Raw genomic sequence first — 69578 nt, forward strand, 5'->3', positions numbered from 1 at the left:
ACACGCTCCCAAACGCTGCCACGCTCCTGACACACATACACATACCCATGCACACACATGTGCACGCACGCACACGTGCTCCCAAACGCTGCCACACTCCTGACACACATACACAAACCCATGCACACGCACGTGCACGCACGCACACGTGCTCCCAAACGCTGCCACGCTCCTGACACACATACACAAACCCATGCATACGCACGTGCACGCATGCACACGTGCTCCCAAACGCTGCCACGCTCCTGACACACGCATACACGTGTGCACGCACACACGCACACACATGCTCCCAAACGCTGCCACGCGCCTAGCACACTCACACCCGCACCCAGCAGGGCTGGCAGGATGGAGGAAGAGGGGGAGGCCTGGTGCCCTCAGGGCGCGCCCCTCCCAAACCCCCTCACTGAAATGGCAAAGCTAGACTACACTCGGGGCTCTAGGGGACACACGCAGGGCTCGGCGGGCTGCACTTGGGGTGGAGAGACAGAGAGGCCGTGGCGGGGACAGGCAGCCTCAGACGACTCTGTTCTCCAGGACCGCCAGCCGCTTACTCACAGCTTCCAGTGGACTCAGGGTTAAGGACAGGCGCAGGAGGACCAGAGCAGGGCAGCGATGGCTGTGGTATCTGCACTCGGGACCCCACTTCCTGAGTCCCCCCGAGACCCCCTCTTCCAGGGAGTTCTCTCACCCCATCTATACCATGAGTTCTCTCCGATGTCATTGCCCTCAGAATGGTGCCTTCCCCAAAACCCGCTATTACAGTGCGCCCCAGAGGCCCAGCCCTGCCCAGTGGCCTCTTCAGGCCTGCTGGGTCCCCCACCTGGGCCCCCACCTCGTCCTGACTGAGCCAGGGGAGCTGCTCCGGGCCCAGCCTCATCAGAGCGAAGACTGGTATTAGTCTCACCGAGAGCCTGAGAGAAATGCGGAGGCCACAGGCACCATGTGTTCCTGAGCACGGCTAGGACTCTGGATGTGTGTCCAGGCTCTAGGGCTTGGCTTCTGCCTCAGTTTCTCTGTTTACCCTCTAGGAGCCTCTGCTTTTGACAGGACCAGTACCAAAGCCGGTACCAGCCCATCTGGCGGGAGTCCAGCCTGTCTCCAGCAGGAGGAAGAGTCCCCACCTGCGTCCTCACACGCAGGGGGCGTGGCTCCCTCTCCCCGCCCCCGCAGAACCCTGCCCCGCCCCCTGGCCCTAGGTGGCCTCTGGGAAAGGATATGTTTCCTGGTCAGGGCCTGCAGCATCCCCTCCACTTTGGTCTGGAATTGCACAATGGACTCGCAGGCACACGGGTCTTCCTCTGGAGTGGGCAGGAAGTAGGGAAAGTGAAAGGGGAAGGTGAGTGGTGGCATGACAGGGGGGTGAGGAACGGTCCCAGCCCAGGGCCAGGACTAGGGAGGGAGTCTTGGGGGAGTGTGGGGGGCCTGGGAGATCTGAGAAGACAGAGACACCTGTAGGGTTCTGAGGCAGAACTCTCAGGAGTGACGGAGGCGGAGACCCCGAATGTCTTCCCAACCCCGCAGAGCCCTGATAAACCTCCAATACCAGCATCGCCGTGCCGGTCACCTCCTACGTGCAGGGCACGGCTGCCAGGGGCCTCGAGGTCATCTTGGCGCCTACATCCAACACTTTGGGTTGGAGGTCATTAATCATCCCATTTTACAAATAGAGAACCCGAGAAGTGAAACAACTGGATCATGGCCCACAGCTAGTGAGTGTGAGAGCAAACCGGCAAACCTAGGCATGTCTGGCTCTGGAATCCATACTCTCTACCCCTGGGAGGATCAGGGGAGGGAGCAGGGTTCAAATCCTGCCTCCTCCGGTTATTAACGATTGTTCCACCCCTCTGGGCTTGGTTTTCCTCCCTGTAAAATGGGAATAATAGTATTTCTACCAATTAGGATGGAATGATTTGGTATTTGGAGATTACTAACAACAGTGCATTGGAATAAGCATTTCAGCACATGTTTGCTGGTTGCAAAAGTGAGACTGACCAGCCCTTCTCCCGCTTCTGCCAACTCTTGTTGCCACCCCAGCTCCTGCTTCTCCCCACCCACCTCCAGTTCCAGGATGGCTCCGCAGTCTCCCCCCAGAGCCCCACCTGCCCCTCCCATCGATGCCATCTCTGGCCTCACTAACCCACGCAGATCTTCTTCTGCAACCTCTTGCCAATCTGGTTGATGGTCTTGAAATCAGCCGTGTAGAAGTAATGCTCTGCCACGGGCTCTGAGGCGATTTCCCTCAGCTCGTCCTCCACGGCATTGCCCACACCCACAGCAAACATCTTAAAGCCTGCCAAGAGGAACAAGATGAGTGCCAGTGGCCATGGAGACAGGCAGCCACCGCTGAGCCTCCTGGGGAATGCCCAGGCGATCGCCTCCAGACACCTCCTGGTGGTAGCTTCTGGAATTACAGGCACAGTGCCTAGGACAATGACATTGAGGAAACCAAACTTCACTGAGGTTCCACCATATGTCAGACCTCTTCTGTTCCCTGGACCAGAAGCTTTGTAATCTCATATACTCCCACAACCATCCATCTGGTGGCGATTATCATCCTCATTAAATAGGTGATAAAATGGAGACTCCGGCTTATCCCAAAGTGGGGCTGCCTTCCAACAGTTGGTGTGTTCTTGGAAACATTCAACTGTAAAATGTCCAAGCCCCACCTACAAAAGGACCATTAAAACAAGCTGCTCACTTTTCTGGGGACTCTGTTTTCTCATCACTGATAAGAAAGAGTTGGACAAACCCATCCCTCCTCATTCACACCGAACCTGGGTTTAGGGCACTAGTAACAGATAAACTATAGTCGAGCTGTTCCCTAGGTACTCCCGGCCATCAGTGGTGTTCAGGGTCCAGGCATCACCTACCAAGGTCCTTGGCTTTCTTGGCGGCATCGTTAATGTAGTCTTGGCTCCTGCCATCAGTGAAGACAATGCCCACCTTTTGGGCCCCAGGTCTCGCCCCGCTGGACACAGTGAAGGAATTGTCAACGAGGTACTTGAGGGCAGCCCCGGTCATGGTGCCCTTCTCCATATAAGACATGTTGCGTACAGCTGCCTTAATGTCCTTCTTCGTGTGGAAGCGGCCCAGCGGGAACTCCTGGCGCACGGAGCTCGAGTACTGCACTAGCCCCACTTGGGCCAGTTTGTCTGACACGTCCAGCGTGTCCACAATCTGATTGATGAACTTCTTCACCAGCTCAAAGTTCTCCGGCCGCACACTTTTGGATCCATCAATGAGGAAGACCAAGTCAGTGGCTGAACTGCCACCACCGCCACTGCAGACTGGGAAGGGTAGGAAGGCGAGGACATGAAGCTGAGGGATCAGTCGTCATCCTGACCACTAGTCAGGAACCCATCACACCCCAGGCTCTATACTGAGGATTATCTCAGCCCATTTTGCCCTCAAAACTCCCTCTAGAAAGCCAAGATTCCTGGCCTCATTTTATAGCGTTGGAAACTGAAGCTCCCAAAGCCATTAAATCACAGCTCAGAAGGAGGGGGACCAAGAGTTGAACTCAAGATTATGTAACTCCTTCCATCATACTGAAACCATCATCCTCTGTGACGAAAAGAGAAACAGAAGTCGGAAGATAACTCTGCAGACACCAAGTGCTAGGAGGCACCTGTCACCTTTGCAGATTGGTCCAGAAGCAACGTGCAGAGAGGCTCGAATGGGCTTCCTAGAGAGTGGGCAAGCCCCAATCCCTCCCCTCCCCACCCTCCCCAGGGCTTGCCTGGGTCCAGCCCACTGACCATTGCAGGTCTTGCCATCACTGTTCAAGGTGAAGCCCTCCCGACAGGCGCAGGTGTAAGAGCCCGGGGAGCTGAGGCACACCTGCTCACAGTCGTGGTCTCCTGTGGCACACAAGTCTGACACCACTGTGGGGACAAGAGGAGACTCAGAATCGCACGGTCACAGGGCCTCGGACATCTCAGCCAGGGTGGCCCTTCACACACTCAGGGAAACTGAGGCCGCCAACTGGGTGAGGTCCAAGTCCCAGACCCTCAGCCCAGGGCCGGAATCACTTGCCCGCCCCACGCTGACGCTCTCAGCTCCGCCTCCCGTCCTATTCAGCCCCGCCCTGTCGCTGACTCGGCCCTGCCCCGGCCTTGTCCCTCCCCGCCCGGCCCCGCCCTGGTCCGCCCCCGATGCAGACTCAGTCCCGCCCTGTCCAGCCCCAGCTCTAATCGGCTCTCTAGCCACGCCCCCATCCCCTCCCTGCCACCTGCCCTGGCCCCACCCCGAGCTCAGCCCCGGCCCTGTCCATCCCCGTCCGGCCCCGCCCCGGCCCCACCCCCGACGCGGACTCAGTCCCGCCCCATGCTCTCAGCCACGCCCCCTTCAGCCATGCGCCCTGCCTCCCACCCCGCGCTGCGGCCCCATCCCCGACACCAGCACCCCCCACACTCCCCCGAAGTGTCCCAGCCTTGTCCATCCCCGCCCTTCCCGGCGCACCGCAGAAGGCCTCCTGGAACTTCTTGGACAGCTTCTCGATGACGCTGTAGCTCTCCACGTAGTCGACGTGCTCGTCCTGCGGCTCGCTGGCGATCTGCCGCAGCGTGGCCTTGTCCACGCGGCCCACGCCGATGGCGAACAGCTCGATGCCATTGGCCCGGGCCCGTGCAGACACGTCCCGCACGCTGTCCTGGGGCCTCCCGTCCGTCACCACGATGACCACCTAAGACACGCGGGGCGCGTGTGAGGACCAGCCCAGGCCTCCCTCCCGCGCTGGGCTGGGCCGCTCAGCCCTCCAATAAGCCTCCGGGGCCACTGGCAGAAGAGGACCCTGAGGCCCAGAGCAGAGTGCCTTGCCCAGGCCACACAGCTAATCCACAGCAGGTGGGTCTGATTCCCCACCGGGGTTTTGCCCCAGGGAGGAGAACCTGACTAGCACAAGAGGAGACAGGTTTCCTCTGACTGAAAGACATGGCTGAGGTGTTCTCCCATCTGACTAGGGCCTGTGGGTGTCTCCGCCCTCGGGCAGGCAGCTCTGTGATGATCCGAGGGCAGGACCATGTCTCCCTCCTCAGACAGGGGCCTCTGAGGACAGGACCGAACAAGTGTGCCCGACACCATGCAGTTCTGCGCTTCGGCCAGCAGAGGGCAGGCGAGGCTAATGAACGGCGGCTCTGCCTCCAGTCCGGCCATCCTTCCCCTCCAGGCCCTGGGAGGGGGGCCCTTCCCACGTAGATGGCTCCCGTTAGATGGCTCCCCCTTCTCCCTCCGTTCCCCAGGATGCTACATGCCCTTTCTGTACGAAAGAACACTGTCTGCTCCCCTCCCACAAGGCTCCCCTGTTTGTGCCCTGCGAAGGGAGACAGAGGGGACCCTGGTGCTGGGCCTAGCCCTCACCACCCCGACCTGAGTCTGCCCTGAAGGCAGGCTCTCTGCTTCTGATTCCTGGGTCCCCACCCTCAGCCCCAGGGGCCCCAAACCCCTGTCTTGGTGACCTGTAGTAGAGTGGTTGAGACAGGCCTGCGCTGGAAATGTGGCTCACCCTCCTGAGTCATCTGGGGAGATGATTCATGGTCTGAGGCCAGGAAGGGGGAAAATTATTTTTCATATCACTGTCGGGGACCCACTGGGGAGTGATCTTGCACCATCCCTTCCCCACCAGAGGCCGAGGCTCGCCTGTGACTGTCCACGGCCACAAGCCACCGCAGTCCCCCAAGACCCACTGTCTCCTGGAGCCCCAAGTGTCCCCCTTCAGTCCAGCCTGGGGACTTCGAACCCACCTTGTCAGGGCCTCCCACAGGTGGATTCCAGGCTGGACGCCCCAGGTCTGGAGGAATCGGAGCTCTCTGTCCTCACATGCCCACCCCAGGCCGCTGGCTTGATGTGGACTGACACAATTGACTGGGGGTGTGACAGCTACAGACATCACCACCGTCCCCTTCACCACCTCTCTCCATTAGGGTCACTCCAGGTCACCACAGCCTCTCAATGACCATGACCGTCAGCCTCACGTCAGAACTTGTAAATGGACCCCACGAAGGACGACCAACAGGCTGCCTAACAGGCCATTTCTTTGAGGGCTGTAATAGCCGGGATTATGTGTTCTTATCTGTAGACGTTCCTACCACTTACTAACTGGGCAAGACACTTAAGCCTCCCGTGCCTCAGTTTCCTCATCTGTAAAATGAGGACACCACCTCCCAGCAGGATTGCACTCATTCGGCCCTCATGTGTCAGGCATGTTCTGCATGGGGGTAAGAAAGTACGTCCCCGGGGCCGAGGGCCTGAGTAGGTAAAGGATGATTCTTTGGGGCCGTCGAGGGCTGTGAAGGGAGGTGTGGGCGTCTATGGGTGGCCGCTGCGGGAGAGAGCACCTGACCAGCCCCACAGGCCCTGGGCTGAGTCCCAGGAAATTCCACTGTGGAGACCAGGCCTATGACGTCCTCGGCACCCGGCCTGGAGCCCGTACGGACGTCAGCTTGTGACGCATCACCTCATTTTTCTGAGCCCTCGCCCTCGGAGGCTTATGAAATAAAAACTGAACTAACCCTTCCATGGGGCTTGGTGGTTCCAGGCGCTGTTCCAGGCATGCTATGCTATGGACTCACAGAATCCTCCCGACAGCCCCTCGAGAAGGAGCTGCGTTACTGTGGTTTCATAGGTAAAGGGACCGAGACGAGGAGCCGCACGCGCTGCTCAGGTGACACAGCTACTAGTCCGGGGAATGGGGGCTCCTGTCCGACGGGTGCCAACGTGTGAGCGTCTGGACTGCCTCCCTCGGCCTCAGGGAGCCAAGGTCAACTAAACTGAAATAATCCAGCACTCGCCAGATGGAGGTCCTGCGGTCAGAGGGTGGATAAAGCTGGGTTCAAATCCCAGCTCTGCCACTTGGCCCGGTTGGGTCTAAGACACAAGCGTGAGCCGGTTTGGAGAATCCTGCCGGCTGTCCACAGCAGGACGCCGGCGGGGAGGGGCGGGACACGTACCTTGCTGATTTCGGGGGACCTGGCGCGACCCCCCTCGGTGTCGCTGAAGGCTTTGTTGATAGCGAACTGGATGGCCAGGCCGGTCATGGTCCCCGTGGACAGCGGCTGGATGCGACGCACGGCCCGGAGCAGCGAGGCCTTGGAGCCGTGGGCCCGCAGCGGGAACTCCTGCTTCACAGCGCTGGCGTAGTTGACCACACCCACCCGGGTGGCATTGGGCCCCACATCCAGCGACTCGATGACCTGGGACAAGAACACCTTCACCTTCTCGAACTCCACAGGCCGCACGCTGCGCGAGCTGTCCACCACAAACACCAGGTCCGTGGGCCGGGTCCGGCACAGGTGCCCTGCGAGGGGACAGGGGGGGAGAGGGCCAAGAGCAGGGGGCAAAGGTCAGGAGCTACTTAGACTGAGACTGGAGGCCTCTGGCAGTGTAGACTCAAGCTGAGCCAGGCCAGCTAGATCCTTCTGTCAGCATGTGCCACACGGGCAAGCCACTTGCCAAAGACCCCGTAGCTCAGCCCCGTGGGAAAGACAGAGGCTCAAATCTCAGCCTCCAGCAACTCACTGCACATCTCTGAGCTCAGTTTCCTCATCCGTACAAGGAGCTGACAATCCCCTCTTTACAGGATACTTTGGGGCCAAGCAGGAGTGCACGCAGGGTGCCAGGACACGGCTGGGCACGCAGCCGGCTTCTTCTCAGGCTTTGGCCCAGAATGGCTGCCATAGGAAGGGCTGCATTTCTCCTAAGGGGGCGGAGGGCCCAGCCCCAGGGGCCAGCGCAGGGCCCATCGGCTTGGCCTCTTTCATCTCAGCATCAAAGCCAGTCACCGAAGTAAACCTAGTTTCCCTGAGCCTCGAGGAGCCTGCTGGCTGGTGTCCATGGACAGAGGAGAGGGGCAGGGATTCCTCGTGGCCACCATGGCAGCTGGACCCTCATCCCCACAGAGGCGTGTCTTTCCAGACACCCTGCAGGCAGCACCATGTGCTGGGAAGTGCATGGAGCTGGAATGAAGCAGAGTGGGGTTCAAATCCCAGCTCAGCCCCCCTGTGGCCCTGGGCAGCTCACTGCACCTTTGGGAACCTCAGTTTCTCATCTGTCCAGTGGGGACAGTAAGGTTCCCTGCTTGGTACTGTCGCTGGCCTGGCCCTGCAGCCCGGTGGGGCTCAGTACAAAGGCCCTTCCCTCTGCGTCCCAGGACTGAGCAGAGCCGCTCCCAAGTGAGGATACAGGAAGGCTCAGGAAAGGGAAGGGGTCCTGGGCTGTCCCAGCCCCCCAGCCACAGTGCCCTAGGTATCAGAGTTCCTCAGGGGACCTCAGAAATGACCTTGCAGCCGCACCCTGGTCCCTGCTAGTTAAGGCTACCAATGGGTAAAGTGAGGCGCAGAAAGGGTGAGAGAATTAGCCACACCACGGAGCAGTGAATCGGGAGCCAGGGGAACGGGAGAACTCCCTTCTCCAGCCTCAGTTTTCCCATCTGTACAGGATAAGCTGGGCATTCTAGGATTCAGCCCAAGGCTGAAGCTCTGGGAGTGGTACGGGAGGGAGGAGCCCCCACCCAGATATGCTGGAAGGGCTGGGGAAAGGGGGATGGAGTCCTAGCCACCCCAGAGCTGCACTCAGAGGAGTGTGGGCTCGGCCCTGGGCTTGGTGCCACTCCAGCTTCTGGCCTCAGCGACCCCAAGACTGGTCCTTGCAGCATGCGTGGTCCCCGAGAGTGGCCTGGGAGCTGAGGAGCTCCAGGGAAGGCTCTGAGGCTGCAGAGAAAGGCCCACTCCTGTCCCTCAATAGAACAGACTGAGGATCACCCCTGCCCTGACCCTTATGAATGTCACCATTGCTGTCGGCTCCCGTGCCAGCCTGCTGCCACCCCTGCCTCCCTGCCCACCCCCTGTCCCCGGCCCATGCAGGATCCCACTTAACCTCTGCTCATCTCAGTGCCCAGTGCTCAGTGCCACTCACCCAGTGTCCCCCACCTCACGTGGACCCCCTCACCTCCGGCCTGGGGGGTGAGGCCCAGTGTGCACGGGGCCTGGAGCAGGAGCAGCAGGCCGCACAGCACGAGGCTGACGCCAGAGAGGAGCCTCATGGTTCTGGCAGCGCGGGCAGCAGCCGGCACAGTGCTGGGGGCCAGTGGGGTCCCAGTCTTATCAACCTCGCTGCCCAGCTCCCAGCCAGGCGGCCCCCACTGACGCGGGCCCCTAGCCCCCTTGGGGGGCGTGGCCCAGGCTGAATGGAGGTGTGTGTGCCCAGAGAGGGAGGGAGCAGCCTGGCCGGGGCTCAAGAGGCCCCTCCGACCACAAGGGCTCCTTTGCCTGCAGAAGCAGCCAGAATGGCAGCTGGAACTCAGGCAGTCTCAGGTGGGTGGAGGGTGGCTCCTCCAGGGGCTGGAGCCTGCCCTGACCCAAAGCTGCCACTCCCAGCCCAGGGAAAGCCCAGCCCCATGGCCTCAAGCCCCGGCCCTGCCCTGCACCCTCACCGCCCCCCCACCTTCTCTCACCTGCATCAATTTCCTCATCCAGCCGGCTGGCCCTGCTCCACCTTGGCCGTCCCCTGCCTCTCCACTTTCTCCCTGCTGGATCTCCAAGCTGCCCTCCAGGCCTCTGTGCAGGGAGGGTCCCCCGCCCCGAGCGCCCTTCCCTCCGGTTCACTCTCTGCCTAACGGGATCGTTCAAGATCATCGCAGGAACTAACTTGTGTGCGTGCATGGGGCAGCGGAAGGGACGGTTAGGAGCACAGACTCGAAGCCAGATTACCGGGTGTGCCGTATGCTACCTGTGTGACCGTGGGCCAGTTGCTTCACCTCTCTGAGCCCACCTCCTGGGGTGGATGAGAGGAGCAGGATTACATGAGCGGTCTCACTTAATTCCCTTGACAACCCCGTGATGCAGCTGCTATTATCACCCCCACTTTCCAGAAGAAGGACAGAAGACAGAGAGATGAAGTAACTTGTCTGAAGTCACACTGCTAAGAAGTATAGCCAGAGGCGCCCGGGTGGCTCAGTCCATTAAGTGTCCGACACCGAGTTTCAACTCGGGTCATGATCTCAGGGTGGTGGGATCGAGCCCCGAGACGGCTCCATGCTCAGTGAGGGATCTGCTTGAGATGCTCTCTCTCCCTCTGCCCCTACCACCCCCACCACCCCCATGCCCCCGCACACATGCGCACACGCTGTCTCTCTCTCTAAAATAAATAAATAAATATTTTTTAGAAGAAGAGGAGGAGGAAGAAGAAGAAGAATCATTGCCAGAATAGGGCCCCAGGCCAGTGCTCTCAGCCTCCCTGCTTGCTTGGGTGGAGTCTGGAGGAGCTGCCTTCTCCATGCCCACCTCCCCCCTACTCTTCCAGGATTAGGATCCCCTTCCCATGCTTCCATCACTGCAAGTCTCACCCAGGAGCTGGTAAGAGTCTGATTGATTCATCCCTGCATCTGGGCTCAGCCCAGAGTCTGCGTTGGAAGGCAAAAATAAAGGCTTGTAAATAAAGGAACGTCACCAAGAATGGCTCTGCTGCTGCATGTAGGTCCAGTAATTGATGGGATAACATGAAAAGAGCATGGGCTTGGCCAACCAAGAGACCCGGGTTCAGATCTCCATCTGTGGCTGAACAGCTGTGTGACCTAGAGCTGCTAACTTAACCTCTCTGAGCCTCAGCTTGTTAGCATGCAGCTGGAATGGTAGTTCTTGCCTTGCCTGCCTCACTGAGACCATGTGAGGAAGCAATGAGAAGATAGAAGGGGAGATGCAGGTCAAAGGATTATCATCTTTCCAGGGGACAGGGTAGCTAACATTTAAGACCTGTGTGCCTCACCCTGTGTAAGTCATGCCTCGAAAAGAAATGTACAGACATTTTTTTTTAAAGTGACCCAACCAATAGTCTCTCAATCTTTAGCGATAATGGCAGCCACGCTCTATTACTGTGTCTCCTTTTTCTCCAAACAAACCTGGGAGGTCAGCAGCTCCAAGGGCATCAGCCCATTTGTTAGATGAGACAACTGAGGCCCAGAGAAGTCCATGACTTGCTTGAAGCCACCCAGCCAGTTTAGGAGCGGAGCCCAGCCTGGAACTCAGGCCTCATCCCACTTGGCCCCAGGTTTAGAGAACGAGAAAGCAAACAGCATTTCCCTCCGACGTTTCCCACTTAGATTTCACTTATTCGTATCCTTTGTAGCCTTCCCCAGTTCCCAACGCTAGTCGAGGCTGCCGGTCCCTTTTCCCTCTACAACTTTTAAGTAATTCTTTTCTCCAAAGACACCGTGGGACATGACAGCAGTGCCTCTAGCATCCCAAAATTGGGTCGCAAATGTGTTAGCTGCCCCCGCCCACTGGCCGTCAGCTCCCTCCGAGCGGTGGATCTGGCCCAATTCAGCTGCCACTGACCCTCAGGATCCCGGCGCGACACTGGAACAGGGTATCTGGTCAACAAACGAAGAAATGAATTAAAAGAAGCAACAGGTGACAAATGGCTTCCATTTCCTTGGGAGCCGACCAGGGTCAGGCTGGGGTCTGCATCCACACGAGCTCGGCCTGCAGGAGCTGCACGAGGAGAACGTGATCGGCAGCCTTTTGGCCCCGTGTCCCCTCCCCGCTGCACGGGGCCACGGCCAGAGCTCGGGGGACACGGCTCTGTTGGCCCAGCCAGCAGCTGGGCCCATGAAACAGCTATTTCAGCGCTGCGTCTGAATGGCAGTTCTGTGGCCTCCTCGGAGGAACACAGGCGCCTTTGCTGTGGCACCCGTCCACTCATTAGCAGGGCCACAGAAATGGGCCACAGGTAAGTTTTCAGGGGCAGAGCTAGGTTCCCCCCAGAAGGGTCAGCTTTCACATTCCACGGTGGGAGCAAGGGCTTAGGGGGAGGAAGTTCAGCCCATACATTGAGGAAAGAAAATAAATATTTGTGTTTTCAAAACGTGAAGCCTTTTTCCCCTGAGGAATGAAAATCGGGAACAGTGTGTCCGGTATGAACCAGAGGGAAAAAAAAAAAATGCTCCCAAGTCAGACGGGCAGCCCCGTGAAGGGCTCCCGCTGTTCCCTCTCCTTGTTTGCACACACCTCAGGTTTCCAGAAACTTAAAGCTTTCAGTGTTTTATCAGAGAGAGCCTTGGCGCTCAAGCGAGGGGCCCCGGGCGGGCACGGTTCCGTGGCAAGGGCGCAGGCCTCCCCTCCCGGGCCCCAGGACTCCGCTCTTTTCCTGAAGAGCAAACCTGGTTATCTCGCGCTCCTCCTCCCTCCTTCACCCACCAACCTCGCCGTTGGCTGGATCCACACATACCTTTACTCTTATTTATTTACCCTGCCTCTTTAATTAACTCTAAACCAACCAACTCACTTGGTGAAAAACTTTCTCCTCCCCCCTCCTAAAAATAACAGCCGTGAAATCTCGGGGTTGCTGTACAATGTATGAAGGTTCTCCAGTAGGCTTTCAAATAAATTCGAAACTAATTAAATTTTACTTCTGCCTCCGCACATCGCCCAAAATTCCAAGCAGGTCTCCTGTGTACCAAGTGCGTTCTGCCAGGGGCATGGATGCTGGACTTTGAGGAATCCCGTGAAGGGCAAAGCATCGGCCGCGGGCTCAGCGGGTGTGAGTCCCTGTTCCTTCACCCGCCCCCTGTGCCGACTTCCGCTGAATCCCTTCACCATTCTGCTCTTCTGCTTCGTGTCTGTAAAGTTGGGACCTCAGCGCCCATGCCACAGGATGGTTGAGAATGACACGGGTGAACGCCACGTCCAAGTTTCTTGTTTCCGTCCTCCCTCTTTGTATCGGTTAGAACAGAACAGGCGAAGCTGCGGTAAGAAATAGGCCCTCAGGGGGCAGTGGCTTTAGCACAAGGGTGTGTTTCTCTCTCATGACACAGGCCAGTGCTAGACACGTGCCCCCCCCCCCCCCCCCCCCCCCCCGCCGCACAGGCTCTTCCCAAAGCCTCCTCCATCTGACTATGCCAGCATTTCCAAGTCCTCTGTGTCCGGCCACATGAACGAGATGAGGACAGCAAGCATCTCTCTTCACGCCCTCTGATAAGGAACACACCTCGCCGGCCTCTGCCTAGAAGCCCAGGAGCAGGACATGGGTATTTAGTGTCACCTTTCCCAAGTGGGGAAAGAAAAAAAAAAAAAAACTTTTGTTGGCCCAATGTCACTTCTAGATGAAAATTCACATTCAACGGGGCATTCGAGCCTTTTCTCCATCTGTTTCTTGCCACCTCTTCCAGGCCATTCCAGTCTCCCTCCCATCCCCTCTCCCCCTCCCCGGCTCTGTCCCCGCTCTTCTCTGGCACTGAGCAAAGCCTATTTTTTCCTTCACTGCAGCAAGACTCCGCTTCGTTTTACTGACTGGTGTTAGCGGCTCCTGCCCCATGGGCCCGTGGGGGCCTCCAAGGTAGAGCCTCAGTCCTTTGCACCCAGCGCATTATCCCAGTCCCTGCTCAATAAAGGGCGACTCGTTTCGCTGTGGGGGAAACATAAAACCTTGACCTCAGGCTCTGAAGGAAACTCAGAGGTCATCTAGAGTAGTAGATCCAGCCTGGCCGCCATCAGACTCACCTGGAGACACCTGTCAGAAATAGGTGCGCCCGTGTTGGGGGCCTTCTCGGAGCCAGAGGGTCCGCCCATCCCCCCAGGGGCAGCTGTGGAGCTTTCCGCGGGGGATGGCTCCCGCTGTCAAGCACGCTGGCAGAAGGAATGAGCGTTTGGAGGGGAGGCTTGGGTTTGGCGCTGGGGACCATGATAGAGACAGTTGGTGCCCATCCCACGGCCCTTCAGCCTGCCTGCGTGTGCAGGTCCGGCTGCAGCGGGCCGTTCCCATGCACACCGACGGTGGCGGGCAGCCTGGGGGGTGCATGTCCCCAGGGCACGTCCTCAGCCAGCGAGCGAGAGGAGCTGGGACACAGAGCTTCCCCACTCCCCGCTGGACAATTCTGGAGTGGAGCTGCTTTGGCAAGAACTTTAAACGAAGCTGGGGCAAAGCTTTCCCAGGTGTGGGAGACCAAGACGAGGACGTGTTTGGGGCCCTCCTGGGGGTGCGGGAGAACAGGCCTCTGACAGGTGGGGCAGGGGAGGGGAGGGAAGAAAGATGCCTGTTCGGACCTTGAGGCCAGCCGGGATTTGCAGGCTCTGAGCAGAATCCTCACCTATCTGCATTTATGGGTTTTTCTCTGTTTTAACTTCCTTTAGTTACCCGCAAACTATCAGTAGAGATTGGTTAAGATTTTTCAAAAGAAAAATAGATGCCCAGGGTCTATCCCAGGCCCAGCGAATCTGCATTTCTGAGCTCCTCAGGTGGTCCTGGTGTAACTAAACCACAATCTCATAACATGAACATAAACTCTCTGTCTCGGAAAGCTGCTGTCCAGCCTCTGGAAGGACACCTGTTGGACGGGAGCTTGCTATCCCCCAGTGCATCCCATCCAGCTCGGAGAGCAAGCAGGTCTCCTGTGTACCAAGTTCGGTGACCTGAAGGATCATGGTCGGGGCCCCACTGAGTTGATTCTTCCCCGATGGAAAAATCATTTCCTACCACCACTTTCGCAGCACATGGATTTTGGTTCCTTACCCGCCTGCTGCCAGCCCCCAAGGCATTTCAGTTCGTCTGTCTCCCTCCTAAAGGTTGGAGCTCTGAATTTAATATACTCCTCCAGCTCACAGAACAGAATCTATTTTCCCCTCCATTTCCCAGAGCACCTCACCTCTATTCATGCTGCCCGGAGTCCCTGCTGTTTTCCCCTCTACTTCGAAATGAAGCCACTGGAGACCAAAGATGTGTGATCAGGGGTCAACTCACCTGTTTCATCCTTCAGCGTCAAAACTCTGGCTCTACGCAGACCATGACCTCAGACCTTCAAGACCGTTGGCTCTGTGGCCACTTAGCAGTTTAAGGAAGGAAAAATCAATTTCCTCCAAGTTGGACAAGAGTGGTACCTTCATTTTTCTATCACTCTGTAATGAGTTACCACAAATGTAACAAACAACACCAATGGATGACCTCATAGTTCCTGTAGGTCAGAAGTCTGGACACCCCTAACGTGGGTTATCCGCTTGGTGCCTCGCACAGCTGAAGTCAAGATGTTGGCGGGGCCTCATTCGTCGGGAGCTCAGGATCCTCTTTCCAGCTCACACAGCGGTTGGCAGATATCAGTTCCTTGCCGTGGTCCAACTGGACCACCTCCTCGACCCCCATCCTCTGCTGGCTGTTCACCAGGGGCCACGCTAAGCCACTTGCCCTGTGGTCTCCTTCCAGGTCCACTCAGGCTTCAAATCTCCCCCATGCCAAGTCCCGGTCTTCAGGAGGGTTCCAGTCACCTTTAGGGATCACCTGATTAGGTCAGCCTCACCCAGGGTAATCTCCCTTTCTTAAAGTCTACTCTGCCATGAAACATAATCTAATCACAGGAGTGACTATCCCATCAGTTTCACGGGCTCCACCCACCCACACTCAAGGAGAGAGAGCGACTCAATGTCATTGGAGGCCATCCTAGAATTCTGCCTAGTTCAGGTAATCTAGACAGGTGTAGAATGAGGCAGGGCGGGAAGGAAGGAGGAGGGCAGGAGATTGACAAGGAAATACAGCATTCTTCAGTTTGGGGAAAGTTGCTTCGGGGTCAGTATGGGAAGGACTAGGTCGTAATTAACATACCAAAATGACAGCTCAGTGGTTAGTCTCTTATTTCAGTCTCCAGGCCCTTCCCTCCGTGGTGCCTTCAGTGATGAAGGAGGGTGGGGAAAGTGCCCCATGGCATTTGATGACCGGGGAGCAAGGTTTGCCCCTGTTCTTGCTCATGCAGTGACTACAGGCCCCAAGGAGTACTTTAGTGTCAAAACTGTTCTCCCTACAGCCTTCCTAAGGACGTCCAATGCCAGAGACATTTAAACCTTTCCTTCCCCCCCCCCGCGCCCCCCCCGAGATACCCAACGTCACCTCCCCAGGAAGAGGGGCCGGGAAGGTGAGAAGTAAGATTCCTGTCATATTCTTTTTTCTTCCAATGTCCCACCCAAAGTGCTTGAGAATACCTTGGCTTTTCCCAAAGCCCTCTGTTAGGAATTCAGCTCCACCGACTATAAAATTTCAGCAACTTGGTCAAGGTCAAGGCTGACGGTATTCGTGGTGTTGTAAGCTCAGAATGGTCATTGCAGGTGAGACTCCCGGGCTGGAGTCACCCACTGACATGCAGTCCCATCTCCAGGTCTTCACCCAGGCTGTCTCTCTGCCTGGGTTGTCCCCCCAGCACGTGGAACAGAGGAAGCTGCAAGGCCAGCATCCTGCCAGCTGGGCCATGAGGTTGACCAGATGGACTCTGTTTATTTAGGGCCGAGGCTCCTTTGTGCTGGCCGCTGTCTGCCAAGGTCACCGTCTATCAGAAGGCTCTTGGTGGCTAATTAAGCAGGCTTCCTCCTGGAGCGCCAGGAAGCTGGAATGTAAGTGCGGGCTCCCAGAGAGCCCATCCAGGCAGGTAGTGGACACAGACCCACCACAGCCGCTGCTTATACCCACAGCAGAGGCTCCAGCAACACCCAGAAAAACCCAAGGGGGACCCAAGGATGGGTGATCCCCTTCCTTTAACCTGGGAACTGTTTTTCTCAAGACTTTTCATTGCAAACCAGGGACATTCTTGGGGTACCTAAGTGAACATGAATCTGGTATCCCCAAAGTCTGAAGGGACCCCACCAAGTGGAGAGCTTGCCTGTTAGCACAAGGCAAGGGTTCTTCATCTGCAAAGTGGGGCTACTCATCCCCACGCCCCTGGGTGCTAAGGTGTAGCTGAGTGCCATCCTGTCCATGGCCCTTCAGGACACACCGCTGCCTCAAAGGCCCCTCATGCTGCCTTGGTCACAGGCCCTACAAGCAGTCAGACCAGGTGGGAAGCCTGAGACCGGACGGGACAAGGAGGCTTTCATCTAAGGGCGCATCTAGGGTGGCCACAGGTCAGCATTATGTCCCACGGTGGGTTAATACCTCCAGGAACCTTGGGGACATCCCCCCACATGACATCCCCCCCAACACATCCACAGATGACACTCACATCCTAACCTCCCTCCCTCCTTGCTCTCCTGACCTCCAGACCTAGAGACAGAGATGCTCCCTGAGCTCCAGCCTCATGTGTCCCCCAAGATAGCACAAATGCAAACAAAACTCAACGCATCCTCTTTTGCTCCCTGTCCTGTGTCCTCAGCTCAAAGCTGGGCACCACCTTCTCAAATGCTCTCCACCCGGGCACCAGCCTTGACCTTCCCTCTTCCTCACTTCTACTTCCAGGCCCTTTGGGTCCTGCTTCCCAAATGCCTCTTGAATCTACCCAGCCCCATGGCCACTGCTGGAGTTCATGCCCCCTCCTCCCTCCCCTGGACCACGCCCCCCACCCGCCTTCTGTCTGGGCCTTGCACGCATGTGGACCCCTGTCCTTCACGGCAAGCAGCACCGGGCTCTTGAGCCAGACCCGTCCTCAGCGTCAAGTGCACGACGGTGGTTCTACCTCAGTCCCTATCTTCAAGGGGCTTTCCAAGCTTCTAGAATCGTGCCCTCCTCAGGGGGATGCGGTAGGCTGGAAAGGACCAGGGGGACAAGCTCAGACTCCGGTCAGGCCTGTTGGAGTCAAACCCCAGTTTTGCTCTCCAACTGATCATGACTCTGGGCAAGTGACTTGCCTTTCCCGAGCCTCAGGACTAATCATCACACGGCACCTGCCGCGTGGGGTCCGGGGAGAGAGCCACAGAGATGACGCTGCAGTCTACCAGTAATCAAGGAACGTTCCCGCTACCATCACAGTCCTGAGAAACCGACGCTCCTGCTCAGGGACCGGATAATCAGGGAGCGTTCCCGCTACCACCACAGTCCTGAGAAACCGACGCTCCTGCTCGGGGACTGGATAATCAGGGAGCGTTCCCGCTACCACCACAGTCCTGAGAAACCGACGCTCCTGCTCGGGGACCGGGTTTGATTTTGCTGACTTTCCTGCCCCGCCAGAGCCATCCATGCACGGGCGGCCCTCACCTGCCCAGCCTGCGCGCAGCCCGCTCCTTCCTGGGGCTGGCTCCTTTCCGGGCCTCCAGCTCAAACAGGCCCTCTCAGTGGGTCCCAACTCAGCCCTGTCAAAGGACCCCTGTGTGAGCCTCAAACGGGGCATTGATAGGGCCCTAGTGAGGGCTGCCCAGCCGATGGCGGGCTGGCTTGGCTTGGCCAGGCCACGCAACTTCCCCAAACCCAGCTATTTCCTGTTTCTCGGGCCAGCCCCCTCCGGGCCGCCTGGCCACAGGGCACAATCCCGCTATACAGCTCTGCCTGTGCCGTGGCTTCCAGCCAGGAGGGATGGGGTGGGGGGAGGGTGTCACTTCATCTGGTCCTCAGGACACACAGCCAATGCCCCCTGGCGTCCTCTCGATGAGGATGCAAGTTTGGAGACAAGATCAATCCTCCCTTCCCCTCACCTCTGTCCCCACTGCCCATTTGATGGGAGCTTCTGGGGAGCTTCCTTGCATGGCTCACCCCAAGAAGCAAGGGCTCACACAGGCTGGGGCCTCAGACCTTCTTAGCAGACACCGCTGGAATAGAAAAAAAGGCACTCGGCCTAATTTCTGAATGCTTTGTGGCCTCGGGAAAGTCACTTGACATCTCTGGGCCTCAATTCCCTCATGTGTGAATGGGAGCTTGTTGCCCGTCTCTGTTAGAGCTTCACTGTATCAGCTGCTTGGGGATCTGACAAAGCGCAATAAAAGCCATAAAGAAATCTGCTCTCCCGAGAAAAGCTGACAACCCCAGAAGGTTGGTAACTCCTTCCTCAGCCCTCTTGTGGCTTCCTGCATCTGCTCTCATCCTTTCTAGAGCCTGACCCTGTACTCCCCTGCCCAAACCCTTCAGGCTCCCCCATCCCAGGATAAGTCCCTGCTCCTGGGTGCAGCATTCAAGGCTCCATTAGTACCAGTGACCAAGCCCAACTCACGCTGCCTCGGGCTCTCTGCTGACTTCACTCAGGCAGGCCCTCAGCAGCTCAGCCTCGGAAGACGAAGGCCAGAGGTGGAGAGAGAGAGAAAGAGATTATCGAAGAATTTGATTCCGAGGTCCAAGCATGCCCAAAGCCAGAAATCTCTGGACTTTTCATTTATGTGAGCCAAGAAATATCACAACCACCTTTTTTTTTTTTAAATTAAGTTGGCTCACTAAGGTTTCTGTGACTTGCAACCATCTCCTTCCTGCAAATGCCCTTCTTGGCTGAAGTGAGCCAGGTGGGCTTACAGCCAAAGGACCGTCATGAATGCAAAGGCTCTGCACGACCCAGGCCCGAGACCTCGCCAGGCTCCCCATCCCCACGTGCCACCACACCGACCTACATAGGTCCTCTCCGCAGCTCCGCAGGGGCCCTCCACATCCTTCCCCCCTTGCTTACTGCTGCCCGCTCATTCTTTCAGCTCTGCTTGGTGAAAGGTCCTCCAAAAAGCCTTCGCTGACTGTAGGGGTCTCTGGGACTTTGCTTATCGTGGTGTTGGCCATGGGCTATCATTGTCCTTTACAGGTCTGTCTTCCCCCACCCTAGACTGTGGGTAAGTGGAGGCAAGTCTGACCCATCACGGTCCCCCCCCCAGCACCCAGCACAGGACCCAGCTCCAGGTGAGCGGGCTTCACACCATCTCTGGGGAGACATCAGGGTACTTACGTGGTCCGTGACCGGTGATCAGAAACAGTGCTGGGTCATGATACTGTAGCTGGACGTGGCCCCTGTGAGTTTCTGGAATGAATGAATGCTGCACGCGTGCGTGCATGCGTGTGTGTCTGTGTGCATGCTTGCATTTTGCGGGAAACGGAGGCAAGCCCCCAGCCCTGCCTACACCACATTTTAAGAACCACATCAGCCAAAGTGAAGCGTGGTGCTGCTTTATTGAAACTTCTTCCCCGTCCCACACAAAGCAATTAAACAAGGGGGTGCCGGTGGGGAGCCTCTTCCACGGCCCTCTCCCTCTGAACCCCCCTCTCAGGCCCCAGAGAACCTGTCTCCATAGCCGTCTCATCTCCGCCTTGAGATCAGCTCCCTCAGCAAGCCCAGCCCACAGGGAAACAGGCGAAAGAGGGGGTGTGGGGACCCAAACCTTCCCTTCGGCCACCACCGCCACACGCGCCCACATAGAGTCGGCATGCTTTGACCGAACACACACGTAAATTTGGTCCACAGACCACAGCCCACGGACCCGCCTGATGCCGGGGCTCAGTCACTGCTTAAGCACGAGCATTTGGCGGAACGGAGGCACCGCTGCCCAAGTTGGTGACAAATGGGCCACCGCTGTAGGATGGCGGCAGCTCGCTGCTGGAGACGACCGCGCCTGAGGCCGCCCTCGTCGCGGACCCCACATTGTGCAACGACACTGACCGTGTGTGGCTGACAGCTGCTGACGATCATCTGTCTTCAGCAAAACAATTGTGTGTTTGTCGGGACCGTTCGGTGATGGGAACACCTGTTATTTCCTGGAAGTAGCTGCCGGATGATGTTGGGCAACTGCTCCATTTTCATTTGCACTTGAAATTACTCAGCCTCTCGGAAGTACCAAATTGACCAGAGGGGGCAGCCAGTTATTGGATTCGCTTGAAGGGAATGGTTTGGGGCTAATTTGATTTTTATTGTTCTTATTGAATTTTATCCCTGGTTTGAATCGACTGGTGGTTGGCTGTCCATAATTGTTGAAACCAGCAATGTGCAGGAATCGGACGGATGTGTTTGGCAGGGAGGACCCAGGGATGGTGATTTGGCCGCATTGCCCCGTGAGCGGACAGCTGTCCAAAACCAGGGCAAGTGACAGTGGCGGTCTGACCGAACCAGTTCCCTGCACCGAGGAGCGTGCTTTTCATTTGTCAGCCACGTGGTTACACGGGTCAAGTGGCAAGTTGTTTAACCAAACCCACTGAATTGGGAATGACGGATGGTTTAAACAAATGTTGGGGCCGATCCCAATAAGCCGAGAGTTGTTAGACCGATTTCCGAGAGCCTCAGGGAGTCTTTCAGCCTGAAGTGGACCCAGTTGTGAGCATCTCCCAGGCCCCAAGGGAAAAGCAGGCCAGCGAGGGGGACACAAGCGGGTTGTCCTGAAGTCAGCCGGGTGGTTCACCCGGGGCCGCAAGGGCCACCAAAGCGGAGAAGCGGATTGCGAGACAGCTCCGCCCCTCCCAGCACTGGGGCTGGGGCCTGGCGGGCGTCACACCTCTGAGTAGGGGGGTGGTGCTGGGTCCCCCTCCGGAGTCTTGTACGGCAGAGACAGGGCTTCCTCGTAGGACGGCAGGACCACCTGGGAGTAACAGAGAGATGGGGGCTGAGGACCGGCCAGAAGGAACCAGGATTCCAACCTGGAGTCAACGGGCTCCAACCCCCAGCTCTGGCAAAATGGATAATGGTGATGACCAGCACACCTTGGGGACTTCCTCCGCTAGACACTGCATGGCCGAGACATGTGCAGTGTCTATTCCTACAGGGGACAGAATTGCCTCTGCCTGTCCAGTTTCAAGCCCCCTTGTGGTGTAAATGATGCACCATTTTCCCTGGGAAAAACTTCTCTGTCCACATGCTTTCAGAAGAATTGTTCCCACCCCTCAGATCCGGGGTAGGACATGAGACCTGAGTGTGGCCACTCAAGTAGAACTTCACCCTCCCTGGCTAACATCATTGGTCTGGGGATAGACTTGTAACCCAAGCTGGTCGCTCAGACATGCTCCTGGGCCTTTCTGCTGGGGTTGCTGAGAGGGTGGGATGTCAACCTAGGGGTTTTGGCAGCCACTTTGCCACCACGAGGAAATGGCTGCCTGAAAATGGAGCCCACACTGAGGAAAACAGAGTCAAGCGAAGGAGAGGATGAGATCACATCCAGGTGTTACAACTCAGCCAGCCTCCATGAGCCAGACCTACATTGGACCTTCAAGTTTTGGGAGCTAATAAACCCTTTTTTCACGTAAGTCAGATTGAGTTGGGTTTCTGCCACTTGCAACCTAAAGAGTCTTGGCTAGTACAATCCCCATTATACAGATGAGGAAAGTGACGCCAGAAATTTAAACCAGCTGCACTTTTCCCACCATGTGTCCAACGAGCTGCTTCTAAGTCCACCTCATCCCTCTGCCTAGGAGGCCCTTCCCCTTTCCCAGCTAACTCGTGTCAGCTGAAAGTCTAAGACTTGGTCAGGTGCCACCCGTTCCAGGAAGCCTTCCCTGATACCCCAGATGAGGCCAGGTACCTCCTCAATGCTCCCACTTCCCCCTTGCTGCACACTGCATTGCAATCAGATCTCTGTGTTTGGACTCAAAGTGGGCTCTACACTCCCCTAGGACGGGGTGGCATCTCCGTTTTCTTTGTACCCCCAGGGTTGGATACAATGCCAACAAAGAGTAAGAGGCAGAAGATGGTGAATGCATGAATGAGGGAATAGAATCCTAGACTATCCGAGTCGAAAGAGATCTTCACATTTCTTCTGCTCCCATCATCTCACAAGGGGAGAAACTGCAACCCAGGGAGGGAGAGAGACATGCCCCCGATGACACAGGGAGTGGCAGGGCTGGGACTGGACCCCCCCCCCCCCCCGGCTCACCTTCTGCGGCATCTGGGAGCTGTTCCTCTCCTCGGCTGAGTTCATGTACTTCATGAATTTGTAGCATCTCCACACGCACTTGAACATGTAGACCTGGAGGAAGAGCCGGGGCAGACTGTGCTTTGCAGACCGGTCCCCTGCCCCAGCAGGCCTGGGACAGATGCTGGGCACTTCCTGGGCAGCCCTGCTCAGCCCGGAAGGCAGCGCCCGGCTGCTGCTGCTCAGCCCCCTGTCCTGGGGGAGGGGCGCCTCACCTGCCGGTCCCAGGTGTTCCAAGTAGTGCTCTTTCCACCGCCCCCCAGACCCTGCACAGAAGGGGGCTTTGGGGGCTGTCTGGCCCCCCTCCAGCCTCCCTGGCAATGGTCCTGCCAATCGTTCTTCTCCACCCCTGGGTCTGGAAGCTCACTGCCTCCTGAGACGGCAAGTGATGTAAGCAACTGCTTTCTCTTAGCACCGGATGCAAGCACTGGGGGGATTACCAGGGTGGGCAGTGAAGCCCCCAGGGGCCTGTTCAAGGAGCAATAGCCAACAGGTCTCTCTCTGCCCTCAAACTGCCCCCTAAGGAGGGAGGGTGGGTCCTGTCTTCTGGAAGTTCTCTTGTTTTATGGAACCCCATGATGGGGACTCAGAGGTGGCAGGAATAAATAAAATGAATTATAGAAGAGTGAAGTAGGAGGCAGGTGGAGGAGGATGGCCAGTGAGGCAGAGTGAGGAACAGAGAGAGAACTCCCCCCCCTCCGCCAGGGGGATAAAGAACGGGAGGGACAGGGGAGACAGAGCTGTGCTGTGGGCCAAGGGGAGTCGCTCTCCAGGAGAGTGTATGACGTCAAACGGCGCCCCCCCTGCCCCATGCTGGCTCCCCCAAGCCTTTAGGAAAGTTCTCGCTGCCCTTCACTAAAGCCCTTGCACTAAGCGCGTCCTTTGAGGGAAGGCTCAGAGGAGGGAAGTTCCGTTTCCAGGCTGGCATTGGGTGACGGCAGAGGCTGCTCGGGCCACAGTAAAAGGAGGCAGTGATGTCCGGTTACACCCCCACACACAGAAAGACTGAGAGGAAAATGCGCCCAAGGATCCGGGGTGCTGCTCTCTGAGTGGTGGTGGGTGGTGAGCTGACTGCCTTCTTTCTGCTCATCTGTAGTTTCCAAATTTCTACAGTGATCCTACGTTACTTTCACAATTAGACTAGAACACTCTTGAAAGCCCTTCCTTCTGATGCCCATCCACCCTGATGTTAAGTCGACATCAGCATCCCTGGGGCTTTGGGACACAGGCCCCAGTGTTGGCCTCTACACCCCCATGAGGGTCCTTTGGGTATTTGGAGACTCCTTGAGTCACCTCTTTCCAAGCTGAATTGCCCTGGTTTCCTTGACTCGTTCAGGTGGCAGAGTGTTCTTACTCTCCACCCCCCTGGTTGTGCCTCTATTGACACTCTGCAGTCTGTCATATCTCTCTAAGAATGGGGACCTGACATGGGACTCTATCTTCTGGGCCCGAGCACCTCAGAGAAGAATAAAACTATTCCCCTCCCTCCTTCACACCACCAAACCTCTAGTCATATAACCTCAGGACTCTTCTACGCTTTGGTGCCTGACTCACATAAAACTGTGACAGGGGCAAAACAATATTAATTCTGTCCCCTTCACAGATGAGACCCAAGGCCCAGAGAGAAGTGACTCGAAAGGCAACCACACAGCTAGCAAGGGGAGAGCTGGGACTCATATCCAAGATTTTCTGGATCTCATTTCAGACAGAGCCGCTCCTCCTTCCCTGGATCAGGGTCTCCCTGAGTTACACATCAAGTCCCTGACACCTGAACGCAGGCGGTCTTCACAGATCCCCTCCCTCTCAATGGGGTGTCCCCAAGAATCCAAAGTGGGGTCCAAGGAGCTGGTGTGGGAGGGCTGGAGGAAGGAGCCAAGAGCAGGGAGGGCAGCAGCAGAAGACAGTGGAAGACTTCCCTGCCTCCTAAGGGTCTGGCTGGGAGGGCCTGGGCAGCGCGGGCTCCCCCCCTTCCCAGAGCCGCATGGGGAGCCCCTCACCTTCAGGATGAGGACAGTGATGAAGGCGATGGAGAAGATGACCATCATCTTGATGAACTGGCTGTGAGCCACGCCCTCCTGGCTGGGGAGGTAATTCTGCAACAGATTGAGGGCCCCATCAGCGCCTCTGCCCGCAAGGAAGTCTTCCAGTGCCCACACGTGGAGGAATGACACGGCGTGGCACAGACACGGTCCTGGCTGACCGCTGCCAGGGCCCTAGGTGGCAGGCGCTACCTACCATCAGCCCCCTGTGACAGGCGAGCAAACCAAGGCAAGCAGGTGCAGCGGATGTCCGCCCCGCTGGCTCTTACCTGGCCGGAGCCCCTGGCCCCCAGCTGCCTGGGCCCTTCTCGAGAGGCTGGGCTCACTGACAGACCCGCCCGGTCCTGACGTACATGGGAGGCACGCCCCAGCCGAGCCAGCAAGCCATCTTGGGAGGGGGCCCTCCTGATCTAGTCAAGCCCTTGGCATCCACAGCCCCATCCCCATCTCTGGGGAGACCTCACGAGAGACGCTGAGTGTGAATGGCCAAGCTGAGCCACTCCCAAATTGCCGGTCCTCGGAAACCGTAAGATAGCAACTGTGCATTGTTTCAAGTTCACGACGTTTGGGGAGAATTTGTTAGACCGCTCTCAAAAACGAGCACTATTTCTTTTTTTTTTTTTTCTTTAGAGAAAGTTTTTATTTCTGCTTCTCTCAGTGTGTGTGTTTTTATGATGGACGTCCTCGCTTTCTTCAACTTTGATATTTCATTGATTCAAGAGTCTCATCACGCCTTCAGAGTATATATAGAATTGAAACATGAACTTCACAAAATCATTTACTGATTGCCCCAATAATTTCTAATGTTGGCAATGAGACTGTGGGCTGTGTTTAGTTTCTGTTACGCTTATAGACTCTTCAGAGCGAAATACTAAATCCAACATTAAACCCAAAGCACGCGATTATATCAAAGACGATGCCAAAGGCTCTATCCGAACAGTGACGTTATTTTTCAAGGTTGATGTGTGGGGAGAAGTCATGTAGGTAACAAGTGAGCCTGGAAATGACCCGTTTTTTTATGTATTGTACGTGTGTTGACTCATACAATGACACCACATTGCGGAAGGTAGGATAATTATACACTTCAGTGCTGTTCATTGGGAGATTTGCAAAAGTCTGAGGACGCCTCTTTATAAAGGCCAGGCTGGTTATCATGATCAAGGGGTGTAGACAGAGGACCTGGAGAAGTCATCTAATTCTCTTTAGTTACATGGGGTAGTGCCTGAAAATTGTGCAGAGAAGCCTCGGGGCCATACCGAGAAGTGCTGAGCGCCCCTTTCTCCATGCATGAAAAATGCGTATTTCAGCAATGCAATTCACACACCAGGGCTCCCTCTGGGATCGGGCAAGGCCACCCTAAAATCACACGTCTGCCGGGCTTCTTCCCTTTGTCTCACATCCTGAGCTCCCCCTCTAGGGAACGCAGCCTAGGCACGGAGGCTCAGAGAGGGGAAGCAGCTCGCTCAAGGCCACGCAGCCCATGATGGGGACGGGCCCCCGGCCCACACTCACCATGTGGTTCATGGCCTTGAAGTTGAGATAGGTAGGTACCTCCATGTAGGAGCTGCAGAGGGTCAGGACGCTCAAGCAGAAGTCCAGCAGCTGCAGGGTCATCAGCGGGACCTTGGAGGGACCCTCGGGAGGGCAAAGGCAGGAGGAAGGAGACACATCAGCCATGAAGCCCTAAGCCAGAGGTCCCCGTGCTGTGGGGCCTTTCCAGACCACGGGACCCAGAAAGAAATGGATGCCCGTTTTTCAGACATTCCCACCAAGGGCCGGCGGCAGGACCTGGCCTCCGACCAGGGTCTCCTGATGCCCAGCCCGGGGCCAGCAACTCAGTCTCCTCCAGGACAACAGTTAGGGAAAGTCCGAAAAGTAACTTTCGGGGAGCCGAGTCACGTATTGGCACCTCGGTCACGGGCATCCGCCCTGTGGACGCTCATTGTCGGCTTTAATCAACTTTATCTTCCTTCCTTCCACTTGGTTCCAGAGGGACAGAGCAGGGGCTGGGCACGGAAATGGGCACACGCCCTTCCCTGCAGTGTAAACTCATGCGTGGCTGATATGAGCCGAGTGCCCACAATGCGCTGACCACCCTGTGCACACCTTCCTCACGGAATGCCCCCAACACGCGGGGATGGCAAGCCCTCGCGGGCACATCTCACAGAGGAAGAAAGTTGGCGTGATTTGATGGGGCTCAGGCTCGTCAACAAGGGAGGGGCCCCAGGGGACAGAGCCCCTGCCACCTCCCCAGGCGGGCCAGCTAGGGGGCATGGGACAGGGCTGGGTACTTACAACCCGGCTGCTCCGGGACGCGAACTTGAGGTAGGCGGGCAGCTCGATGTAGGAGCCCAGCAGGGTGAGCAGACACAGCAGGAAGTCCATGATTTGTAGGGACAAGAAGGGAAGCACGTACTTCTCCCGGTTCTAGAAGAGAGGCCCAGCACCATCAGGGAGCCCCCCTCACCGGCAGCTCCCTCCCTCCCTGTGGAATATGGCCCTCTCCCGAATCATCCCCTCCCGGCTGGCCTGAGGTCGTTCTACGTGGACCCACATGCCTTCCTCTGAGGGAGGTTCTGGGATGGGGAGAAGGTAAGACCCAGGCCGCGAGTGCCAGGCGTCTTGGTGTCCCAGGAGACACGGGGAAGTGTCCCCATATATAGAGATAAATGCTCTCGGGCCTCCAGAAGCAGGGTTTCAAGAACCCAACTGGGAAGGGCTTTGTGTCCATTTTACAGATGGGAGGCATCAGAGAGGACTTCCTAGAGGTGGGGACACTGAGGCTAGATCTGGAAAGAACCATGAGGGACATGGGGAGGGTATTGGAGATAGAAGGGTCAACATAAGCAAAGGTCCGGTGCGGGGCAGGGAAAGCCCACACGGCTTCCACGGTGGGACCCTCCTTGGTGTGGACCACTCTTGGGGTGTTCGGTCAGGGTAGGAGGCCCTGGGAGGCCGAGGCTGAAGGTCCTCTCCTTCAACTTCAAGCGAGTAACTACTGTGACCAGTATGAGTGCACATGAACCCACCGTTGGGGACAAAATCACAGAAGGGGTGGTTTTGTGGTTTCTCACGTGGCTGTCTAAAATCACTCAGGAGGCCCCCGGAATAGCCAAGACTCAAACTCAGGGCCTTCTGGGACACCCTGGTCCACTTTTCTAGCTGGACCACGTGCCTCGCTGCACGAGGACCCGGGACCCACCCTGCACAAGGTACAATCACTCCCTGGGGCCCAGAGCTTCCGCAAGGGTGCTGTTCGCTGAGGGAGGGATGGGGGCAGTGCGGGCAAGGTGGACGCATTCCAAAGCAGCCCCCCATCCTTCCTTGCCCCACTCTGCCTGCGAGTGCCAGGGCACCGGCTCCCCGAGGACGATGCCCTTGCTGGGTCCTGCTCCGGTGGCTGTGCAGTGAGGCCCCGGCTTCCTGCCGCCTGGGGGCCAAGGGACGGACCGGTTCCTCTTCACAGCCGGCTGAGCCACAGCCTGTCTCTCTCTCACCAGCGCACTGGGTGGAACTGAGCCGGGTGCGTCTACGCTCCCCTAGCTCTGGTTCCTCTCCTTGTTTACGAAACCCGTTTTTCCCCCTCTCCCCACGCCTCGAAATGACCCTTCCTCTTTTCTCTATCCACATTCCCTGCTTGCATTTACAGCTTCCAAGCGTGTGGGTCACCAGCTACTACAACCAAAGTACGCGCGGGCACACCCGCACCCTGGAGGGTACATGTTAGCACGGAAGCAAGGCCTCCAGCCCGAGAAGTCTGGTATGGAAACGATGCTTTCCAAACTGTAAGCAAGCATGAAGAGCTCTAGGGTGCAACGAGGGGTCTCCCAAAATACCCACCTCCCGCCCTCTTGCCAGCCAGCGCTGCCCCCCCCCCGCAGTGGGTGTGAATAGAAGAGGGGGCAGGAGGGTAGCTGGGGTCGTGGCCAGCCCCCAGGTCCTGACACCCACTCGCCTGCCCCGACCGAGCCCTCACCTTGACCACTCCGATCAGCAGGCCCAAGCTGATGACAAAGAGCATGGCGATGAGCAGGAAGCTGGAGACCAGGTTGGCTGAAAGGCAAGGGAGAACGGTGAGGGGCCCAGGGGTGCCCCGGCACCCCCACGCAGGTTCCAAGGACCACAGTTTGGGAACCACTGGTGTGGGGGTTGTGACAGTGAGGCACAAGCCCAGGCCCCGCCCTCCTGCTGTCCTCAGTCTCGGGGGACTACAAAGAGAGCCCATAGAACATCTCGGGGAACACGGGGTGCAGGCTGGGAGGGCGGCCTGGGTCTGCTTTAGCCAGGGCAAGGCCAGGCAAGGCTTCTGAGGAGGTAACCTGTGAGCTGAGTGACCAGGAGTCCGGGCAGCTGAGACGGAACTGAGCTCCGTGTGGTGGGCCCGGCTGGAGCTGGGAGCGAGGGGCCAGAGCGAGGGGCCAGAGCCAGCGAGGGGCCAGAGCCAGCGAGGCCGGCAGGGGCGGGATCCCCCCGTGGGGAGTTTCTGTCTTACTCCAGGGTAGTGGGCACCCACTGACAGATGTAAGTAGGTCAGTCCTGCTGTCACCTTCCTAAGCCAGTTAGGTTTGCAAAGCACCTTCCTCTCTGCTCTCATACCTACAGGCTTGGGTGGGGCCAGGTCTCCATTTGCAGAGGAAAGACCTGTGGCTCAGAAGGGAAGAGGCAGGGCGTCAAACCCCAGCCAGTCTGCCCAGAGCCAGGGCCCCTCCCCGCACCTGCTCTCCCCATACCTGCCCCTCCCGCTCCCGAGTCCCCCAGACTTACCGAGCCTAAGGTAGCCCGTCTGCCACACCTTACAGGACCCCTTGCCATGGACCACCTCCACCGCGTGCTCGATGAACAGCAATACACTCATGATCTGGGGGCAGACGGAGCATCCGTCAGTCGGGCCCGCACAGTTCCTCCCCTGCCCCCTCCCACCCTGCTGACGGGCAGTCCGGGGGCGGGGGGTCCTGTGAGGTGGATCCTGGAGGAGACAGCCGGAAGGCTGGGTCCACGCAACATCCTGGATAAAGTGTGGCCTGTACAGATAGACAGCTCAAGCTCCTTCTTCCTTTTCCCAGCTGTGTGAGCTTGGGCAAGTTACTCAGCCTCTCTGTGCCTCAGTTTTCCCATCTGTAAAATGAGGAGAGTGTCTGTAGCTACCCAAGAGGGTTATTATGAGGAGTAAGTGAGGACGTCCCAGGAGAGCACTTGGAACCACACCGGTGCTCAGTAAAAGAATAACTGTGCCCACTGAAGGTCAAAGTTGGGGGGGCCGAGAGCTCCCACCGGTAACTGGGCCGCTCTTCTGCACCCCCTTTTACGACAACAGGCTTTGGACATTATAGGATCTTAGTCACAGCATCCGAGCATCCTAGAGCCTCAGGTTCTGGGAATTACCAACACAGGCCTGGCAGCACCTGCCTGATCCGTGACTCCCCGGGGAGCCCTGTCAAGCCCATCCCCCATGGCCCCTCAAATTCTCCATCTGCAAAATGCAGATAATAATACCTGCCTTCTCGGGTTGTAGTGGGGCCAGATAGATTAATTCACTTAAAAGACCTATGCTCACTATTATGATCGCTATTATCCCCACTGGACTGTAGGTTCCAGGCAGGGAAGGCTTACGTCTCTCTTGTTCACTACTCTAGCTACTGTATTGGATGGATGGGCGGACGGATGGGTGGATGGACAAACGAATATACCCCATCCAAATCCGATGCACCTGAGCGTTGTGGCCCTCGTGACATCGGGAGTCCAGCCACAAAACTGCAGTTTGAAAGGACCTCAGAGGTCACTACATCCATGCCCTCCGCCGTCCAACGCGGGACTCCTGCGCCATGCAGCTTCTATTTAAATACTTCCAGCCAGGGGAACTCACAGTCTTCTGTGTGTCCATGCCCTTCCCCACCACCTCACACAATTCTCCAGGCACCGTCTGCCTGCACTGAGAATCACAAGACTATCTCCTTCCTTGTAGTGCATGCCCTACCTCTTTTAATATGGCCGAAGTTCACATTGGCTTTCTGGGAGGCCCTGCACTAGTAATTCATGCTTAGCTGACAGGCAACCAAACACCCACCATCTGTTTTCCTCTTGCTGGCTGCGTGGGGTTTTTTTAGCTCAGACACAGGTCTCAATTTGTCTTCCTGCCATGTTACGTTCTGTTCAAGGGGCACAAAGGGATAGCACAGAAGAGTGATGAAGAGCTGAGCTCCAGAGTCACACAGAGATGGACCTGAATCCAGGTCAGTATGCGACCTTGGGCAAGTCATTTCACCTCTCTGAGTTTTCTCATCTGGAAACTGGCGATTGCTGGAGTTAGCAAGGATTAAATTGCACTGTATTTGCAGGGCGCTGAGCCCGGGGCCTGCAGTGGGTGCTCAGCAAACACAATCCGCTTTTGGCTGTTGTGAGCTTACAAGGGGTGGCAGAATGGTACCAGGAGCAGGGTGCCGGGGGGAGGGGGTAGAAAGCAAGCTCGCTCTAGCTGCCCCCTCTACCTGGTGCAGGGTGAACCAAAACAGGCTTTGTTTCATCAAAAAGCTTGAGAGCAGCTCCGAGCGGAAGGCAGATGCTGTGGGGGCTGTGGCTGACACCCACAGGAAACAGCCCCAAGAGAGAAAAGCTGCTTCCTCAGCCCCTGAAGCCTGGGGCTCCAGCCTTTCTCCTCCCCAATTTCACCTTTAATAAGGGAAAGAGGAAGGGAGGCAGATGGCACGTCCATCCCGGACAGGACAGGGCATCCTGCGAGGGGGGTGAGCTCCCCACCCCTGGGGGGATGCAAGCAGAGCACAGATAAGACGCAGCTGCACTTAGAAGGGCACATGAGTATCTACCAGGTGTGGCAAGAGAAGATTTTGGAAAGTCCCAAGAATCCAGAATTGTCTGAGATCTGGAACGAAGCTCAGAATCAGACAATCCCAAGCTCCAGTTGCTTGAAAGAGCCTCTGTCCACTTATTTTCTAAGCGCCCTCTGCTTGTTTGATAAGCTCAGAGAGGTTAGGTGGTTTGCCCAAGAACATACGGCAAGTTGGGGACAGAGTGGAGACTGGAGTCCAAGTCCCCCAGCGGTCTCCTGGAGCCTTCGCTCACACCCCACTCCCCAAAACACTTCAGAGCCCCCACTAGCCTGTACCCCAGACGGTGCGGATGTTTTGATCATACACCTTTGTCAGTGAAACCTTGTGAACACACTCCTCTACATTTCTTTCGAAATTATATGCACGTGCTACTGTTCTGGTTATTACGAACATCATAACACACACACACACACACACACACACACACACGCACGCACACACACACACACAAACAGATCCAGAAGTTAATAAAGAATAGAGTTGAAAAATTGGGGAATTCTAATACTGTCATCTCAGGCATCACCCCACTTCGGAGACCAGTGCCAACGCACAGCTGTCCCCAACCCCTCAATTCTGGCCCTAAACATCTCTCACAGCCCCACCACTGCGCCTGTGATCCTGCCATTAGCCTCCCAGTACCCGCCTCCTACCTCCCCGCCCCCATATCCTATGACCCGGAGAAGGGGAGAGAAGGGGAGAGAAGGGGAGGGACCTTTGTACACCCTGACTAAGGTGAGCTAGCCTCACCAACCCAATGATCCTCCCAAACCCAGCGAAGGGACTGTTCTGAACTCCCACCCCCACTGCACAGACGAGGGGAGCAAGGCTCAGAGAGGTCCATTAACTTGCCTGTGGCCTCCAGCTTGTAACGGGTAGGGCCGGGATTCAAGCCCAGGCCAGTGGGCCCTAGATTTGATGCCCCCACTGTCCTTCCAGCACCTCCCAAGCTTCTGCCTCTGCCTGAAGCCTGCCCCCCTTCCCGCTCCCATGCCAGCGCCCCGGCAGAGTCAGAGGGGCACCACCCCTTCTCTCCCCACAGCTTCTTCCCAGGGCACCAGGTGCCAGAAGTAGCCCTCTTCTTGTAAAAACCACCTGGGTTCACAACGAGGCTCAGCCTTTCCTGCATTTCTACCTTCTCAACAGTCCTGGAAGGGGAGGGAGAGAATTCTGTCCCCGTTTGCCAGATAAGAACACTGAGGCCCGTAGAAGGCAGGCACGAGCCCCGAGTCTCAGAGCCAGACAACCGCAGAATCAGCCTCAGACCCTCTGCTGGCCCCTAACCTTCGGCAGAAGACACCAGCCTCAATCTGGGAGAAAGGAGTCTCAGCTCCCTAGGAGATGGGATGGAGAGGAACTGACATTTATTGAGTACCTACTGTGCGCTCAGACCCGCACACACAGGCTTACATCACAGTCTCCCAAAACCGAGCAAGAGAAGCAACATTTCCCCACTTTACAGATGAGAAAACAGAGGCTCAGAGAGGAGAACTCACGTGGCCCAGCAGGGATCTGAACCCTGGTGCCTATGGCCCGAGGTTCCGTGGCTCCACCCAGGGCTGAATGCGCCTAGCCCCTGGTCTTGCCAATCACCTGCCCACCCTCCCCAGGCAGCTCTGGACACCTCGCCCCGCCCCCACTCAGGCACTGGCAGCTGGGGCACGAGGCCACCCCCCTGCCTCATGGCTGTGTAACCCTGGCCAGTTCCTGGCTCCGCCTTGCCCTCAGTTTACCTACTCTGGTCAATGAGGAGAGGCACCCCCATCTGCACCCAGGGCCACTGGGATGATTGAACTCTTGCAAACTATAGCATCTCACACCGAGGCCACCCAGGGTGGCCCACCCGGAGCTGCGCCCTGCCCATCAGGAGGCTCTCACTTCTCCACCCACGTCCCTAACCAAGAGCTTTTGTACTTCCAGGAAAGTACCTGGCTTACCTGCGGTGTATGCTGGGAGAGGCCCTGAGCCCCCCGGCGTCCAGATGTCCCAGGCCCCAGGACCTCACCTGCCCGTCACCCCCCCCCCCCCCAGTACCCACCAGGACAAACAGCTACATTTTCCAGTGACCCACGATCTCCCGGGACAGGCCAGGACTCCTCTCCTCCCACAAGCCCAGGCGACAGCAGCCACTCACCCCCCCCCCCAGTACAGTGTCGCTCGCTCACTGCCTTCCCTCTTCAGCAGCAAGGTCGTGCAGAGTAGAGCTGGGGTGTGTGGGTTGAGTGGTCCTGGGCCCAACCCAAGCTCTGTGTCCCTGAGCAAGCCACTAACCTCTCTGAGCCTGTCTCCTCATCTGGGAAATGGGCACAATAACCAGACCCGCCTCGCAGGATTGCTGTCAGTTCAAAAGACACGTTAGCATAGAGCCAGGCATACAGCAAGTGCTCCGTAAATGAACACTTTCGGGCAGCATTCATTGATCTGTGTAGGTATCCTTTCACTCCTTCTGTTCTTCATCCAGGAAATACTCCGGAGCACATGTGGGCTCCAGGCCCTGTCTAGAGAACTGACCCTGCTCTGGCCTGCAGGTGTCATGGTCCCCGGGGGAAACCACGGGTGACCAGTGTGTTCAGAGTCACAACAAGGGGCGTGCAGAAGGCTATGAGGCCCTGATGAGGGAGTGATTGCCCCCATCCGGAAAACTCAGGGAATGTTGCACAATAGGAAAAGTTTGAGCAGGGTTTTGAAGGATAAGTAGGAGTTACCAACAGAGATGAGAAAAGGCATTTCCGGGAGAAGGAACACCATATGCAGAGGCCCAGAGGCTGCCAGAGCAGATCCAGGGAAGTCCGTGGGCAGGAATGTACCTCCCCGAGAGAGTGGATGTTACCAGTGCGCAAGCGAGACCCAGGGCGACGCAGGGACCAGCTCAAGTTCATGTGGGAAGTTGGCTGCAGAGCAAGAATCGGCCTCGGTCCTGACGACAGTGGTCAGACAACAAGACCACATCGGTGCTGACCATGCTCTGCCCACCCCGCCGTCACCCCTACTCTCCATTCCCCTTTTGTACCTCTTCCCTCTGCTTCTTCCCGGTTTCAGTTCCCATTCCCATGCCCAGCCCGTCTCTTCTTTCTCAATAACGAACACAACCTCCCGCAGCCCCGCAGTGGGGGAAGTCGGGAGAATTTCTATATGTTTGTCTGGCGGTTCTGAGGGACAACCAACAGCTTGAGCCGAACTAGAGGCGGCCAAATCAGGGACGGTGGCAGGAATGGGGGCACTGCTGAACGTGGCCGGGCCATCATGCTGGCGATGCCCCGGCTGAATGTCGCGGACAAAATGCTGGCCGGGTGGGGCTGACGGGGGCGATGGTGCTGGGAGGTGGGGACTGGCTGCCATGTGGCTGGGTTTGGCATGGCGGTGACGGTGATGATGACACGGGCAGCGGGAATAGAGGTGACCAAGGCTGCGGCAGGGTGATCGATGGTAATAGACTGAACCCCGGCGGGCATGCTGGGAAGTGGTAATTGACTGCCGTGAGAATTGGGCCATGACATTGCTGCTGATGTTGACGACCGTGGTGACATCTTGATATGATGGCGGTGATGACAATCATGGTGGTGGTGACACGAAATCCCCGAATCTGGGGCTCAAACACCATTCTCTAGTCCAAGAAGGTGGGCCCGCCCTCTTGGACCTCCTGGGGCTCAGGACTCCCCCCTTCAAAGCAGGTGGACAGAGCCCCACCCTCTGAGATGCCAGGGGGCACCAATTACAGAGACCCAGCCCTCGGTGAGCACCTACTAGGTGCCTGCCGGTGGGGGGCCCTTTCCTAGCCTTCTACTTTATTTGCTCCTGGTGAATCTCTGAGGTCAGATCGTCCCCCCACTGACATCAGAGGAGAGCAGGGGCGTGGGTGTGACTTGACAGGGGTTGTGCAAGGAGCCAGGCCCGGGCATGTCCTCCACCCCTCCCCGACAGATAACGCAGTTTGCAAAATGGGAAGTGGGTCCCAAGTGCGCACCCCTTCCTGCCCCTCTCCCTTTTCAGGACCACTCCACCTGACCCTGTGTCCTCCGGCTCTAGTGGCCTTGCGACCCAAAGGCTGCTGCACACTTAAACCATTATCATCATCGTCGTCGTCCTCGTCTTCGTCATCATCATCACACCCTCCCTGAAGCTCACCCGCCCACTCCGCTTTCCCTAGGGGCCCCTGGCTTGTCTGGGTGGAGGATGGGAGAAGAGAACCAGAGGCGTCAACGTCAAGAGGAAGCTCTCCTCCACCACCCTCTCCTCTGCCACCCCATACTTCCTGTGGAGGCTTATCAAGGCAAGTGGGTGGGGGCCATTCCCCCACAGCATTCTCTCCCCAGCCACCTCGCAAGCCAACCCCAGATATCATCGGCCGGGCCCTCCCAGAGGAGCTCGGGCTCAGCTGAGGCCCCGGCCAAGCTCCCCCCACCAAGGCTGCTGCCCTGCTGTCCTCCCTCCCACCCCCGTTCCCCCCACTGTTTGGCTCCACCTGGCCACTTTACCTCTCTGTGCCTCAGTTCCCTCATCTGTAGAACAGAGAGAAGGATCCACCCCCTGGCGAGGCTGCCCGTTGAGGAGCCAATGAGGTGACATGTGTCTGCTACCGAAGACGGACCCACTCAGAAAGACCCGCTGACCAGGAGAAGTGCTTGTGTGTGGACCCCAAATCACACGCCCCCCACGGCCATGGCCACTCTAGTTGTAACAGCCCCAAACTAGAGGCAACCCTCCCACAGATAGGCAAATACACGGTAATATGTTTGTGCAATGAAATACCACGGTGGGCGGTGGGGGGGTGAGCTGGCCGCACACAGTGTTGAGAGAAGGAAACCAGACACAAAGGAGCCCCTGCTCTGTAATCTCACTCCTGCCTAGTTCTAGAACCTACGATGGAAGAGGCCAGTGGGGCAAGGGTGGTGATGCGGAGGGGGCACTAGGGACCTCTGGGTCTGGTCCTGTCCTATATCGCAGTCTGGATGGAGGTTACACGGGTGTGTTCACTTTGTAAAAAGTTCATCAAGATGTGTGCTTGTGGTATGTAAATGTCGCATCAAGAAAAAGTTTGCGAAAGTAAAATAAGAGAGATTAGCCAGCCCCTACTCCGTGTTGGGCCCTGGAGATCACAAAGATAAATCAGGTTTCCAGGCCTCCAGGCCAGAAGACATGGTCCATGGGGCCCCAGGAGCTGGGAGTGGGGAGCCGCCCTGGGATGGGGGTGAATATTGGGAGTTGGGGATCCAGGACTAGGGGCTCCAAGCAGTCAGTCTTGAAGTTTTCTCCCAAAGGGGCAGTGGGAAGGGTGTGTCAGGCAGAGGGAAGGGCAGGAGCAAAAGCAAAAGTGGGCAAGCCCCATTCAGGAAACTGCCAGAAGTTTCTCTTGGGGACTGCGACTTGGGGGTCGTCCACGTGCCAGGCACCCAGTTGACCCCCAGGAAATGTTAGCTGCCGTCTGGCTGGGCTGGTGGAGGGATACAGGAGACGTGGGGGAACTGGTGGTTTCACAGGGGCGGTGGCTTTGGGACCAGCAGAGCCAGGAGAAAGAGCACTCCAGGCAGAAAGGACAGCTTGTCCAAAGGCGGGGAGCTCCCAGAGAACACGATTCAGATGGCGTGTGCCTCGGTTTATTGCCTTGTAGCGTACGAAGTGCCATGACATAAATAAAATCTTTAAAAGGGGTGGGGGGGTGGCGCCTGGGTGATGCAGTCAGTTAAACATCTGCCTTCGGCTCAGGTCATGATCCGGAGTCCTGGGAGCCTGCTTCTCCCTCTCCTTCTGCCCCCCCTCTCCTTCTGCCCCCCCACCCCCGCTTGTGCACTCTCTTTCTCACTTTCTCATTCTCAAATAAATAAATAAAATTTTTTAAAAAGAAGAAGGAGAAGTGCCATGACAGGAGAACTGCTTGGGGAGTAGCTCGCTCTGGTCCGTAGACAGCTCTGGCTGTCTGGGCAGAGACCCCCGACCCCGCACATGTGACAGCCCAGCAAGGCCCGCCCTCTGCCCTCTGCCCTTCCAGACCGAGCCCCTCTGAAAGAAGATAGGATGGCAAGCGTTTCTGTGAAATTCCTGGCCCAGTGAATCCCAGGGGCCTCTGCCATTCAGTGATTGGTGGGGGGTCATCAAATCTCCCCTTATGGGGAGCCCCTCATGGGGGAGACTCAGAGTCATTCTCCAGACTTGGCCCAAACCCCCATCATCCTCCACTTCCTGAGTATCTGGGGAAACACCTTGCATCCAAACTATTCCCCAAAACCGTCAATTCCGTCTTCACCTTCGGAGCAAAGGCCCGCCATGATGGCTACTGCTATGACCACGGGGCACGCAGCAGAGGCCAGGGCCTCCTCAGACACCCGCAACTCTTCACCCTCACCTCAGCCTTGTGAGGCAAGTTCTGCTAGTCCCATTTTCTCCCCACTTTGCAGGTGAAGCTGAGACTGCGTCCCTACGTGAGGGCTCCATGTTTCTATGAGCCACGCCCCTGGATCTCACAGGTGACCCCGACCCCTGTCACTGCCAAGAAGTGTGCCCTCCCCACCACGGTCTGGTCGACGGGCCTCTCCAAACATCTTTTCTCCTCTGCCGAATGGGGGCTCCCGGGTTTGCTGCCATTTGTGGGGTGCTCATGGGGTGCTGGGTGTGAGCCTCGGAATGACCCTGCAATTCAGCGTCACTGGCCCCCGTGTGCCAGGGGAGGACGTTGAGGCTGGGGGTGGGGGAGGGAGGCCCTGGGCTCACAGCAGGGCTGTGGCTGGAAGGGCAGGGAGCCAGCACCCTCCCCGGCATAGCCTCATGCTCGGCTTCCTGCCTCGTTAGGGCTTCTGGCTTCTGCGGCCCCCTTCCCCATGAGAGACCAGCGCAGGCCTTGCAGTGCGCACAGAGTGAAGTCTGGGTTCCAGGCCCGCTGCCCTGGGCTCGAAAGAAAAGCCTCATTTCCTGGGGTGCTCGGGGTCAGGGGGGTGACCGAGAAGCGTCAGTGGCCCCCCAGACTCCACTCGCCAGTTGTGGGGGCCAGTCTGAATGGGAGGAATGGTGTCTCCCCTAGCTGTGGCCCTCTAACAGCAGTGGGTCCTTGCAACCCAGGTGATTCCTGAAGGCTGGGACCAGCACCCACGTCCCATTCCCAGAAGCCCCTTCCTTCCCTTCCCTCGGGCCTGAGAACCAGGAAGTGGGGAGAGGACGAGGCCCAGCCCGGGGTCTGGCCTAGCCTCACCCACCTCACAGGGCAAAGACATCCATCCCTCAGCCCTCCAGGCCCGGTGCCCCAGGAAATGTTTCCCTTTGCCCCCAGGGGACCTTGCGTGCAGGCCCCACTTGGTCCAGTGGGTCCAACGGTGTCCACACGTAGCTGTGTGGGTCTCCAGCAGTTTGTAAGTTAGAAGGTGGGGTGCACAACCCAGAGATGAGGAGCGTAACTCAGTTCCAACCAGGGCCCCCGGGCCGTGGCACTGGGGAGGGGCCCCCACTCCCGCCTACCCCCACCCCCGGCCTCTTCACACCTTCGAGAAGGGCACAGACTGAGGCCTTTCTGCCCTACATGGGGGCATCGGGCGTGAAGACAGAGGCTCTAACAGACTTTCATCTGGGACTTTCCCCACCTGGCAGTTGGGGCCTATTTTTAAGCCCTAAACAGATGAGCTTTCACAGGTGTGGTCTGCTCCCCCAGCCCACTCTGGGCCCTGGCCTGCAGCCCCTCACTCCGATGACGCCACGTCAGCTCAATACCTCAAAGCAGTCACCCTTGAGGCAGGGACTCCTGACCCCAGGTAGCAGATGAGGAAACTGAGGCCCAGACGGCATCACAAGTTAGCGATGGAGACGGTGCTCTGATTTCCAATCCCAAAATGGAGCAGAAAGAAGAACCCCTGGGAGTCTGGGAAGGACACATCAGGAGGGCTTCCTGGAGGAGGAAGCTTCCTGTGAGCTGGACCATAAAGAAGAAACAAAGACTGGCTGAGGGAAGGGCCTCCCAGACAGGCGGGCCACCCCAGCCCATGGGCCAGGTAAGGAATTCATTTGTTCGCTCACTGGCTCATTCCCCACACCTGTGTACTGGAAGCGGTGACCTAGGACAAGCCGCCGCCCCACCTCCCTGTGACCTGGACCAAGCCAGGAACCTTCTTGGGCCCCTGCTTTCTCATCTCTGAAAGGAGAGGATTGGACCAAGCAGACATCCATCCTTTGGGCTCCGAAGCCTGAAAGAAATGAGGAACTCGGTCCAGCCTCCCCCACCACATCTCACCGCCATCCTTCCCTAACCCCCAGCTCTACGAAACGAAGGTCTCAGTGTTCCAGACAGCACGGGGTCTTTCCCTTCCCCGAGGCTTTGCTCCAGCTGCTCCCTCCCCAGCAGCCCCAAGCACAGGCCCACTCATCCTCAGCACGCCCACACCGGCCTCCTCCAAGAAGCCGGTCCTGAATCCCCCGCCTCCACTCCGGGGCCTCCCCTCATCTGTGCGCCCGTGGGGTCCAGAGAAGCCACTCTCACGGCTCTCCTCAGGCCTGGAGCCCCTGGAGGCACAGGCCACGGAGGTGCCAGGCCCGGACCCGGGCCCAGGGCTCGGCCCAGAAAATGAAAGCGTGTTGCAGAATTTCTCTGCATTAAGGACAGACAGACTCCTTTACATAAGAGAGGTTGCTCTCCTTTTTTTGTTTTGCCAATTTAAAAAGTAGTCCTGGAGTAACCAAATAAATAAACATTGGATTATAACCCAAAGTATAAAGTAAATATCCATGAGTTTCTACTGATGTAAATAATACAACAAATAAGGAGAACAGGTCAACCTTCCATGAGAAATTCCAAATATCTCAAATATTACGCAGCTTGTCTGCCCTCAAGAAATAATTCTCCACTCCTTCAGTGACCTCTTCCAGAAAGGACAGTATGGAGGGTGGGGAGAGGGGCAGTGGGGAGGAACCTGACAAACACGACCTTCGCCAGGTGATCAAGGTCACCATCAACGGTGATAAGCCACGTCGGGAGTCCACGCTTTTGACAGGGTGTGCTGAGAACGGCCCTTCACCTCCGCCGTCTCCCTCCCGGTAACACTTCACCCAAGGCCAACCAAGAGAAGACCATCAGACGAGTCCCCTTTGATGAATGTTTGCGCAAATGTGCGACCAGTACTCCTCCAAACTGTCAAGGTCACCCAAAACAGGGAAAATCTGAGGAACTGTCCCAGCCAAGAGGAACCTGAGGAAGCATGAGGATTAAATGTGACATGGTATCCTCGATGGGATCCTGAGACGGAGAAAAGCTGTTAGGGAAAAGCTGCGAAAATCGGAGTAAAGCGTGGGCTTGAGTTAGGCTGTTGAGGGGGATTCCGATTGTGAGAAATGTGACCTAAGATGCTCGCCCCCAGGCAAACCAGGTGAGGAACGTGCAGGAACTCCGTACTGTGCTCGCAATAGTTCTGTAAACCCAAAACCTTTCTAAAATTAAGTTTACTTTAGTATACACTCAGGGCGCTAAGTGGTTGTCTGTTGAGTGTCCAGCTCTTGATTTCGGCTCAGGTCATGATCTCAGGGTCGTTGGTACCAAGCGCCACACTGGGCTCCCTGCTCAGTGCAGAGCCGGCTTAAGATTCTCTCTCCCTCTCCTTCTGCCCCTCCCCCCTGCTCATACTATAAATAAATACATACATACATAAATACATAAATAAAATCATCTTTTAAAAAAAGTAATACATGCTCATTATACCAAATACAGAGAATACAAGAGTATAGAAAAAATTAGAGCTTTCACGACCCTATAACCCAGAGACAGCCAGCATCAGCCTCCTTCCCTCCTTGGCAGGTGTAAGCTTTTCATCTGGGCAACACATTTCTAATGGAATTCTAGGCATCTTGGAGGGGAGAAGTGAGGGAAGGAGATATTTCTGGGCTAAAGGGTCTTCTGGGGAACCCCCCCTCCTGCCATTGACTTAGGACGTACTTTGGGTTGTCAGACAAGCCAGGGCCAAAGAGGTCAATCTAAGAAAGTTCTCTGCGGGCGCCTGGGTGGCTCAGTCGATTAAGCGTCTGCCTTTGGCTCAGGTCATGATCCCAGAGTCCTGAGATTGAGCCCCACGTCAGGTGCCCTGCTCAGCAGGGAGTCTGCTTCTCCCTCCCTCTGCCTCTTCCCTGGCTTATGCTCTGTCTCTCTCTCTGTCTCCCTCAAATAAATGAATAAAATCATTTGAAAGAAAGAAAGAAAGATAGTTCTCTGACGCCCCTACACATGCAAGTTTGAGTCAGAAATCACCTGGGACCGAGGAAACCCTCTACACAAACCCAGCAGGACCTTGAGGGAGGCCCTCCAGCCCTTGGACACAGGAGGGTCCTCCCATCAGAACGTCCCCGATGACCGAAAAAGTGTAGCGCTGTCTTAGGACACCAAAGACCCAATTTAACCCTCCCCAGAGAGGCCAAGTCCAGGAATAGCTCTCACTGTGCAGTCGTCACCCATGACTGGCTCCAGATGACGACAATCATCTGGACCATCGACACATCTGGACAGCAGCTTCTCTTTTTCCATCCAGATGTTAGAAACCCTGCCAGCACACCTGCCACCCAGCCCCTGCCCTTTCTGGGAAGGAACAGAGGCTTCTCCAGACGATGATCCCTCATTGCAACCAACCAAGGACCCCAGAGAGGACCGCCTCGGCCGGGCATACAGCCTCCGGGCTTCTCCTCTGTTCTCCTGCCTTCCGCTCTAGAACATCCCATGGCTCCCCATGGTTCACATTACAGACAGTGGTTCTCAACTGGGAGTGATTCTGTCCCCGGCGGACATTCGGCAATGTCTGGAGATAGTTTTGGTTATCACAACTCAGGGGTTGTGCTACCAGCACCTTGTGGATAGAGGCCAACGATGTTGCTCAACCCCCTACAATGTGCACTTGGGTCCCTGCGACAAGGAATCCTCCAGCCCCAAACATCCATAGTGCCCTGCAGCGAAGGTCCAGACTCTTCAGCTTGTCTCTCTGAGCCCCTATCACCGCCTGCACCCCAAGCTGAAGCCTCCAGGTTGGTCTGGGTAGTGTCCCCTACGCAAGCCACCGTCCATCAGCCTCTACACTTAGCGCACCTGTTCCTCCCCGTCCATACTCCCCACAAGCAAACTCCACACGTCCACCAATGGCACCACCTCCAAGAAGGCTTCCCTGATCACTTGCCCACACTTTCTCCAGCTCTGTGGGCAGGCACTGATGTCACTTCACCAGGGACAGATGAGGACCTCAGACAGTGGGATCAAGAAGAAACTTCAAGAGTCACAAAGTCTATGCTGTGCGGGACAGCCGGGCCCAGGCAGCCTGCGTATGGACTCGGTCTGGCCAGCGCAGGGATATCTTTTTCACCTTGAATCAGTCACCGATACAGAAATATATCAGAAAATGTGAATAAAAGCCTGTGTTTCCTGCTTCTCTAAATGTCAGGAGAGCAGCTCCCGGGCCTGCATTCCTTGGTGGCGACAGCCAGTGGAAGCAGAGACCAGCTGCCAGAGAGACGCAGGCTGGGGCCCCCAGGTCAGCGCCGTCCGTCTGCCCCACCACGCTCACTTCTGCGACCTGTCTGGCCCGCAAACAGGGTGGAGCTGGAACCCTCTGAGCCAGTCCCCCTCCCCACCCGTCATCTTTACAAAGGGAACACTGAGGCCCAAAAGAGAAAGTCGTCCCAGGTCACACAGCCAATTAGTGGCAGAGCTGGGGTCAGGGCCCAGGGTCCCGCCTCCCACAGGGACACCTCCGCGTCCATCACTGTCCTTTGGAGAACATTCCACAATCTCAGAGCTTGAAGAGGCCCTAAGGATCTGGTGCGGGGACAGCCAAGGTGCCATTCCCATCTCTCAGGATCACTCTCACGCTGGCAGGGTCCAGGCAAGGCGACCTCTGAGCAGCTCCCAAAACCAGCCAGCGTTCTGGGGTCTGACAGCCGGACCCCGGCCGTTGCATGTGACGCACTCTGATAACAACCGCTCCCTCTGGTCAGGCGCTGCTCACGCGCCGTGTGGATAGGAACTCCCTTGCTCCGCACAGCAGACCTATCAGAGAGGTAGTACTATTCTCGGTGAGGAAACCGGGCTTCAGAGAGGTTAGGGAAGCAGCCCAAGGCTGCACAGCTAGGAAGCGGTGAGGCCAGGATTTGCACACAGGCGTGGACCCAGAGCCTGTGCTCTGAACGCTGAGGTGCACCGCCCCTCGGAAGGCCGGGGCCCCGGCCGCAGCCCTGCCTGCCCAGCCCCAGACAGGAAGCAGATGCAACCAGGCTTAAGCAGTTTACAGCAGCTCCCCCAGAATGCCAGATTCAGGCTAATTTTGAGGAAGGCCTTCTAGGCTCATGAGAGAACTGTTAAACACAGGCCCTGAGTCACCCCAGGAGGAAGGCACCTGGGTCTGGGGGAGCTGGGTGTGGCTCGGAGTTGTGTGGTGGGCCGCAGGGTGGGGGGTGGGGGGGGTGGGAATGGGTCTGGGCAGGACTGAGCAGAGACCCCGACTTTCACCCACCGAGACAGAGCGGGGCGCCTCTGGCCCCAAGGGGCTGTGGTTCACCCAGAGTCACTGTGCATTCAAAGAAGACAGAGGCTCCACCCCGGGGCTGTGCATGCCAGCTTCCAGAGGGGAACCGCTGGGCCGCCCCCCTCCGGAGCGTGGGCCCAGCAAGCCATCCTACCCATTAGCACAAGATCTCAAGTCTTCTTTGGTGGAGAGAGGGCAGTGGCGTGCCAAGCTGTCAACCAAGAGGATCCAGCCCCCTCCCTTCCCACTAGGAGCGCAGGGGAGAGCCTCACCTTCCTCCCCGCCAGCGGCCCAGGCCCCCCGCAGGAAGAAGCAGGTCCGACTCCATAGCCTGGCAACAGTCCCAGCCCACAGTGCTGCAGGCATTCCTGCCTTCCACAGCCCTCTCCAGGCTGCTGTTCCATTTGAACCTTATGGCTGCTATTTTTGTGCCATTTTACAGAGGCGGAAACTGAGTCTCGGGAGTCGTTGAGCTCCATTCGCTTGGAACAAGGCCCCTTCTCCCAGCCCTGCTCTACCCCGGCGGCGGCTGCAGGGCCCCTTCCCAGTTTGGCAGAGGGGGAGACTGAGGCCCAGAGCAGGGAAGAGATCTGTCCAGGGTCCCACGGGGAGGTGGTGGGTGGCGGTCCTCCCACTGTGGCGGGTGGTCCGTAGCTCGGGGCCCTCTTACACACGCGCGCACGCACACACACATGCACACACGCACAGCCTCCCGCGTCCGCTCGCACACTCACCACGTGGTAGATGGCCAGGGCGGTGGTGGCGATGCGGACATTGAAGCAGCAGCAGGTCTGGCGGACAGCAGCGGTGCGGGGGGACATGGTGCCGCCGTCCCCTGCTCCTAGGCACTGACAGGGAGAGCGCAGCGCCCGGAGCAGGGCAGAAAAGGGGAAGCTGCCGGCTGCCCTCCTCACTTCCTTCCTGCCCCTCAGACAGGCAGGGGCCAGCTCGTCACCACTGGGGCGGGGCAGTGGGGAAGGACCACAGCCCGCCTCGAACACGCCACAGCGGGCCCTCTGCCACCCCCGGGCGGGGGGGAGCTTCCCTGGGGAGGGCAGGTCCTTGCACCTCAGGACCCAGCAATTTGGTAGATGAACAGACACACGCCCTGCTTATGGGATGCTCCCCATCGCTCCTGAAAGCAGCGTTACCAAGCCCATTTCCAGATAGAGAAATGGAGGTCCAGAGAGGTCAAGGCCATCACCCCAAGTCACACTGTAGTTAGTGCTGGTGGCAGGATTCAAACTACACATAGCTCTCGGGTAGGATTTCCTACACGTTTTTAGCATGATCCTGGATTAATTGTTGTAATCCTCACCTCAGTCCTTTGAGGGAGGTACTAGGATTAGCCCTATTCTCCAAATGAAGAGACCAGGGCCCAGAGAGGGGAAGTGATTTGTCCAAGGTCACCCAGCTAGCGCGTGAAGGAACTGGGACTTGAATGGAGGCTGACTGGTTCGAGAGGTGGCCCCTCGGAGCGCGTGTTCTCTTCACTCCACCCCCAGCCTCAGAGAGAAGCATGTTTGCCCTGAGCTCTGTCCGAAGCAGGAGAGAAGAATAATCACTGAGCAAATCCATCATTTGTGTGTCAGGCCCGGGGCGAGGCTCTCCCCGCAGCTGTCTCCTTAATCCCTCACAGCAATCTGGGAAACCCTCAGTCAAGCGTCTCTTTATGGGCCTCCGGGCCCCCAGAGGCTCACATGCAATCAGGGATTTTCCCCCCTCACTCTTGGGAAAAGGTGGAATTAATAAAGCACGACTATTACCAAGCTACACTGGGACCTCTACTCTCTTCGCAGGTATCATCCATATTGCAGTAAGGAAGGGAATAGAAGGCACTGGGGAAATCTCTACAAGAAGTCAGCTTTGTCCAGACGTGGAGCTCACTGGCAACCGACAGCTTCTGTACAAGAACAACACCGCGGGACCTCAAGTCCCACCCCCGCGTGCAGTCAGGGACTTAGGATTGGCTATGACGCTGCTCGTCATTTCTGCCCCAGGAGAGGTTATAAAAGGTCTCTATGCTCCTCCCGCTGGGCAGAAATTGTGCTATTGGACCCACAACTCTGAGCTGGTAGACTTGATCAAACCTTTCTCTCTTTGCCTATGAGACCAAGGGGGTGCTCTGCAAGCTTGGGCTCCTGGGTGACCTGCCACCGATCCCTTCCCCGGCTCACTTTTAAGCCTGTTTTTTTTTTTGCATCACAGGCCTTGCTGAGACCAGACATCACAGAAAGGTGGTACAGTGTCCCGGTGTCTCGTGTGGGCTTTAAGGCTCCCTGCCTGGGTTCAGATCCTGCCTCCTACTGGCGGGGGAGCCCAACACAGCAAGAAAAGTTCTGCTTTGCCCAAGAGTGGCAGGAAATGGGGCGCCTGGGTGGCACAGCGGTTAGGTGTCTGCCTTCGGCTCAGGGCGTGGTCCCGGCGTTGCGGGATCGAGCCCCACGTCAGGCTCCTCCGCTGTGAGCCTGCTTCTTCCTCTCCCAGTCCCCCTGCTTGTGTTCCCTCTCTCGCTGGCTGTCTCTATCTCTGTCAAATAAATAAATAAAATCTTTTAATAAAAAAAAAAAAAAAGAGTGGCAGGAAATGAGGAACGCAGGAGCCAGAAGGGCCCTGAGGCCATGCTGGGGAGTCTGGATGTAATGGTGCTGGGAAACCACTTGAAAATTAAATACCATAATAACTGAGAGCCATGAATCACATTATGGTCTGGTGAAACTGGAGCAAGTGTAGAGCCAATTCCCAGAGAGAGTGCCAGAACCCACTGCTGGTATGTGAGGCCATTTGACATGGTATATGGATGAACACTTTTCATTTTTATGGTGATAAATTCATTTTAATGTGCATTATAAAAATATATATAACTAGCCCATGAATTTTGTGATTTTCCATTTATGAGAGTAATAGAAAGTCTCTTTTTAAAACAGATGCGTTTAAATAAAAAAGCAAGTTGGTTTAAAGAAAAATACCAAGCCAGCTGCAGGCCAGGAGGCAGGCGGATGGGGCAAACAGCCAGGAAGCAGGGTGGGCGTCACTGGGTTGGGAATTCGCATCCTTGGGAAAGCTCACAGGAGCTGTGTGATCTCAGACAAGGTGCTAGATCTCTCTGAGCTGTTGTTTCCACATCTGCAAAACAGAGGCCTAGGCTCCCCTTGGTGAGGATGAAATGAGGTCTGTTTGTTTCCTCCCTTCCGGGACCAGCCTGCTCCCCACCCCCACCCCCACCCCCACCCCCACCCCCACCCTCAGGCCGTTGGGAAGAGGCACAATCTGGACTTGAATCCTGACCCATCTGATCCTGGGTCCTGGCCACCATCTCCCTCCCAGAAGCACCGGAGTTCTGATTGATCCTTAGTTCCGCGCAGAGTAGCCCACCTCCAGCGCGTGCGGGGGGTCCCTGGGTGGGAGGGGGAGGCTCAGTCACTACCTGTAGGATGGAAGCCCATTCTTCTTTATTTGTATCCTCTCCAACCCTCCTGAGGAAGGGATGCTGGTTATTCCAAATGTCAGACCTCTTGGCCAAGTCCGCGGAGGTCAACAGTATAGAGAGACCCACATCGCCATCCCTGGAACTTGAGAATCTGTGTGACCTGACATGGTAAAGGGACTTTGCAGGTGTGATTAAGTTAAGAATCTTGAGACGGGAAGATTATCTTGGAATATCCAGGAATAGCCAGGGCCCAATACAATCTAAAGGGAATCATCAAAATGTAATCATCATCATCAAAATGTAATCATATGTGAAAGAGGGAGGCAGGAATGTTAGAGTCAGATAGAGATTGGAAGATGCCAACTTGCTGGTTCTGAAGATGGAGACAGCCAAGGAATGCAGGCAGCTTCTAGAAGCTGGAAAAGGCAGCAGATTTCCCCTGTCGAAAGGGATGCATCCCGCTGACCCAGGATGCCTGCCCCTCACTGGGTTTAGTCCATGAGAGCCAGTTCGGACTTCTGTCCTCCAGAACGGTCAGGTGATAAAGTTGTGTTGTTCAAGCCACCAAGCTTAGGGTCCTTTGTTACAGCAGTGACAGGAAAGGCATGCTGGTCCACCCTGGACCCTGGGTCTCCTGGACAGCCCGAGGAAGCCCAACCTCACACCTAAGTAGCCCCTGACCCCCTCACTGTGGACCCTGGGCGCGTCGTAGACTTCTCTGAGCCTCAGTTTCCCTCCTGCCACTTATCAGCCCATGATAACACCCATCTCATTGTCCGTGAGGATGACCTAAGGACGTGCCCCTGGGGGTGGGCAACCCTCCCCGTACCCCTTACTCCTCTTCTGCCCTTTTCCATGACAAAGACAAGTTTTGGGCTTCTCCAGACTTCTTTCTAACCTCTTTGTTAACTGGTGGAAAGTTTGCAAACTGGAGACCTTCCAGAGTCCATATAAGGTGGAGGGAGTGCTCCGCGTTCTTGCCATGGCCGCAGGGCGGGCACGCACCTGCCAGCAGAGCTGTCCTCCTGAGTGTCACTTCTGACAAGGGCACCTGCCAGGATTCCCATCTCCTCCAAAGCCACCTGCCATCCCGAAAACATCTGTAACTTCTGGCTGCTTGTCGGGCTTTGTAATCTGCTGTGACGGTCCATTAATGTTCCCACAGACTTCTCACTTCCCTCAAAGGTAGAGTTCCTTGTGCGCTTTCTTTGTGAGGCCAGAAGAACATCACTGGGACTTCCCTCTTCCCCCACATGCCAGGAGGTAAAAATAAAACCCTCCAGGACTCTGCCAAGTTTCATATTCAGACAAAGAGTTGGGGAGTCTCGTCCTTTCAATTAGCCTAAAGGGCTAGGAGGGCCCGGCTCCTAGTGACGACTCAACGGTGGGAGCTATGTTGATGGGATTGATTCTCAGGTTATTCCTGTCATTAGCTAAACCCCTTTCCCAGCTCGTAACTCAGCTGAGCCTCCCCCAGCCCCAGCCTGGAGAGGAAGGCAGCAAAGAGGTGTTGGTCGGCCCCTGGCAGGCCCTAGAGGTCGGGGGCCTGCGCGGGGACACACAGCTGGCCTGCAGCAGAACCAGGTCCTGCCTCCCTGGGCCGGCTGCTGGGGAGGCACATGGCTGATACAGTCACAGGGTGTAGCTCCAGGACTTTCTTCCTTGGAGGGGCTCCTGGGTACCCTCTGCAGCTCACCCTGGCCAAGGCTCGAGCTTCCTCCCCAACCACGGGCCTCCAATTCCCTCCTGGCTGCCCTCACCACCTCACTCCCACTTTTGAGATTTGGAGCTGGGACCTGTAGGGCCAAGGTCAATGGCCTGGAAAACACAAGAAACCATCCAGTACTCTCTCCCCTCTTCGTCCCCCGCAACACCGCCTGCTCCCCAGGGGCCACGGGGCCTGCACATGCAGCCTCAGGGTACCTCCCCTGCACCCCTGTCCTGCGGAAGGGAACCAGGCCTTGACCTCAGAGGGTCATCCTGGCAAGGACAGCCCACATAGTCATAGTCATGCCATGGGCGGGGGGGGGGGGGGGCCTGACGGGGTCTGCCCACCACCCCATCAAGGAGGCTGCTCTCAGCCAAGCAAATGGGAGGTCACAGGCTGCACCCAGGGGCCTGGTCACAGCCTATACTGCTCTGTGGAGCTGCCCCGGGCTGTGCAGGCAGGAGGCCCCGGGGCAGCAGGCTCCACGGTGCGGCGCCCCAGTCAGAGACGCCACTGGCTGTGAGCAAGACGAAGGGCCCCGCCAGCACCCACCCGCCAAATCCCAGCACCTTCCTCCTCCAGGCTGTTAACCATGCCCTTGGAAAGCCCCTCATAGATCCAGGTCCCTAAAAAGTTGGTGCTCGAGTCACACACCTGCCATTAATACCACAGTAACGAATGACCTCACTGGGGCATTTCCCCCAGACAGGGGATTTTTACTTAATCAAATAAAAACAACAACAACCAAACAACAAAAGTGACAGGTCCCGCTAAGGGCGAGGCCCTGGAAGAGGTTTAAAGAAAAAGAAAGGCAGAGAGAGAATTACTATTTATGGCTTTGGCCAATGATCTACAAAGGGACTTCTGGGAAATCTATGGCTATCCCTCTGTCCTAACTCCTTGATTCCTGCCAGGGATGCAGGTACAATGCCTGGAGGGGCAGCAGCTATTCTGGAAGCATGAGGGCAAAAGCCATACTCGAAGGATACGGGGGGAGAAAGACAGAGCCTTGAGCCCTGATAGCATCACAAAGCCTCTGCACCAGCCCCGAACCCTCTTCGTCTGGATGCCTTGTCATATGAGGAAAGGAAACCCTATCTACCCAGGTCTTCTTCATTCAACATCCACGAATATCTGTTCATCGAGAGGCTTGTGTTAGGTGCTTGGGACACAGCAGTGAACAAGACAGACAGGGTCCCTTCTCCCAGGGGGTGAAGTCTCTGGTTTGGGAACAATAACAAGGACCCACAGAAACAAGGCCACGTCAGCGAGGGATAATCCTCACTTTGCTCTGCGTCCTGCACCAGCCCGGCTTCCGGTCTCACCTGGAGAACAGACTTGCTGTGGGACCTGCGATGGTCAAACCTGTCTCCCTGTCTGTAACATCAAGGAGGGGTCCACAGCCATACTCTCTGAGCACTAGCGCCCCTTGGCCAGGCCCCGGGGCCAGGCAGGTCACATCCTCTGAGCAGCTGCACCCAGCACCTGGCGCCCTCCAGCCTGACAGGGCTGTGGCTGGCCTCAGATTCCTTGGTGCTGAGTAGAGACCTGGGAGGGGACCCGGCCAGCCGGCCCAGGCCTCCTGACTGCCACCATTTAAGGGCCACCAATAAATCTCCACCAACTGCTGAAAGCTTGGTCCCCGGCCAGCTGCGGGCTCAAGAGGCCGATTGTGGCCGAGGCCTCAGGCTGTCGGCACCAGGCTGGGCCTGGGCAGGTTGGGAAGCCAGGCCATGATACAGCAGCCCCGCTGGACCTGCAACTACCACCACCACCACCCCGGGCCACCAAGCCTGCTCCGGTGACCCCAGCCACGGGTAGTCACTGGCCCAGGTCAGCCACTGAACCTCACCACTACCACCCCCAACACACCCCTGCGCCCACCTTACACGCCACAATACCTCGCACCCAGCGCTCTGGGTGTGGGCCCCCTCCAACCTCCCCACTGCCCCCCATGCCTGTCTCCTCGCCCCTGCCTCCCCTTCCTGCCAGTCACCAAGCCCTGTGGATCCAGTGTCCGTCCCACCTCCCAGATCCTTCTGCCTTTCCCTGTTCCCACAGCCCAGGGCCCAACCCACCCTTCCTCTCCTGGCCCGGGCTGCGGAGAGAGGCCGGAGGCCAGAGAAAGAGTCCCCGGGCTGAACAGGCCCTGGGAGCAAGGAAAGCGTTTCCCTGGCCCAGGGACTTGAAGGGCTGGGCCTGCTGTCAGGCCTGGGCCTCGGGGCCCTCTGTCCACCTGTGACTGTCTGAGGAGCAGGTGGACAATGAATCCGTATACAGTCGTAGGCTCAGACGCAGCGGTCAGCGCACACACGTGCAGTAAGAGCCTCACGGGCAGGTGGCAATACCTCAGTACCGTTCCTTCATCCGCCCATTCTCAAGAACAATGCCACCTCTCAGACAAATACACACGTGTTCTTCAGCAGTTAAGGACGCTGGACAAACGAGGAGACCTGTTAGGACGCGTGCTTGCCCCAAAGGCCAGGCCCGCTCCCACAGTCTCTGCGTGGGTGCCCGGAGTGCCCCCCTGGGCTTGTGAGGCTGTCCCTAATAGGATACACCTGTTCAGACCCTGCCGCTGCAGCCACCCGGGCCCGAAGGCCAAGGGGACCTGCTCAGCGTCCCCTCCAGGGGAATCCGACAGGTGACCGCATCATTCGCTTTAACAAGCATGCGTTCAGTCTCCACCGTCTGCGAGCACCGAGCGAGGCCTTGGGGACAGAGCCGTGAACGAGACGGAGGCGCTGCCGGCAAGGGGCCGCCGCTGGAACGGGGTGCCGGCCCGATCTCGGCCCCCACTCATAAAAGTCGGAGTGGGGGCCTCCTGCCCCTCGGGGCTGCCTCAAGCCTGAGCCAGGCGGGGCCACAGGTGGCGGCCCCCAGGTGGCGGCCCCCATGACTCCGGCCAAAACCCAACTGGGGGAGGCAAAGGCCAGGAATAGTCACAAGATTAGTAAGAGCAGCACAGGGACTGGTAACAATACCACTTCTTAGTAAAAGGCATAATCGAAATGGCACCTGTGGTCTTAAAATAGCTGTCCCCTCAGTTAGAGGGGTGTCAAGTGTAGGGGAAGTCCACAGACCCTGTTAGGGGGCAAACCCAGTCCACTCCTCACCTTTGCCCCCAGTAAGCTGTGTGGCCTAGGGCCAGGCGCACCACCTCTCTCGGTTTTCTCATCTGTAAAATGGGTACAATGATAGTTTGGCCTTTCTTGCAAAATTATTATAAAGATTAAGATAATGGGGGCGCCTGGGTGGTTCGATCAGATGAGCATCCGACTCTGAGTTTCAATGGGTCATGATCTCAGGTCGTGGGATCAAGCCCTTCATCGGGCTCGGCACTCAGCGTGGAGTCTGCTTGTCCTTCTCCCTCCCCCTCTACTCCTCCACCCCCCCAACCCCCCAACCCCCCTCTATGAGGCATCTGTCCCTCCCCCAACCCATCACCTTTCCCCCTGCCAGACACACTTCCTAAAGGCTATTTCTGAATAAGCCCTGTCTGGCTCGAGAACTTTCAGTGGCTCCCGTGGCCTGCAGGATCCATTCTTGGCAGCCACTAATGAGGGGCTGTTACTCTGTCTGCGCCCCGGCAGGAAAGCCAAGACCTCTTCTGAGGTCTTCCGGCTCCTACAGAGCGGGGCAGCTCTGAGGCCCAGAGCCCCCGCACACGCAGTCCCCATCCTCCCAGAGACACCTCGGCCATGAGGGCTTGGGGATACAAGCCTGAAGATGTCACTGGTTTCACCGACCTTGGCTCCACCCCATTCCCCTAAAACCCCACTACACTGGAGGGAAACGTGGGGGTGTTTGTGGTTGGACAAGTGTGCTATTTCCCATGGGGCTAATCTGATGTTGACATTTTCCACCCCCCCGCCTCAGCTGCTTTGCTAAGCAGCTCGGCTGTGCGCTCCTGCTTCAGAGGGCAAAGGGGGGGGGGGGCGAGCTCCCCCAAGGGGGTTCCCAGGGATGGCGGCAGGCAGTGCGAAAGGGACAGCTTGGCAAAGCACCTCCGGAGGGCTGGCCCTCTGCGTGCCTCATCCCATCTAACCCTGTGAACATGCTGTTCTTGTCCCCATTTACAGACTAACAAACTGAGGATTCCAGTGCTGAACTGGTTTGCTGGGGGTACATTCAGAGTTGAGATTTGGGCTTGAAATGCTTTATACTTTCCACCACATCACGAGACCTCCTGATGCAGCTCAGGACCAAAAAGAAATGTTGAGATACAGGCGGGGTACAGATCTTCTCCATCTTCTCCTCTTCTTTCATTTCCCGCTGAACAATGCCCAAGATTGTCCTGTTAGCCCTTCTCCCCATGGGTAAAGGAACACCCTTGCCATTCGCTTTTTTTTTTAAAGATTTTATTTATTTTGAGAGAGAGAGAGAGCACGAGCAGGAGGAGGAGCAGAGGGACAGGGATAGGGACACGCAGACTCCCAGCTGAGTGCAGAGCCTTACGCGGGGCTCGATCCCATGACCCTGAGATCACAACCCGAGCCGAAGTCAGACACTTAACTGACTGAGCTACCCAAACACCCCACTTTTTCTTTACTTTTATTTTTACTTTAGATTTATCTAAATCTACTTATCTGTTGGACAGAGAGAGAGAGCACACAGGGGGAGAGGCAGGCAGAGGGAGAAGCAGGCTCCCCTCTGAGCAAGGAGCCCAATGCGGGACTCGATCCCAGGACCCTGGGATCATGACCTGAGCCAAAGGCAGATGCTTCACTGACTGAGCCACCCAGGCGCCCCCACTTTTTTTATTTTAAAGATTTAATTTATTTTAGAGAGAGTGTGTGTGTACAAGTGGGGGGAAGGACAGAGGGAGAGAGTCCCCAAGCAGACTTCCCACACTGATCACGGAGCCTGACGTGGGGCTCGATGTCACCACCCTGAGATCCTGACCTGAGCCAAAATCAGGAGTCAGATGCCCAACCAACTGAGCCACCCAGGCGCCTCGCTGTTCACTTTTTTCATTGATTTTGAATAGATGACAAATGCCCGTGATATAAAATTTAAAGAACACAGAAGAATATAAAGTGAAAAATGAGTATTCATCCCTCCCCCATCCAACAGCTCGCCCATCGCCTTCCCCTGGGGCAACACTATTACCTGGTTTCTGGTGTTTCCTTCCAGAGATTACTATGCATACACAAGCACATCTATATACACACCATTACCAGAAATAGTACCCCACCTACTACAGCAGGTAGCATTGTACAGGCATCGATTTCACGCTGTTCGAGGACACGTGTAGGACAAACCCCTAAAAGTTGAACTACTCAAGTGAAAGGGTACGAACGTGCCAGTTTTTATCGTTATGGACAAACTGCTCTTCACAGAGACTGTACTGACATACACTCCCGCCAACAATGTAAGAGTGCCCGTTTCCCACATCCTCACCAGCACGGTGAGTTATCAAACTCTTCATCTTTACCAGTATGACAGATGAAAAAATGGCTTACATTGCAGTCAATTCATTTTATAAGTTAAGAATATCGTCATGTGTTTAGGAGATATTTGTGTCTCTTTTTCTATAAACCGTCTGGATCCTTTGCCCACTTTTTTCTTTGGGTTGGTGATCTGTTTCTTATTGATTTGAAGATACTCTTTACATATTAAGGAAGTTAATCTCTTGTCAGTATTGTAAGTTCCAAGTCTTTTTACACACCTTATCTTTCGGCTTACCGATGAGTTTTTTCACCATTTTTAAAGGATCCTTGAATGTACTGATATTTTAAGTTATAGTATCTGTTAAAATGTCAGATTATAAAACTATTCCTACCTGGTTTTTTTCCCTAGTACTTTTATGCTGTTGTTTCTGTGTCATTTCCTCTTCTGAATTATTTGTGTGTCCTGGTTTGTACCATTTTTCAGGCCCTGTTTATGCTGTCTCTTCTTCCTGCTTGTGTGTTGGTCTGGAGTGGAGGCTGAGCCAGGAAAGGGAGAGGCTAGGCACGGAGCGGGTCTCCATAATGTTGGTCCACAGGCTGCCTGGGTTCCTGGAAGGGAAGGAGTACAGATCACGGGAGGCCACGTGTTGTGCGGGGAAGAGCACTGTACCAGAAGCCACTTCGGTTTTCCTCACCTGTGTCCTGACTTACTCTTCCGTGCCTCAGTTTATACCTTCTATGAGATCAGACATTTTTCCCTCATGGATATTCAGTGGCTACATGTGGAAGGACATTAAACAGAAAAAGCAGAGAGATTGCACAAGGAGGAACAGCAGGGATCTCCAGAACGGGCTCTGCTCCTAGGTTATTGTACGACCTGACCCAAGTACCTCCTCTTCTCCGAGCGTCAGAATGAGAAGCCGGTCCTAGGTGCTCACCAAGCTACCTTCCTGCTCCTCATCTCTGTCCCACTGCCGAGCTGTTTATTCTTTGTTCTGGAGGCTGGCATTCAGCCTGGGCTGTGGCAATCAGGGAAGACCTCCAGGAGGAGGCAGGCCTCCAGCCAGGCTCTGATGTGCTGAGACCTGAGTCTTGGATGCAGCCTGGGAGCCAGGCTTGAGAGGGAGGATGTGTACTGAGCCCCTACTTTGTAGCACAGGCTTACCTTACTTGGCCAATCCTCACAACCACCCAGTGATCCAGCAAGACTGGACTCCCATTTTACAGACGAGAAAACGGAGGCTTTGGGAGGCTGAAGAGTTTGTCCAGGATCCTACAGCCAGCATGTGGTAGAGCTGGGGCTCAAATGCTGGCTTAGGGTGAGCAGAAGCTTGTTCTGGGCTTCTTTGAGGCCTGGGGAGATCAGGGAAACTGGGCCAGGGTGTAGACAGTGGTTGGTGGTCCGTTACTCTCCTTCAGGGCAGGAGAGTGGGTGGGGGAAGCGTCCAGAGCTGGGAGATTGGAGGCCAAGGGCCCACAGATGAGGCAGGAGGTGGGCGGGCCAGGTGCACGGCCCCACAGCTGGCCCCACACAAAGGCTGGAACAGGGACCACGTCACTCCCAGGCCCAGCCCGTGTCAGCCCACGTGTCAGCCGAGGGTTGCAGAGTCCACGGCAGGGTTTCCCTGGGCCTGGATGCCGCAGCCCCGGCCAGGCCTCCATCTCTGCTGGGGTCATGGGACAGGGAGAGAAAACAGGGGTCCGTCCTTCTGCCTCAAGCCAGCTACTCAGGAAAACAATTGGGGGGCCGGCAAACCCCACGCTTCTTGCTGCTGCTGCTGCGCTGTGGGTGCCTGGGTGCGGGGCACACACCTTCTCATCCCCCAGCCCTCGCCTCCGCCCCCCCCCCGGCCCGCGCCTTACCGCTGCTCGCATCGTACTCTCACCTTCTGCACACCTGGCCCCAGACTACCTGAGTTCGAGGACCTGACTTAGTGGGGGGGAGGCACGGGAGCTCGAGTGGGCAGTGTGCTGGGAGAGGCGATGTGTGCGGGAACAGGGAAGGAGGCCCGGAGTGTGGCCATGACATCCGGGAGCCCTACAGTGGAACAGACTAGAACTCAAGATGCCTAATTCCCACTCCTACGTTCTGCCACCTCCCGGAAGCCCCAGGAGGAGAAGCAGAAACCCCCAAAGGAAAAGCGTGGAGAAGTGAATGTTCTTCTGATGGCCGGTCCTGCGGCTCACTCTGTGACCCAACACAAACCCCGGCCACCTCCCGGCCTCAGCTTCCCCAGCCACACAGAAGGAGGTTGGCCCGATGACATCCAGGGCTCCTGGGAGCACCTGACTCCACCTCTCCTCCCCCCTCCCGGAGACCACAGGGGACAAACAGCACGTTCCCCGGGCCTGTTCCGCACGAGCTAATATTGACCCAGCACTGTTTCCTTTGGCTGCGTGCAGGGGCTGTGTTTGCTCTGGCGGGACCCCCGCCTTGCCCGCGCCCCTCTGGGCTCCAGCTGCACTGGCCAGGGCGGGTGGGCCCAGGGGGAGGACGCAGGCCCCGTCGGCTGGGAGGCGAAGCGGAGACCACGAGAGGCCCAGGGTACAATCCCATGACCCCCACCCACCCAGCTTTGAAAGCTTCTAGTGTGTTTTTATAGGAACTGCCCAAACACAGTTATGAAACATCTGGGCGTTTTTAATGTTGTGTTTCATAACTAAACTCTCCGAGCACACATCTAATATGGCGAATACACACACCGTATGTTCACCCCATGTGGGAATCACACCGCGAACGTAAACCTGAGACCCTTCCTTGAAGAAATGGCTAATTGCAGGGTTGGGCCGGGGACAGAACGAGATCACAGGGCGTCTTTTGGTACCAGGAAGTTAGGAAGTATTCAAGAACGACAGGGACGCAGGGGGCAGCAGGAAGGGCCTCTCCAGCCCCTTTGGAGCAGCAAAATTCGAAATGTTAGTAACACGCTATCGTGCCCTGAACCCAACAGGAAACCGTAAGTCCGCACTGACTTGAATAAATGAACAAATAAATGAAAGGTTTGATGAGGAATGAGCAATTTGCATCATCTCAAAGTCCCGCCCTGCGAAAAGCTTTCTCCTTACAAAGGGGACAGAGGAACGCGACCGTGCAGAAGGGTGCAGGCTGACCCGGTCAGCAGATCAGGGGGATTTCATCAGCATTGTTGGTGGGGACAATGTCCCTGGGGGCAGGAAAGAGACATTGCACTATTTAAGGGGACAGGTCACATGGGAGCAACTCACCCTCCCATGGTTAAGGGGAATAGCTTTTCGTGCTGTTCTTGCAAGTTTCCTACGTATGTTTCAGATAGTTAGAAAAGAAGAGGGGTCATGACTCTGTTTCCAGCCAAGCCACCCAGAAGAGGCCAGGAAGAGAAACAAGCTGCCTCGAAAGAGGCCGCCTCCTCCTGCCGCCTCATCTCCTTCTGCGTTCCAAACACCTCCAGCAAATGTCCAGAAAGGGCACAGCCTTGCCTGAGGCCACACAGTCGGCGGGGCAGCCAGGCACCAGCAGCCGCCTTCTTTGTGTGCTCCTCTCTCCCCACTCAGGCCTTCCGAGGGGTCCCCGGGGATTGCGGGCAGCAGCTGGTCCCGTGGGGCCGACAGCCGACGGAGACGGAGCCCGCCCTCGCTTGGCCTTGACTTGCACACCCTGTTAGTAAGTTTGTTCCCCTCTCTAGGCCTCCATCCCCCATCTGGTGCAAAGCTCAGTCTCTCTGATGCTCTTGCTAGAGGCTTTCCATGCAGCTGGGCATCGGGGACTTGGGTTGGGCCACTCTGTCCTCTGACCTGCCGGACGACCTGGGCCCGGTCGCTTAACCTCTCTGTGTTTACTTCCTTGTCAGCACGTGGTAGGATAACGTGTTCACATACCCACCAGTGTCTCTCTCCCCAGAATTTCTTGGGTCCCCACCCCACCCCCCACCGTGCCCTGCCACCCCGACCCGGTCCCCACAATGGGGCAGCTGGGCATGCTGCTGACCGAAGGAATAACACAGAAGACCACAGACAACACAGGAGTCCGGTTCCCTGGCTTCTGAGTTTCCAAAGTCCAGACCCTGCCGTAGTACAGAAAAGGCAGAAGCCGGAGCGACGAGCCAGAGAAGTCCCCCAGGCTTGAGACCAGGTAGACGTCTAAGCCACGGCAGAGGCAGGCCAGGAGCAGTGGAGGGAGCTGGGAGGTGGGGGTCCCTGAAGCCCCGCTGCAGTCAGAGTTCTCCACATGGCTCTGGAGACCCAAGGCAGAGGAAGGGACCCAGGATGGGGTGAGAGCAGAGATGCCGCCTGGCACCAGGGCCAGGGACACGGCCCAGCGTGGGAGCAGAGGCAGCAGCCAGAGCCCGGCCCCCCCATGACAGGTGCCCAGAGAGCCCTCCCCTCAGAGGGGCAGGTGCAGGGCCATGCCTCCCCTGCGCACTTGACGGGACAGGCACAGCACTGACACGGCTCTCAGAGGGGCACTGTGATCGGGAAGGAGGCGGACCCAGCAGGACCCTGCAAGGAGGAGACAAGAACAGGGACAACACACAGGGGAAGCTGGGAGATGACAATATGGGGGTGTCATGGGCCCAGTGTCCCAGCGCTACCTAAACCCCCAGACTTTAGGCAGAGGCGGCAGGGGCCAGGGGACTAAGACTGACGAGCTGATGATGTTCTCATGACTTCAGGGGGTGAAGACATCAAACGGGAATTAGGGTCAGTTCAGAAAATAGAAAGAAAGCTGCCTTCCTCACCCATCTGCGTCTGCAAATCACAACTGCTCCCCAGCACACATTCGGTGGGAAAGCGGGCAGCCCAGCGAACAGCCAGGCGGTGGCGTGCTTGGAGCAGGCCCCCCACCGGCTGCAGAGGCCGGCCAGGCCCCAGCGGCCCTCACCGCGCTCAGCACCCCTCTCCGGGGCCCTCACTGCGCTCGGCACCCTTCTCGGCCACAGTGGAGGTGTTCACGCCACGGCGACTGGCAAGTCCCAGCAGCCAGTGACAACTGTTGCTGTTGGCTTTGTGTGTCAGAGATCCTGTTTATCAGCAAATTCTGGGAAGGAATCTGCCCCGCAGGGTGCTCAGGATACCAACTAGGGCTCTGCCGAGCGCTGCGCACCGGGCCCGGCACGGAGCAGGTGTTCGGGAAGGGGTGGCTGCTGCCAGGCTGTTTTCCTAACACAGAGACAAGCGGGTCTGGCCCCAGCTCCGAGCCTTGTCCCTTCCCTGTCTCACTGCTGGGGTCGGGTTTGGGGGGATCATCAAAGCCATCCTGTGTGAGGGACCCCTTGACACAGCCTTTTCTTGAGGATGCCGCCCTAGAAGACTGGTGAGGCCTCAAAGGAGGCCGGCCGGACCTTCTCGGGCCCTCCCAGGCGAGCTGGGAACATGTCCGTCTCTGGGCAGGACTCAGAGCTAGCAGCAGGGTAACGAGGGCCTGACCGGGGCAGGCCAAGCCAGGAGGGAGAGGCACCCCCGGACACCTGCACACTCAGCTGTAGCCACCTTTGGAAGGGCTAACGCACTCCCAGCGGGAAAATTACAGTGTTGTCCTGTCCCATCCCACAGGCTGTGTCTGTGTTTGTCCTCAGCCGACAGGAAAACGGCTTTCTTCCTGGTCCCAAGCTACGTCGAATGCACCGTCACGCCACGGAGGCCTCGCAGCCAGGACACGGGATTGTTTGTGTTATTTTAGTTTTATTTTTACTTTACTTCGGTTCAGGATGCCCCTGCCTGCCCGAGAGACCACATTGCCATTCACAGAGCAGGACACTTCGGGATCCTGGGCCCACTCCACCCAGCCCGGTCTTAGAGAATCCAAGGCCTCTGCTGGATTCCGGCCACGAACCGGCCACGGAGCCCGGCAGAGTGGTAAACGAGGGTGGGCGGGGAACTTCCAGGCCTCGCTGGTGGGGGCAGTTTATTTGGACGAGGGCAGAGAGCACTGGCCAGGTGTCCCAAAATAACTCACGTGGCCAGGGCTGGGAGCCAGTCCCTCCATGGAAAATTTAAATTAATTCTTCTTGGCTGCAGGTCCAGACCTCCTGACGGGCCACCCGGAATCACCTGATTGCTGTGGCTCTGATGGTTCCAGAAGCCCAAGGAAGCCAGCCGCCAGTCTCTGGGCTCCCTCACGGAGCCAGAGGTCATGAGGTGCCCACAGGAGGGTGGCCCAGCTGCCAGCTCCTTGGACTGTGCGGATGCCCCACTCCCAGCATTGTACAGGAGGGGAAACTGAGGCCAGAGAAGGCAAACTGAAACCCTACGAGCAGAAGTAAGTTTTGTCTAGTCCTTGCAGATGTCAGGCACTCTGCTAAGTGCAAGTCAACACTGAAGAGAGCAGCCAGGTCTGTGGGGGCTGACTGATGAATCAGCGAGCAGAAGGAGGGAGCAGCAGACGTTCAAAGATAGGGAATCTCAGCCTGAGTCGGAGATGGGCCTTGAGGGGGCCACGCCGGTGCAGGTGCACCCAGGAAAGACGAGGGGATGAGAAAGACCCACCCAGAAGCAGGGCAGGCAAAGGCAGAGGTGGGGACGCATGCCCCCCGTTGCCACTTGGCAGACCTCAGAGCACTCGAGGTACAGATCTCATTTCACAGCAGAAGGCCACCCCTGGGTCACACGGTGGAACAGGGGCAGAGCCAGGCTTGAGCCCCATCCCTGACCCCGAGCAGTGTGTCCTTTCCATGACCTGAGACTGCCCACCGGGGGCTGGAGGAGCCAAGAACAGGCCCCAGGGACCCCACCACCGCCCTCCAGCACCCTGCACTTGCGCCTCGGATGGAAGGGGTCTGGCCTTGGGAATTTTCTTCTTCCCCAGACTCCTCAGGGAGGAGAGAGCCTGGGGCCTCGGAGTCAGACAGATGGAGCCGTTCCCAGCTCCACTCGTGGTTTGCTGAAGGTCATGGCCAACTCCGCTGAGCTCCCTCCGGCCAGGTGCGGCATCTCAATCCCCCAGCACTCAGAAGGAAGCACTGGTATCGTCCCCACTTTACAGGTGGGGTTCTGGGGCACAGAAGGTAAGCACCTTGCTCAAGGTCCCCCAGCATTAAGGAGCCAGTCCAAGAGGTCAACTCCGGGTTCCCTGACCCCAACGTCATCACCAACTGTTTCCATCCTCGCGCAAGCCACCCACTCGCCGCCCCCTACCCTGCCCCGGCCTCCATATCCTCACAGCCACAGTGACTCCTGGGGCTGGGGGGTGGCATTGTCAGGAGAGAAGCCAATGAAATACTGCTTATCAGGGACCTTCCCCAGCCAGAGAGCCTACATGCCCTGAAGCCCCCATCCCCTTGACCCTCCCCCAGGGTCCCTGGCACCAAAGACCAGGCCTGGCCCCTCTGGCCCAGCAGGGAGTCAGGTGAACTGGGGCCACTCCAGGGGCCCTGGGGAGGGCAGGGATTGGACAGCCAGGGGAACACAGGCCCACTTCATCCCCTGCTCAGCCATGTGGCCCCTCCCTGTCCCCCTGGACCCACTGGGGACTTGGGGTTTGCATACATCTGATTAGCATAAATTAGCAGCTGCCAGCAGGAGGGAGGAATGTTGCATTCCAGGGGGGGCCAGTCTTGTTTTTGGAAACTTATGGAGTTCTGCTGAGGGCTCCCCTTGTTCAGAGGCCGCTGGATGGTGGACTGGTGTTTGTGTACCCAGCGGAGGCCCGTCCCAGCCCCTGGTGAGCCCACGGCCCACAGGCTCCAAGGATAACACAGACGGGGAGAGCGTGATGCCCAGGAGAGTACACGAGGCCTCAGGGAACAGGGTGTCTGCACACTCCAGACCCTCGCGCAGGGCTCCCAACACACTGAGAGAGACCTCTGTCCAGGGTAGCGGGTCTGCAGGGGGAGTGACCCAACGGCCACCTCCGGTTCGCCCAGCCGGTGAGCAGGCCAGGGCTACACCCACAGAGCCCATTCCACTGCAGGCACCGACCCGGGTCCTTGAGGGTGAAGCTGGTCCTCCCCGAATTTCCAAGAAAAAGGAGGGGGAGCTTCCATCCCAAAAGGCCCACAGTGTGCCAAGCCCACGGCTGGGTGCCTTCTGGGTCGTGAAAGGACCCCGTGGCTGACAGAAAGGCACAAGTAGCCTTTGTCTGCCAAACAGCCCTGCCCTCTGCCTCCCATAACTCGGCAACATTTAGAGTCATTCCTTAGGTAAACTGAGAGCATGAGCCATGGAACGAGACGAGGTTCAAATCCCCGCCGCACCATTTACCAGCTGTGTGCCTCTCTGCCTCAGTGCCTGTCCCTGTAAAATGGGGTCACTGTCATGAGCATTTCGTGAAGTCCAAGATCAAGGCTCCTGCAGGTCCAGTGTCTGCTGAGCACCTGCTTCCCGGTTCATAGGTGGCGGTCTTCTCGAAGGTCCTCGCGTGGCAGAGGACAAGGGAGTTCTCAGCGTTCTGCACTCCCGACCTGACCATCTTCAGAAGGCCCCACCTCCTAACACCATCGCCCTGGGGGTGAGGTTTCAACATATAAATTGGGGGGGAGGGGGCGCAAACATTCCTCCTAGAATGCCTGGGGGCGGAGCTGCTCCAGCGGTGATGGGGCCAAAAGCCACAGCCTAGTCCCAGGGTCCAAGGAGGACTTTTCCTCCTCGTCTCCCCTGTCCCTCCTGGCACGATACGTTGGCCCTCTGTTGGGTGGCTGGGGAAGAAGAGAGAGAGCCTGGGTTTGAGATCCGGAACAGCTCACTTCTCTGAACCCGGTTTCCTCACGTGTAAACCAGGGATCGTAGTCCTTCCTCCACTACGCTGGCATGAAATAGGCTGTCACAACGAGAGCACCCAGCCCCCATTCAGCACCCTGCCAATGTCCATTTTTCCATTCCCCCAGACACAGCACCGATCGCCTCAACCCTCCAGGAAGCCAGAGTGCCTCAGACATGAAGGAACTTTCATGTTCTCAAGGGATGCTTGGGGCAGGGATGGTAACTGCCGTTTTAGAAATGGGGAAACTGAGGCCCGGAATGGTTCAGCAACATACGGCTTGTTAATGGGACCTCTCAAGCTTTGACCCAGTTGCCCCAAGTCCCTGCCTCAGGGTGCTTTACGGTCAGGGCCAAGAGCCCACATGGGAGACGTGAGAGTCAGGCAGGTGGTGTGGGTCTAATGGGAGGTGAGCCCTGAGGGTTCTGCCCAGCTTCCAGAGGTTTCCAAGCTCTGCCCTCCCCACTGCCTCCAAGCCTAGACTCTGGGTCCTGGGTCGAGGGCTCCCCCTGCTGGTCAGGAAGGGAATGTGTCCCCAGCTCATGGAAAGCCCAGGGAAGGCAGCCGTGGAGCTTGACCTCAGACGCTGCATGACTTCCGTGAGGTACCCCACCTCTCCGAGCCCTGGCACCACGCCCACATCGGGAGTTCTCAAACCTGAGTGTGCCTGAGAATTACCCAGAACGTTGGTTAAAACCCAGATAGCTGGGAGTTTCCCATTCTGTCGATCCCTGATGGGGACTGAGAATTTGCACTTCTCACAAGTTTTCAGATGATGCTCAGGCTGCCGGTCTGGGGGAAACAGTGTTCCTTTAAAAAAAAATAATAAAAGACTGGGGCGCCTGGGTGGTGCAGGGGTTAAGCTTCTGACTCTTGCTTTCGGCTCAGTTCGTGATCTCAGGGTCCGAGTGTCCAGCTCCGTGCTCAGCGGGGAGTCTGCTTGAATTTCTCTCTCCCTCTGCTCCTCCCTCCGGCTCGAGTGCACTCTCGCTCTCTCTCTGAAATAAAGAAGTAAACCTCTAAAAAAATAATAAAAGACCGATAGGCACATAAAAAGATGCTCAACAGCATTAATCATTAGAAAACTGCAAATCAAAACGACAAAATACCACTTCATACCCGGGAGGACGGCTACTGTAGAAAACAAAACAGAAATAATGAGCGTTCGTAAGGATAAGAAGAACGCTCGGCACAGCCGATGGGAATGTGACATGGGGCGGCCGCTGCGGAAAAGGGCTGGCAATTCCCAAAGAGAAATCAAGCCTAGAATTGCCGTGTGTTCCAGCAATTTCCCCTCGGGGCATACACCCAAAAGAACTGAAGGGGGGGTCTCAAACAGACCCCCGCACACCCACGTTCACAGCAGCATCATTCACGACGGCACAGAGGGAGAAGCAGCCCGAGGGTCCATCCGTGGATGAAGGGACAGACAACGTGTGGGTCACACGTACAATGGAATATCGCTCAGCCTTTAAAAGGAAGGGAATTCGGACACCTGCTACAACGTGGATAAACCTTGGGGACATTATGCAAAGTGAAATAAGCCAGGGACAAATGGGCAAGTATGGTAAGATTCTGCTTGATATGAGGCTTGTTGAGTCGGCAAAGTCATAGAGGCAGAAAGTAGCCTGGGGGCTGCCGGGGGCTGGGGGAGGGGGAAACGGGGAGTGAGTGTTTGATGGGCATGGAGTTTGAGTTTGGCATGATGAAAAAGTTCTGGAGACAGATGGTGGGGATGGTCGCACCACAGTGGGAGTGCTTAATGCCACTGAGCTGGGCACTTACAAATGCTCAAAGTGGTAAGTGGGATTATGTATATTTTACCATAAATAAAAGCACTTGAGCGAGACCCAAAGGATGGGCATTCATTCCTCCAAAGAAAGGGAGAGCCTCCAAGCAGAGGGAACAGCAAGTCCAGCCTGAGAGTCCAGAGTTCCCAGGGCATCCCAGGGCCGGAGAGGCCAGCAGCGAACTTGATCACTGAGCCCCCTGAGTCCCTATCTCCTCTTCCAAAATATGGGCATGATCCACCCGCCTCACAGAGACAAGGAACCCCGTCAGCTCCCCGGAAACAAGGCGGGGAAAGCCCAACCAGGACCTTGGTTTCTCTGAAGCAGGGTTACATTTTGCGGCCAAAAGCTTCCCAGGAACTATAGCAAACCCCACTTCCACTCATCCCCCCAAAAGGAAAGAAAGTTGTTTCCCCTACAGCTGGGCCCCCCCAACCCCCGCCCCGCCCCAAGATCTGGAGACTGGGGCCTGGACGAACAGGGTTCTGAGGGGCCACCAGGGGGCGCACTGCACCAGCAAACGCAGCACGTCTCCAGCTCTGGACCGAGGCAGGGAGGATGACTGTCCTGGGGCACCTTCCCCGGCAGGGGGCTCCAAGGTCTGTTGAAAGCTGTCCCTGGGTGGGGGTCACCCTGAGTCATGGACTCACAGCCACAGAGTTGGAAGGGGCTTAGAATGGGGACATTTTTACAGAGGTGATGAGCCTTGCTCACATGGCAGGGCAGGGCAGAACAGGACTGGAACGCCAGCCACTTGCATCCCCCAGCACACACACCTGCTCTTCTCCAGGCCCCTGGGGAGCTCAGCCCAGACAGACCAGGGACAAAATGGAATTGTGGGCAGGATGCTAAAACATTCCTGCCATCCCCAGAACACTGAGTCACAGGGAAACTGAGGCACAGAGAGGCAGAGATTATCTGCATCCCTCACTAGTAAGTCAGGGCCCCAACGTGGGTCCCAGTGAGCCTTCTCTGCTCCTCCAAGGGGTATATTAGGGGACAGTGCTGTGACTGGTCAGGCAGGCCAGGCCACTGTAGTCACTGGCTCCAAGCCCAGCAGAGAGCCATTGATTGGACCTGGGGTGGGGGATGAACTGGGGTCAGTGCACTAGGGGCCCATGGAGGACAGACCATCTGATGGGTCCCTGGGGCCCTCTCTGCAGATAGCGGGACCTGGAAGGGAGATGTCGGGAGTTCCACTGGCCTCTGCAGGGCCTCCCTCCCCTCGGCCAGCTCCCGGTCCCACCTCCCTCCTCAAATGTCTTCTGAAAACAGCCACCTCCCCGTGGTACAAGAACCTCCAAAGGCCCTCACCCTTCCAGCTCATCCCCATTTTCCTGCTGTGGAACCTGATGCCTGCATGATGTCGGGGAATTGCTCAGAGGAACCCCAGGAACGCCACAGGCCGTCTCCACCCCTCAGCCGCCAGGGCCCAGGCACTTGGCACACGCTGTCTCCTATAGTCCTCCAGGCCCCCCTGCCAGGCAGGTGGCTGAAGGCCCCGTCTCACAGAGGAGGAACAGGAGGCCCAGAAAACAAACTGGCCTGACATGGAAGCTCTCCGTGCTTCCCGTCACGGCCCAGACTTCAGATGGCAGAGGCACCCACGTAGTCCCTCCACGCCCCGGGTCAGAAGTGAGCCTCTGCAGGGCACGCTGAGCGGGTGAAGAGACCTGCATGGAAAGACCACAGCTGAAGGCCAAGCAGGAACACAGGGTGGCCTCCAACGCCTTTCCCGGCCACCTCTCCATTGCCATCTGAAACTCTAGAGGCTGGAAGGCTCAAGTCTCATTTTCCTGACTACCTGCCAGCCAAGGGTAGCTGGGGGCATCTCCTGGCCCAGATCTAGGTAGGAGTCTGCTAGAAGGGCTTCACTTCCTAAATAAAAAGACAAAGTCTCCCAAATTGAAGACCTTTGGCCTTTCCACCGCCTTTCTGGCTGGAATGCATATTAGAGTGCTGGAGGTATGGCAGCCACTTTGGAACTACAAGGGCAAAAAAAACACAAGTTAGGGACAATAGAGTGGAGAGAGCCTGTTCTCTGACAGTGTTGCTGGGCTGCTGTACCAGCCCTAGATTTCTAATCTGTGAGAATGGTAAGCCCCGAGTTCTTTCAACAGTTCTAACCAAGCTTCCTGTTGGTCGCAGCCTGTTCAGGTTGGCATCCCCATCTGATAGAGAGCAGCACTGAGTAGGGGTTAGGAGTGTTCTCTTAAAATCTTAACCTACCGGTTAGCAGCTGTAGGACGTTGGGTAAGTGGTTTTGTGGTCTAAGAACCCTGAGTTCTATTAAAGGAGCTCAACAAGTGTACCTACCACATAGTGGTGCTGGGAGGATTACGTCAGATGCTGAGCGGCTTCAGCCCAGGACAGCACACGCGTACAGGTCAGCTGTCATCAGAAGGGAGAAAAGACCTGAGAAGAAACAAAGACTCGAAAGCCCTCCCCTCAGGAAAGGATGTTTGAAAATGAGGTTTGATTGGGGAAAATTGAACAGCAACTCCTGACAGATCAGCAGCTTCCTGAGCCCCAGACCACTGACTCCCTTCCCTTTTAATTAAGTGCAAAGCTTAGCAGACTCAATCTGCTGGCCCACCAGACAAGGGGGCTGCTTCTCCATCAGGGTGGGCTGAATCCACTGGGGATGTGGGAAGGACCCTCCCACCCCCACCCAACTTCCACCTACCAAGTCTCTCCTCTACCACCTATCACAGTCAGGCATTCCACTATTAGGGATTCACTCCTTTGGATACAACAGCCTATAGGAGCTTGGTTCAGAATCCAGGGTGGGACTCAGGGCATGGGTCTTTGTACAGTTTCCCAGGTGATTCAGGTTGGTACCCTGATAAGAAGCCACGGTTTTAGGAGATGTTCCAGAGGCCGCTATTGAGGTAAGTGTCTTGTCATGTCACCTTCTAAGCTGTGGTGAACAATGGCACCTGGGAGCAGGGAAGGGAAGGCAAGGCACTCACACCTCGCAGCCTCATGCTGCGCCACAGGCCACCGAGTAAACGCGTCCCTCACCTCTGGTAGTCAGCACAGCAATGCCAGGAAGTTGTCCCCAAAATGAGACAGAAGCCTCTGAAGACATAAGGGACTTGCCCAAAGTCACACAAGTAACACCAAGGAGCCCCGCACTCCATGGCACAGCCCTAGGTGCCATGCGCGGCTCTGTCTCTAGCTGGCTGTGACTTAGACAATCCCCTCCCCCTCCGGATGGTGAAAAGGTGAAAAGTCACCAGCTCCTCTGATCTCAGGAAGCCAGACCAGCCTGGTGCCAAACCCCAGCCCCACCCCTCGCACACAGCACGAACCTGGGCCTGTCATTGAACCCTGCTGTGCCTTCCGTGCTCATCTGTGAAGTGGGGGGATAGTCTGGCCTGCCTAGGGTTGTCGCGGGGATCAGCGATCAGCGAGGGAGCAGCCCCAGGGAAGCACCTAGAGGACGCCTACCTGGGCACAGAGGGAGTGCTCTGACACACCAGTCACCCCCGGGGACGGCGCCCTGGAGGGGTGAGGCCGGAGGAGAAGGGAGGGGTGAGCAATGACAGGGAGGGCAGCCTCCCCAACAGTAAGAACAATATCGATGACATAATAGTAACAAAGGTCCACCAGAGCGCCAGGCTCCCCACTCTTTGGCCCTCTGATGGTCCCACGAAACTGGGAGGGAAGATAAATCCCAGCTCCCCACTTCCTGGCCTCTCATAGAGACCCTTTGTCTGGCGGCATCAGAGGCCAGTTCCGCCCGCCCATGAGGGCCTGACCAGGCTGCAGGGCCGGCCCGGGACAAAGGGCCCTCACAGGGCTCTGCCCAGGACACGCCCACTGCACCCCAACTTCCGCAGCACTGGGGCGCCGAACCGGGCCCACACATGCACGCACTCACACAGCCTGGCCAAGATCAGAGGCAGCGGGGACAGAGGCCAGGACCCGCGGGCGGGGGGCCGGGATGAGCGGCAGCAGGAAGGGGCTCAGCAGGCCACGCTCAGAATCAAAGGCGCCTGAAGTTCCCCCTCTGAGAGCCAGAGAGCAATTTTTTAAATAAATAAAGCAATCAAAGTCCTCTAGAAGCTTCCGCCACCCTCCAGACCACACACACCCCCACGAAGCTCTGCCCATCCCCCCGCCACGGCATGCCGGTAGAACATTCCTCGGCAACGTCCCATCCACAGCTCCCTCCTTCCACTCAGGCTCTGCTCAAAGGCACAGTTCCTGACCCCTGAACGCTGACTGCTGACCTCTGACCCCAGCCCTTCTCTGGCACTGTTGCCAATCCCTCCAGCCCCTTTCCCTCTGGAGCCTGCTCCACTGTCCCCACCGCTCTCGTCAAGGTCATCAACGACCTGCCTGGCGCTGAGGCCAGAGACCAAGTCCCAGGCTTCAGTTCATGTGACAAGCCCCCGCAGGGAACACGTCTCTCTCCTCTTGACTCCTGGGGCAGACTCTCTCCCCAGCCTTCCTTCTGCGTCCTGGCATCTCCTCCAAAAGTCAGGACTCTGCTCGCTCCACACCCTCGCCCCTTCCCCTAGCAATCCACGCAGCCTCTGGTCTAACCACCCTTCTGCTCAAACTCACGCCTCCAGCCTCAACCTCTCCCCATGGCTCCAATTCCCGTGTCCATCCCCCTGTCCAGCAGGAGTCCAGTGACTGAGTCAAGCCACCAGGCAGCCCTGCCCCCACCTGCTGTCTGCAGACTCCCAGCCCGT

General features: G+C 57.0%; 2 protein-coding genes across 2 annotated transcripts; both read right to left on the minus strand.

The window, feature by feature from the left end:
- Positions 1–234: 234 nt before the first annotated feature.
- On the minus strand, positions 235–9040 carry MATN1 (matrilin 1). The gene is made up of 8 exons (XM_026517204.3): positions 8947–9040; positions 6951–7297; positions 4465–4687; positions 3762–3887; positions 2874–3290; positions 2141–2293; positions 1221–1301; positions 235–566 (listed from the first exon to the last, which is right to left on the minus strand). Exons 1-8 carry the CDS (start codon positions 9038–9040, stop codon positions 517–519), a joined length of 1491 nt encoding a protein of 496 aa, XP_026372989.1. The 3' UTR covers positions 235–516.
- Positions 9041–19793: 10753 nt separating this feature from the next.
- LAPTM5 (lysosomal protein transmembrane 5) lies at positions 19794–44801 on the minus strand. The gene is made up of 8 exons (XM_026516846.4): positions 44615–44801; positions 29339–29432; positions 28551–28627; positions 26870–27001; positions 26087–26209; positions 24533–24628; positions 22497–22589; positions 19794–21209 (listed from the first exon to the last, which is right to left on the minus strand). Exons 1-8 carry the CDS (start codon positions 44699–44701, stop codon positions 21120–21122), a joined length of 792 nt encoding a protein of 263 aa, XP_026372631.1. The 5' UTR covers positions 44702–44801; the 3' UTR covers positions 19794–21119.
- Between the last annotated feature and the right edge of the window lie 24777 nt (positions 44802–69578).

The sequence above is a fragment of the Ursus arctos genome, unplaced genomic scaffold, assembly GCF_023065955.2.
Source record: "Ursus arctos isolate Adak ecotype North America unplaced genomic scaffold, UrsArc2.0 scaffold_32, whole genome shotgun sequence".
Taxonomy (NCBI): domain Eukaryota; kingdom Metazoa; phylum Chordata; class Mammalia; order Carnivora; family Ursidae; genus Ursus; species Ursus arctos.

Coding starts and splice junctions, on each gene's coding strand:
- LAPTM5 (XM_026516846.4), bottom strand. CDS start 44,701: ATGTCCCCCCGCACCGCTGCTGTCCGCCAGACCTGCTGCTGCTTCAAT. Junction 29,433..44,614: donor CCCTGGCCATCTACCACGTG/GTGAGTGTGCGA, acceptor GTCTGCCCCCAG/ATCATGAGTGTATTGCTGTT. Junction 24,629..26,086: donor TCAAGGCCATGAACCACATG/GTGAGTGTGGGC, acceptor AATCTGTTGCAG/AATTACCTCCCCAGCCAGGA.
- MATN1 (XM_026517204.3), bottom strand. CDS start 9,040: ATGAGGCTCCTCTCTGGCGTCAGCCTCGTGCTGTGCGGCCTGCTGCTC. Junction 3,888..4,464: donor GTTCCAGGAGGCCTTCTGCG/GTGCGCCGGGAA, acceptor TTGTCCCCACAG/TGGTGTCAGACTTGTGTGCC. Junction 3,291..3,761: donor TGATGGCAAGACCTGCAATG/GTCAGTGGGCTG, acceptor TACCCTTCCCAG/TCTGCAGTGGCGGTGGTGGC.